The 58,425-nt window shown below is 41.0% G+C and overlaps 1 protein-coding gene across 1 annotated transcript; it reads right to left on the bottom strand.

Moving 5' to 3' along the window:
- Positions 1–21,966: 21,966 nt before the first annotated feature.
- Positions 21,967–57,978, bottom strand: KLHL31 (kelch like family member 31). Its single transcript, XM_089694157.1, has 3 exons — positions 57,774–57,978; positions 33,885–35,089; positions 21,967–27,075 (listed from the first exon to the last, which is right to left on the bottom strand). Exons 2-3 carry the CDS (start codon positions 35,054–35,056, stop codon positions 26,343–26,345), a joined length of 1,905 nt encoding a protein of 634 aa, XP_089550283.1. The 5' UTR covers positions 35,057–35,089; positions 57,774–57,978; the 3' UTR covers positions 21,967–26,342.
- Positions 57,979–58,425: the final 447 nt, after the last annotated feature.

The raw sequence follows: 58,425 nt of genomic DNA, 5'->3' as shown, positions 1-58,425 counted from the left end.
AGATCTATATTCTGGGCAGCATGTGTATTCCACCCAATAAAACCATGTGAGCCTAAAGTTTTCTTCACGGTATTCAAGGAGGCTGTTAGCATTTCCTTATGTCTTATTTTCTTTAACCACATGGCCAGGGTAAGGGGAGAATCCTGCCTCTATAGAGGCAGACATAAGTCCTGGTGGTGTTAAGAAGATGAACCGAGTCATGAACAGGGTTGCAGTTCATTGAGCTGGTCCTGACACTGAACGATTTTCCTAAAGCAGCAACCATTTCTAGATTTAATTAAACCACAACTCCAAGTTTTTGTTTTTTTTATTTATTTTAATTTCAGATGTATTGCCCAGCAGTGGAAAACACACAAAGTTGCTTTTGACTTAACTTTCTGGTTCTGTCCTCTGCAGACTCGCTGCTCCCGGTCCTGGCCTCCAGTCCTCTAAAAGACCCACTTTCTGTGAGCCCAGGCTATCAATGACACCTCCTCCCCCCCCCTCTGCCCCCTTTCCTGCTGTCACCTGAATAAGGGGAGGCATCATGACTGCAGGATGAAATGATAGACAATATATAGAATACTCCTATCACATAGTATGCTGGCATTTTTTAACCACTTGCCTACCAGGCACTTATACCCCCTTATTTACCAGGCCAATTTTCAGCTTTCAGCACTGCCGCACTTTGATTGACAATTGCGCAATCATGCAACATTGTACCCATATGAAATTTTGATCATTTTTTTCTCACAAATATAGCTTTCTTTTGGTGGTATTTAATCGCCACTGGGCGCTTTACTTTTTGCGCTATAAATAAAAAAAGTGCAAAAAATTTGAAAAAAAAAAAAGTTTCTTTGTTTCTGTTATAAAATTTTTCAAACAGGTAATTTTTCTCCTTCACTGATGTGCGTTGATGAGGCAGCACTGATGGGCACTGATAGGCGGCACTAAAGGGCACTGATAGGCAGTACTAATGAGGTGGCACGGATAGGCGGCACTGATAGACAGCACTAATGAGGTGTCACGGATAGGCGGCACTAATATGCAGCACTGATAGGCGGCACTGATAGGTGACACTGATGATGGGTACTGATAGACGGCACTGACTGGCATCACTGCTGGGCACTGACTGGCGGCACTGACTGGCACAACCGCTGGGCACTGAATGGTGGCACTGACTGGCAGCACTGCTGGGCTGCACTGGTGGGTGGCACTGGTGTGTGGGCACAGGTGGGTGGCACTGGTGGGCACAGGTGGGGTGGCACTGCTGGGCATAGGTAGGTGGCACTTCTGGGCACAGGTGGGTGACACTGCAGAGTGGCACAGGTGGGTGCACTGCTGGGCACAGGTGGGTGCACTGCTGGGCACAGGTGGGTGATCTGCTGAGCACAGGTGGGCAGAGCTAGTGGGCGCACTGCTGGGCACAGGTGGGCGGAACTTGCGGGTGGCACTGCTGGGCACCGATCATCAGGGCACTGATCATCAGTGCCCTGATGATCGGTGCCGATCCCCGCTCTGACAACTGCCGGTTCTCGGCAGTACTTTCCTCACGATCTGACAGCGTGAGGAAAGTGCAGCCGAGAACCGGCACTTGCATTTCCCTGTGATCAGCGTGTCATTGGACACCGCTGATCACGTGGTAAAAGGCCGCTGTGATTGGCCTTTTACCACATCACGTGATCAGCTGTGTCCGTAGGACACAGCGATCACGGAGATCGCCGGGTGCGCGCCCCAGGAGGGAGCGTTCTGGACGGACGTCATATGACGTCCACTCAGAACTGGCCGGCCGCAGTGCAGCCGTCATTCGGTTATCTGCGGTCGGCAGGTAGTTAATAATGTTTTCTTGTGCCAATTTAAGCTGTGCACCCAGAATGTTTAAATGGTTGATAAGGTACCTATGTGAGATGCATCAAACAAAAAGAAGGAAGCCACCTAGCATGACACGTATATCAGTGTCAGGATAATACAAATAAAATATCAAATGTGTCGCGCTCCACTACTCAAAAACTGTATTAACAATACTCTCCCCTTCAATCGTGCAGAATATTATTTAATAAAAATAAATAAATAAATCTAAATAAATATTAATCTATAGTGGTATGATTTAAAATTAAAATTAAAACACCCCTTGTGTTGTAATTAATTGTAGTACAATTCTACTAAATTAATAAAATTAATAATGTGAAAAAACTAAAAAATTATTCAGATTCCATGTGCATGATGTTGAAATTAGTCAAATCAAATATACAGAAAACCTCCATGCTTAGTAATATATATGTGCAAAACATATATGTGCAAAATTGCAAAATACTTAGTGATATATATGTGCAAAACGTATATGTGCCAAATTGCAAAATACACAAAACAATTCTATAAAAAATGAAAAAATAAATAATAAATAATAAACAAATTAATATAAAAGAATTTTAAATAATAAAAAATAATAAATATTAATAAAAAAGAAACCTCTATTTAATCTTGCTATATAGATGATATGATGTGCTCACCTCACTTATACAACCTAAAATGGTGATTAAAACTATATACTAATTGTCCTTAGCTTAGATGAAATATAAACGTCCCAATCTGTATATAGAGATATATGGAAAATATATTGCTGTTGAAGTCAACTGTAGTGTTACTTTCCTTCCACTAGATGGCCTCCCAATTTCTTCTGGGTTATGAGTAGAGATGAGCGAATCGAACTAGGCGAAGTGGAATTCGTTTCGAATATTAGGAAAATTTCGATTTGCAACGAATCCGAAAATTAGCAGACTTCGGATGCGCGAATCGAAATTTTTCCTAAAATGGCGGCGACATGTGCGGTGACGGGGCGGGGATGTCTGGGAAGGCGCGCAGACAAGGCGCGCTGACCCATAATGCATTCATTCATGACATGTGATCGCATTAGCCAATCAGCAGCCAGCCAGCCAGCACTGTGTAATGGTCGAGCTATAAATGTCGGCCATTTTAGAATTCTCCATTTGCCTCCAGTCATTCAAGAGAGGCAGACCTGGCTGTATTGAGGGAGAGAGTTAGGGACACAGAAACGTTACTTAGGGACACAGAAACGTTACTTAGGGACACAGAAACGTTACTTAGGGCCACAGAATCGTTACTTAGGGCCACAGAAACGTTACTTAGGGCCACAGAATCGTTACTTAGGGCCACAGAAACGTTACTTAGGGCCACAGAAACGTTACTTAGGGCCACAGAATCGTTACTTAGGGCCACAGAAACGTTAGTTAGGGCCACAGAATCGTTACTTAGGGACACAGAACCGTTACTTAGGGCCACAGAAACGTTACTTAGGGACACAGAATTGTTACTCAGGGACAGACACAGAATTGTTACTGAGGGACACAGAATTGTTACTGAGGGAAACAGAACCGTTACTTAGGGCCACAGAAACGTTACTTAGGGACACAGAATTGTTACTCAGGGACAGACACAGAATTGTTACTGAGGGACACAGAATTGTTACTGAGGGACACAGAACCGTTACTTAGGGCCACAGAAATGTTACTTAGGGACACAGAATTGTTACTCATGGACAGACACAGAATTGTTACTGAGGGACACAGAATTGTTACTGAGGGACACAGAATTGTTACTCAGGGACAGACACAGAATTGTTACTCAGGGACAGACACAGAATTGTTACTCAGGGACAGACACAGAATTGTTACTGAGGGACACAGAATTGTTACTGAGGGACACAGAATTGTTACTCAGGGACAGACACAGAATTGTTACTGAGGGACACAGAATTGTTACTGAGGGACACAGAATTGTTACTCACGGACAGACACAGAATTGTTACTGAGGGACACAGAATTGTTACTGAGGGACACAGAATTGTTACTGAGGGACACAGAATTGTTACTCAGGGACAGACGCAGAATTGTTACTCAGGGACAGACACAGAATTGTTACTCAGGGACAGACACAGAATTGTTACTCAGGGACAGACACAGAATTGTTACTCAGGGACACAGAATTGTTACTGAGGGACACAGAATTGTTACTCAGGGACAGACACAGAATTGTTACTGAGGGACACAGAATTGTTACTGAGGGACACAGAATTGTTACTCACGGACAGACACAGAATTGTTACTGAGGGACACAGATATGTTACTGAGGGACACAGAATTGTTACTGAGGGACACAGAATTGTTACTCAGGGACAGACGCAGAATTGTTACTCAGGGACAGACACAGAATTGTTACTGAGGGACACAGAATTGTTACTGAGAGACACAGAATTGTTACTGAGGGACACAGAATTGTTACTCAGGGACAGACACAGAATTGTTACTGAGGGACACAGAATTGTTACTGAGGGACACAGAATTGTTACTCAGGGACAGACACAGAATTGTTACTCAGGGACAGACACAGAATTGTTACTCAGGGACAGACACAGAATTGTTACTGAGGGACACAGAATTGTTACTCAGGGACACAGAATTGTTACTCAGGGACAGACACAGAATTGTTACTCAGGGACACAGAATTGTTACTCAGGGACACAGAATCGTTGAATTAAAGAGTATGTCAGACAACATGCAGAGAAGTGGCAGAGGAGGCAATGTTTTAGGAGCGAGCAGACGTGGCAGCAGAGGAAGGGGTCGAGGCAGCACTAGTCGCAGCCAGAGGCCAGTGCTCCCGGTGTCATCCAGCGGTCGTGTCTCCACCGACAACCCTGCCGTCATCGATTGGTTGGCTCGGTCGTCTTCCTCTTCCCAGGTCACCTCTGACACCTACAGCCAACGGTCGGTGGGTACGTCAGACACAACCGTTAGTTGGCATGGCCCGGGAGCAAGCCCACTGAAATCACGTGTCCTCTACCTGCCCCTGTCCTTTGGTGTTCCCTCACCAAGCGAAGTATCGCATGCTGTGGGCTCAGCCCCACTGGACAGTGAGGAAGAGCTAACAGAGGGCGGTCAGGAACGGGGGGAGACATCCGCCTCTTCAGCAGCCAGGCGAAGAAGTAGTGGCGAGGAGAGTGGCTCGGTAGCCGGTCTAGAGACAGGTCTGTCTCCTGACCCACACGCAGCCGAGGGGGCTAGTAGTGACGCGGAGACCCTAATTGATGATGATGAGGCTGATCGCACTTGGCAGCCTTGTCGTCATCAGGCTATTGCTTCCGCATCATCAGGAGAAGAGGGTGGCAGCTTGGCAGCGAGCAAAACAGTCGGTGGGTTGCCCAGGAGGCAGCAGGGTTGCAGCAGTGTCAGTGGAAGCAAACGGCCACGGAGTAGAGCACCAGCTCCACTGCAGCCTACCACCACGGCCAATAGTGGTGCCGGTGTGCACGGAGGAAGTAGCAGTCAGCCAGTGAGGAGTATCGGGGGCAAAGTTTCCTACTCGGCGGTGTGGCAATTTTTCGTCAAGCCGCCCGAGGAAGTAAACGTAGCTGTATGTCGACTATGTGGCCAGAAAGTCAAGCGTGGCCAGGGGGCCCATGTTGGGACTACAGCGTTGCGTCAGCATATGCAACATCGCCATTTGGTGGCCTGGGAAAACCGTGATAAAGATACGGCGGTTCTGCCTGCCCCAGCCCCCGTTCCATCACCCGCTCCGTTACTTGCTCTGTCACCCGACATCAATCGCCCTCTATCAGCCAGTCAAGGCTCCAACACCTCTGCTGAGGGGAGTTGTCGCTCGTTGGCATCTTCCGCTCGTTCAGATGCTCCTTCTCCTGCTACTCCTCTTCACGGATTCCGTCAGCAGTCTTTCTTGGAATCCGTTTCCAAGAGACAACAGTTTGCGAGCACGCACCCGACGGTGCAAAAGCTGAACGTCCTCCTGTCCAAGTTGCTGGTGCTGCAGTCCCTCCCTTTCCAAGTGGTGGACTCAGCACCTTTCCGAGAAATGATGGCTTGTGCCGTGCCGCGGTGGAGAGTGCCAAGCCGTCATTTCTTCGCCAAAAAGGCAGTGCCAGCCCTGCATTCACATGTAGAAGAGATGGTGGGCCAGTCTTTGAGCATGTCGGTCTCTGCCAAAGTGCACGGCAGCGCCGACGTGTGGAGCTGTAACTACGGTCAGGGACAGTACATGTCATTTACGGCCCACTGGGTGAACGTGGTGCCGGCACAGCCGCACCAGCAACTTGGACAGGTCACGCCGCTTTTGCCTCCACGTTTGCACGTCCTTGGTCCACAAAAGATGTCCGCCTCTACCACCTCTTCTTCCTTCGTGTCCTCAGCCGCCACCCCTGTGCCAAGTCCCATTACCCGACCGGCATATCACATGTGCAGGGCGCAACGGTGTCACGCCGTGCTGCACCTGGTATGCCTTGGCGAACATAGTCACACAGGGGAGGAACTTCTCAGTGTAATGAACAGAGAAATCGACAGATGGCTGTCTCCGCGCAAACTGAAAATCGGAACCATGTTGACCGACAACGGAAAGAACATGGTGTCTGCTCTGCGTCAAGGAAGGTTGTGCCATGCGCCATGCATGGCTCACGTGTTCAATCTGGTTGTCAAGCGGTTCCTAAAATCCACCATCCCACTGCAAGACATCCTTAAAATGTCACGTAAACTTTGCATGCATTTCAGCCATTCCTACACCGCAAAGCCCACCCTCCTTGAGCTGCAGCGGCAGAACAGAATTCCACAGCATCGCCTGATCTGCGACGTTGCAACAAGGTGGAATTCAACCCTACACATGTTAGACCGCCTTTACGAACAGCGAAAGGCCATCACCGATTTCCTGATGTTACAAGCGGATAAAGGTACTCCCCTGTGTAACTTCGATGTCAGCCATTGGCAGCTCATGCGTGACACCTGCCGCTTGTTCAGGCCCTTTGAGGAGGCCACGCTATTCGTGAGTCGGCAGGACTATGGGATGAACGACGTCATTCCTCTGTTGCACGTCCTGGAACAAATGCTGTTAACAATGGCTGGTCAGGGTGCGGTAGACGTGGCGCACAGATCTCAACGCCACATGACCCCTGTGGGGGCAGGACAGGAAGAAGAGGAGGAGGTAGAGGAGGACATTTGTGCTCAGGAATTATTGAGTGAAATGGGTGGTTTTTCCACTCAGCGGACAGGAGTGGAGGAGCAGGAGCATCTGGTAGAGGAGGAGGAGGAGACAGAGGACCCAGACGCACCGTGGCAGTATGCTGTGGAGATGGAGGCAGGGAGTCCCTCGCATTCCTTGGCACAAATGGCCCATAGCATGCTCGGTTGCTTGCGTAGCGACAGCCGAATAATAACCATCAGACAGAGGGATGACTTTTGGCTGTCCACCTTGTTGGACCCTCGCTACCGTTCAAAAATGGTGGCCTTTTTCACACCTGCTGAGAGGGAGGCCAAAATAACGTACTATAAAAACCACCTATGTAGTCAGTTGGTCTCTGCCTTTGTGCACCAACGTCCATCCTCAGACACTGTGGGCCCTGTGCGCTCGCGTTCCGCTGCCATGGCAGCAGGGGAGGGGTGGGGTGGTAGGAGCAGTGGCAGCTCCACCAGCAGCGGCTGCCTCAGTCTGCAGTCGATGATGAGTAGCTTTCTTCACCAGCGCAGTGAGGAAACTACTAACCAGCCGCAGCAGCAGCAGCATCAGGTGGACCTGGAGCAGGACCTCAAACAACAGGCTTGGGCCTACTTGGACAGCATCCTGCCAACCGAGGTAGACAATCCCCTTGACTACTGGGCAACGAAACTTGACCTTTGGCCCCAACTAGCTGAATTTGCCCTTGAAAGGCTGTCATGCCCGGCCAGTAGCGTGGCATCTGAGCGCATGTTTAGTGCGGCAGGAGGTATTGTAACTCCGCGGAGGACACGACTGTCCACCCAAAGTGTGGAGAGACTCACGTTTGTGAAAACGAATCAGGCGTGGATTAGTCTGGATTTCAAACCACCAGTTCCTGACACAACTGACTAAATCCGCCATGAATCATGCCCCAAACATGTGCCACTTTCAGGTCTCCTCACACTGCTGGTGTGTTCCATTTTTTGTCATAGGGTGCTGGCAGATTACGGGCCTCCCATTGCTGCTGCCAGGCCCGTAATCTGCCATGGGCCCCTGTACCGCCTCTTCATGCTGCTGCCAGGTCCAGAGTGTCTCATGGGTCCCTGTACGGCCTCCCATTGCTGCTGTCTCCATCGCCACACTCTGCCATGTGCCCCTTTCAGGTCTCCTCACACTGCTGGTGTGTTCCATTTTTTGTCATAGGGTGCTGGCAGATTACGGGCCTCCCATTGATGCTGCCAGGCCCGTAATCTACCATGGGCCCCAGTACCGCCTCCTCATGCTGCTGCCAGGTCCAGAGTGTCTCATGGGTCCCTGTACGGCCTCCCATTGCTGCTGTCTTTATCGCCACACTCTGCCATGTGCCACTTTCAGGTCTCCTCACACTGCTGGTGTGTTCCATTTTTTGTCATAGGGTGCTGGCAGATTACGGGCCTCCCATTGCTGCTGCCAGGCCCGTAATCTGCCATGGGCCCCTGTACCGCCTCTTCATGCTGCTGCCAGGTCCAGAGTGTCTCATGGGTCCCTGTACGGCCTCCCATTGCTGCTGTCTCCATCGCCACACTCTGCCATGTGTCACTTTCAGGTCTCCTCACACTGCTGGTGTGTTCCATTTTTTGTCATAGGGTGCTGGCAGATTACGGGCCTCCCATTGCTGCTGCCAGGCCCGTAATCTGCCATGGGCCCCTGTACCGCCTCCTCATGCTGCTGCCAGGTCCACAGTCTCTCATGGGTCCCTGTACGGCCTCCCATTGCTGCTGTCTCCATCGCCACACTCTGCCATGTGCCACTTTCAGGTCTCCTCACACTGCTGGTGTGTTCCATTTTTTGTCATAGGGTGCTGGCAGATTACGGGCCTCCCATTGATGCTGCCAGGCCCGTAATCTGCCATGGGCCCCAGTACCGCCTCCTCATGCTGCTGCCAGGTCCACAGTCTCTCATGGGTCCCTGTACGGCCTCCCATTGCTGCTGTCTCCATCGCCACACTCTGCCATGTGCCACTTTCAGGTCTCCTCACACTGCTGGTGTGTTCCATTTTTTGTCATAGGGTGCTGGCAGATTACGGGCCTCCCATTGATGCTGCCAGGCCCGTAATCTGCCATGGGCCCCAGTACCGCCTCCTCATGCTGCTGCCAGGTCCACAGTCTCTCATGGGTCCCTGTACGGCCTCCCATTGCTGCTGTCTCCATCGCCACACTCTGCCATGTGCCACTTTCAGGTCTCCTCACACTGCTGGTGTGTTCCATTTTTTGTCATAGGGTGCTGGCAGATTACGGGCCTCCCATTGATGCTGCCAGGCCCGTAATCTGCCATGGGCCCCAGTACCGCCTCCTCATGCTGCTGCCAGGTCCACAGTCTCTCATGGGTCCCTGTACGGCCTCCCATTGCTGCTGTCTCCATCGCCACACTCTGCCATGTGCCACTTTCAGGTCTCCTCACACTGCTGGTGTGTTCCATTTTGTCATAGGGTGCTGGTAGATTACGGGCCTCCCATTGCTGCTGCCAGGCCCGTAATCTGCCATGGGCCCCTGTACCGCCTCCTAATGCTGCTGCCAGGTCCATAGTGTGTCATGGGTCCCTGTACGGCCTCCCATTGCTGCTGTCTCCAACGCCACACTCTGCCATGTGCCACTTTCAGGTCTCCTCATACTGCTGGTGTGTTCCATTTTGTCATAGGGTGCTGGCAGATTACGGGCCTCCCATTGCTGCTGCCAGGCCCATAATCTGCCATGGGCCCCTGTACCGCCTCCTAATGCTGCTGCCAGGTCCAGAGTGTGTCATGGGTCCCTGTACCGCCTCCCATTGCTGCTGTCTCCATCGCCACACTCTGCCATGTGCCACTTTCAGGTCTCCTCACACTGCTGGTGGGTTCCATTTTTGTCATAGGGTGCTGTATGGCCTCCCATTGCTGCTGCCTCCACCGCCACACTGTGGCTCCACACTCTGGTTTTGGCCCCGTGACTGCCCAAATGAGTGAAGTGTGCGGTGATTCTAAGATCGACGGCACTCATCTGCATGTCATACTGACTGACAGTATTATTTCTCTTCCCCAGCAGACTCCAAGGGCATTTAAATTAAAGGTACAGTGTTCTGCACTAATATAAAGGCTCTCTGAAGCCTAGAAACACCCTTTTATAAGTTAAAATCGCAGCGAATATATTCGCATCGAATCAAATTTATTCCTCGAATTCGCCGAATCAGCCGAATCGAATTTTTGAATACTTCGCTCATCTCTAGTTATGAGGGCTGGATAGATAGATACGGATATCTCCCCTCGTCCTGTGGGGTTCTATCTCCTATCTCCTCTTCTTCCCTTTTGCTCCTCCAATTTAGGCCATGAAAAAGAAAGATTCCCACATAGTGTTTTATCCTTTACATAAGGTTTTAATTTGTCTCCGGTCAAATGCGAACTCACATTCCACAAAGCAATACAGAGCGTTTTTCCAATGTGTGCCCTTGCACAATAACAGTACTCGCCGTTCTGCTGAAAGTGGCGTCGTGACGTCAGAGCCCCTCCCCTACGCGTTACGCCACAGGGTCACATGGCTTCCTCAGGGGGATACAATAAGACGCCATAACGCTGCTACCCTTATATAGGCCGTTCCCGCGCCATTTTCTTGGAGTCCGCACAAGGGCGGACATCTCAATGGGGCCAGATATTATTGTTTATGCACCTGCAATGTGTGCATATGTGAAACACATTACTTGTATTATATTTGCAGGGTTTATTAAAGAACATCCTTTTTTACTCTGACTATATATCACTAGTACTGTGACCGAGCTAGGCACCATCAAATACAGAAATTGAATACACAAAACATATTGATAATCCTCATACTTATTATCCCATAATTTACAATATAAAAATCTTTTAATAAATTCATTTAAAATATATAGGATAAAATTTATGAAGGAAAAAAAAAGTAAAAAATGTTTTATTATTATTATTATTACAGGGAAAAGTAAATAAAGATAAACTAATAAGAAAAAAATATAGAAATAAATAAAAAATAATAAAAAAAAATAAAATTAAAAAATAAAAATATATAAATAAAAATAAAAATAAATATGAAAATAAAAATAAAATAAAAATAAATATAAAAAAATATATAAAAATAAATATAAATGTAAAATTAAAATAAAATAAAATTAGGAAAAATAAATATAATTTTAATGATTATTTAAAAATATTAGCTTAATCCCCTTACTATCTAGGTTTTTAATCCTATAGTCATACACTAATCAGTATTATGCTTAATGTATATCCCTATATTGTTTTATTGTATTGAAATCTATATTTGCAAATTGTATAAAATGTTAAAAAACTCATTTTTAAAAATTTATTTTTAATAATTATAGAATAATAATATATAAAAAATTCCTTCATCAATACACTACCCTTAAATAGAATCATTCTACAATCACAATCTACACCCATGTGCATACCTACATACACCCTGTGTCCATATGTCTACAAACGCACATGAGTGTACACTCCCCGTAGCTGTGTTTAAAAAATTTTTTAAAATCTTATAAAATGATATAAAATTTATTTGGCTTATTTGTACACAGTATCATGAGTATGTGTTTTTTGTGTTGATGCACCATCACATTTTTAAAAGTTAAGTATTTATAAGTATTATTTCATACCACTATAGTAGCTCACAAGTACACATTATTATAAAATTCATAGTGTCAGGATAATATCTCCATCGCACTTATAATATAAATGTGGATTTATAAACCCAGACTACATAGTAGAAAATATGGCAGTCTGACAAGAGCAACACGGCCCAAAAAATTAATTAACCACTTTTTTTTGGGGCAGTGTTGCTCTTGTCAGACTGCCATATTTTCTACTACCTATGTGAGATGGCTGTTTGTCACATCTCACAGTATTGCATACAGAATGGCGTTCACCTGAGCACTTTTCTGTGCATCAGTAAGAAATGTCAATTGCCCTATTTAAATGTATAGCATGGGGAGTTCAGGAAGGGGGAAGAAAGGCTGCGGGATGTAGAGAACATAACTGGAGTTCTGATTTAATCACTGATTTTTTGCATACCCTCGAGCGTTCTCAAAAAAATTGATCAAGAATGCGTCAGGTTAATAATAAAGCAAAAGATCTGCAGAAGTCACAATATCTAATTGTCTCTAAGTTGTTATTTCATTATTCCTGTATGAAATTTGAGGAACCATATAAAGTTTTTCGCCTGTGGCAGGCAAACCTTTTCTAGGAGTACTCAAATGTTGCACTGGTCAAGGTTTCAAATTCCCTCTTTGTTTTTCTATGTAGTATTTTGGTAACATACTGCATTATTAGGCCTCATGCACACAGAGCTTAAAAAACTCCTCCTTTACAGTCATTTGGCTTTTTTTTCAGCCTATAAAAGCACTTCTATGTAAGCCTATGTGTCCATGTACATATAGGTGTTTACAAGCATATTAGAAGAGGAGCGTTTATAGACTGAAAAAAATAAACACGAAAGGTACGTTTAGGAGGGGAGCTGAAGTGCAAAAAAAATAAAAAGCTAGACGTGTCTAGCGTTTCAGCATTAGTGCATTCCAGTAGCCAGAACAATATTATGGTCAATGGAGTCCATAAATGTTGAACATGCCTAAATACCGTAGGCAATACGCGGCTCTTCTCCTGCAAAGAGTTTTGGCATTCAGAAGGGCTAAACAGAATTTCTGTGTGCATGAGCCATAACTTTCCCCTTGTGGTTACTGTTATGGTTTTCTTTGTTGCCAGATTACAGTAGTTCTGAAATTACAGTCAGACAGCTCTCCTCCCTCTTCAGAAGATATTTGTTTGCCAGAGTCTTTCTGCTACTATTTAGTAGAACACAGTCACAAGTCTCTTAAAAGTTCAAATTACTCTTTGTAAGGAAATGGTTTACTTGCCATAACTACAGTATCTCACAGAAGTGAGTACATCCCTCACATTTTTGTAAATATTTTATTCTATCTTTTCATGTGACAACACTGAAGAAATGACACTTTGCTACAATGTAATGTAGTGAGTGTACAGCTTGTATAACAGTGTAAATTTGCTGTCACCTCACAATAACTCAACACACAGCTATTAATGTCTAACCGCTGGCATTAAAAGTGAGTACACCTCTAAGTGAAAATGTTCAAATTGGGCTCAATCAGCCATTTTCCCTCCCCGGTGTCATGTGACTAGTTAGTGTTACAAGGTCTCAGGTGTGAATGGGGAGCAGGTGTGTTAAATTTGGTGTTATCGCTCTCACTCTCTCATACTGGTCACTGGAAGTTCAACATGGTACCTCATGGCAAAGAACTCTCTGAGGATCTGAAAAAAAAGAATTGTTGCTCTATATAAAGATGGTCTAGGCTATAAGAAGATTGCCAAGACCCTGAAATTGAGCTGCAGCACGGTGGTCAAGACCATACAGCAGTTTTACAGGACAGGTTCAACTCAGAACAGGCTTTGCCATGGTCTACCAAAGAAGTTGAGTGCATGTGCTCAGCGTCATATCCAGAGGTTTTCTTTGGGAAATAGATGTATGAGTGCTGCCAGCATTGCTGCAGAGGTTGAAGGGGTGGGGGGTCAGCCTGTCAGTGCTCAGACCATACGCCGCACACTGCATCAAATTAGTCTGCATGGCTGTCATCCCAGAAGGAAGCCTCTTCTAAAGATGATGCACAAAAAAGCCTGAAAACAGTTTGCTGAAGACAAGCAGACTAAGGACATGGATTACTGGAACCATATCCTGTGGTCTGAGGAGGCCAAGATAAACTGATTTGGTTCAGATGGTGTCAAATGTGTGTGGCAGCAACCAGGTGAAGAGTACAAAGACAAGTGTGTCTTGCCTACAGTCAAGCATGGTGGTGGAAGTGTCATGGTCTGGGGCTGCATGAGTGCTGCTGGGGAGCTACAGTTCATTGAGGGAACCATGAATGCCAACATGTACTGTGACATACTGAAGCAGAGCATGATCCCCTCCCTTCTGAGACTGGGCCACAGGGCAGTATTCCAACATAACCCCAAACACACCCCCAAGATGACCACTGCCTTGCTAAAGAAGCTGAGGGTAAAGGTGATGGACTGGCCAAGCATGTCCCCATACCTAAACCCTATTGAGTATCTGTGGGGCATCCTCACACGGAAGGTGGAGGAGCGCAAGGTCTCTGACATCCACCAGCTCCGTGATGGCCTCATGGAGGAGAGGAATTGACTCCAGTGGCAACCTGGGAAGCTCTAGTGAACTCCATACCCAGGAAGGTTAAGGCAGTGCTGGAAAATAATGGTGACCACACAAAATATTGACACTTTGGGCCCAATTTGAGGGGTGTACTCACTTTTGTTGCCAGCGGTTTATACATTAATGGCTGTGTGTTGAGTTATTTTGAGAGAACAAAAAATTTACACGGTTGTACAAGCTGTACACTCACTCCTTTACATTGTAGCAAAGTGTCATTTCTTCAGTGTTGTCACATGAAAAGATAGAATAAAATATTTACAAAAATGTGAAGGTGTACTCACTTCTGTGAGATACTGTATCTGCTATAGATAGCAATAAAAAGTTATTAGCAGTGAAATATGAATAAAGTAACATCAATACTGACAAAGACATGCACCTACAGGGGTTGGACAAATTTATGGAAACAAGATGGCCTGAATTATCATGGGAATTGGCAAATCTAAGTCTTGAATGGTGGGTAATGGAATCTGATATAATAAAATTTGGTGTAGCACTAAAGCAAAAGCCACTAAACATACATATACATATATAAACAAGTAAAAAGGGTTAAGAATACTAAATCATGCATATAAAAACCTATTGCATATCCCCTAATGGGGAAACGTGACTATATGCTTGTGATGGTTGCACACAACACCATGCAAAGAGATATTATAGTTCAACAAGTGACAAAGGTGAATATATTGCAGTCCACTTCACACAAAGACTGTGATCCTTTTCAAAAGTGAGAGTGCCACTGGTGCCACAATCCAAAATGGTTTGAGTGCCTCCTCACCTCCCCGCACTGACCACAAGGGCCAATACGCCTTTACACCTTATAAGGTATATTCCTCAGATGTCAGCCGATACAGGTCCACACTGGATGCTACCTCAGGCGCTGTTATCCAAAAAGCCACCTCCAGCCGCTATATAGTGGTGGTAATATACCACCAGATGATGCTCAGAGACATAAGAAGAGACTTCCCATAGCGTGATACCGCAATATTTATTGATAAAATATATATAAAAAATGCCCACTCACATGTCCACAAACAATATAAAGCCTTATGTAAATCCTCCTGTATCCTGTTGACTAGGATACAGGAGGATTTTTGGAGGTAGCATCCAGTGTGGACCTGTATCGGCTGACATCTGAGGAATATACCTTATAAGGTGTAAAGGCGTATTGGCCCTTGTGGTCAGTGCGGGGAGGTGAGGAGGCACTCAAACCATTTTGGATTGTGGCACCAGTGGCACTCTCACTTTTGAAAAGGATCACAGTCTTTGTGTAAAGTGGACTGCAATATATTCACCTTTGTCACTTGTTGAACTATAATATCTCTTTGCATGGTGTTGTGTGCAACCATCACAAGCATATAGTCACGTTTCCCCATTAGGGGATATGCAATAGGTTTTTATATGCATGATTTAGTATTCTTAACCCTTTTTACTTGTTTATATATGTATATGTATGTTTAGTGGCTTTTGCTTTAGCGCTACACCAAATTTTCCTTTTTCTATATATGCACTTTTTGGGTTAAAAGGAGGGTGTTGGCAGCTTAGTGTATGTGTTTTTTCATCTGAAGCGCAGGAGGTTTTAATATATTTTACTTTCTAATGGAATCTGATACCACTCTGCATTCAAAAATTGTTCCAGTTCTCACAGGGAAGATGCGAGACTTTGTCTGCATGCTCGTCAGTCCATGATTTGACAACATCAGCCATGTTAATCGGAGCATTATCGTCTTGGTAAATGGTGCTGTCTTCGGGAACCAGTGTCTACACCATAGGGTGCACATGGTCAGCCCGAATTTCTACATAGTCACTGGCAGTAACTTTACCTTTCAAGGTGATAATGGGCCCTGCAGAATACCAAGATATGGCTACTCAAACTATGATTGCGCCACCACCATGCTTTACTGATGGCACTAGACAGTCCTGGCCGTAAGCTTGGGATGGTGTTTGCCACATGTAAACACACCTGGTGGTTGGGAATAGTGTGAAGCTCGATTCATCAGACCATATTACAGTCTTCCATTGATGGATAGTCCATGATTTATGGGTGTTGCACCACTCTCTCCTCTTCAGAGCATTAATATCGATCATTAGTGGTTGGGCAATTATGGCTCGCCTGTGAATGTTTTGCTTGTGCAGTTCCCTCCGCAGGTTTTGTGGACATGACCCTTTGTAGACCGAGATTGAGATCGGCAGTCACTTTTGCAGAAGTTGTTTTCTTATTCTGGTTCACACTCCTGCAGAATGTCCTTTTGTCTCTCTTGTTCAGTTGACCATGTCGATCATGCTTATGCTTATCAGACAACATTTTCCCAGAAACTCTATATGCCGTCATAACCTTTGATACTGTACTTCATGACATTTCAAAATAAATTGGAAACTAGTCACAGAGACACTCTCTTTTAAAATCAGTAAGCTCTGACATGACTCCATATTACTAGCAGTACATAACGAAAGTGAGGCTTCCCACATGTTAGCTAGGTGTCTTATCACACAGCGGAAGCAAAAGAATGTTACATCACTTCAGCATGAAACATGTCATCACTTTCACACCTGCAAATTATGTAATGTTTCCATATTTTTGTACAAACTCTGTATATTGACTTCAACAACATGAAAACGGTGTTGTTTTACTGTTACATCAAAGGAGTGTTCAGCAAGGTGTTTTTACAAAGGTTTGGTTACAGTTAAAACTCCTTGTTGGGAATTTGTGCTAAATGGTACTAAAATATGATCAAAATTGGACTGTTATCAATATTTGTTAAAAAAAAAAAAAAATCTGAGGAGAAAACAGTGATATTTCTGAAACCACAAAGTGAAAACAGTATTAAATCAAACATGTATAATATTGCAGCTTGCCAATCATTAGATGTGGTAGCTGTATTTGTTTTACCCCCCCCCCCCCCTTGGTTTTCACCTGATGATCTGGCCAGTAAAATCAAACTATAGACAGGAGAAATTTGGACTTTTAAAATACCTAATCAGTGACCAATTGATAGCCTCAAAACATCATGGTGCATAAAAACATACGTTTATTAATTAGTCATATAAAACCCAATTTAAAATTGTCAACATCAGAAAGGATGTTATTCTATATTTGACATAATCGCTCCTGTCTACACATTTCACAAGTGTATCCGCTTCCTCAGCACATTACCTGGAGCTGTATGGATGTACAATATACAGTATATGAAAGTTCAAACCTTGGATAAATATAAAAAGACATTAATAATACTGTCCAGACAACCAAAGAACAAAAGGTGAGAAAGAAAAAGGAAAGAGAATAAAACACCTACCTTCGCTCCATTCGCCATTCTCTCTTTCCTATTTTTTTTTCTTCCTTTCTTTTCTTTCTTTGGTTGTCCTCCCTCTCCGCAGCTGAATTTGGACAGTATTATTAATGTGTCTTTTTATATTTATCCTAGGTTTGAACTTCTATATTGAACATCCCATACAGCTCCAGTTAATATCCTGAGGAAGTGGATAAACTCACAATATGGATAGGCAGGAGTGATAATGTCTAGTATATAATATACTTTCTGATGTTGACCATTTTAAATTGGGTTTTCTATGACTTATAAATAAATTTGTATGGTTTTTATGCACTGTGGTGTTTTGAGGCTATCAATTGGTCACTGATTTGGTATCTTGAAAGTCCCATTTTTCACTGTCTATATTTTGATTGATCATATTCTTTGGGATGATACTAACCAGTGCCCATTACTATAAATGAGCATTGAATTGCTGATCATTTATATTTTGATCTGGCCAGTATTAAAATTACCCCCACATTACTGTCCTAATCCCCCCTCATGTTACTGTCCTCAGCCCCCCCATGTTACTGTGCTCAGATCCCCCCATGTTACTGTCCTCAGTGCCCCCCATGTTATTATCCTCAGCCTACCCACATTACTGTCCTCAGCCCCCACACACCATAATCTTAGCCCCAAATTACTGTCATTGGTCCCTTTAACTTCGCCCCTCCCCCTCACTTTCTTGTCTTACACAGACAGTGATTGATTGTTAGAACTGCCCGTCATCCTAGCAACAAATCACCTGCTTGTTAACCTCGGGCAGCTCCCACCCTCCATCCAGAACTGTCCTGCCTCCCGCTGTCAGCTCTGTGAGGATGACTGTGAGACAACTGAGGGGAAGAAAAGGCTCTTAAATGGCAGGACTGCATGGGTCCTGATGGGACAGTGAAGCAGTACGCCATTTAGTGATGCCTGATCTTTAGGATAAAAAATAGCTGGAAATGCTGGGTCATATGTGACTCTGATAAACTATAACAAACAGTGAAAGCGTTTAATACACACAATAAGCAAATTTCAGATCAAATTTTTATATAGCAAATAATAGTATCAACACCACCCTCTTATAAAAACAACAAGAGTTATACAGTATTTGCAATCTGAACACTCCTCAGCTCCAGTATTTCCCCCGTACAGCTATGCTGACAAAAATGTATTGTAGAACAATTCCTTAGTTGAGCAAATTGAACAGACTTTACAGAATACACCCTTATACACCGTGTCCTTGGCCACTCTCAAAGCACACACAAAAAAGCCTATAAAAAGGTAACGGGCATTTCATGGTGTCCTCTACTGACCCCGGGCCCTCGGGCAGTGCCCGAATGGTCAGTCCACCCCTGTGTGTGTGTGTGTTTGTGTGTGTGTGTGTATGTGTGTATATATATATATATATATATATATATACTGCTCAAAAAAATTAAAAGGAGCACTTTGAAAACACATCAGATCTCATTGGGGAAAAATATCATACTGGATATCTATACTGATATGGGCTGGGTAATGTGTTAGGAATGTAAGGATGTGCCATCGTTTGGTGGATATGAAAATTAACAACCTGCAGAGGACTAAATTCAAAGACACCCCAAATTTCAAAGTGAAAAAATGATGCAACAGGCTAGTCCATTTTGCTGAACTTTCATTGCAGCGACTCAAAATGGTACTCAGTAGTTTGTATAGCTCCCATGTGCTTGTATGCATGCCTGACAATGTTGGGGCATGCTCCTAATGAGATGGATGGTGTCCTGGGGTATTTCCTCCCAGATCTGGACCAGGGCATCACTGAGCTCCTGGACAGTTTGAGGTGCAACCTGGGGTCGTAGGATGGACCGAAACATGATATCCCAGAGGTGTTTTATTGGATTAAGGTCAGGCAAGCGCGGGGGCCATTCAATGGTATCAATTCTTTCATCCTCCAGGAACTGACTGCATACTCTCACCACATGAGGCCGGTCATTGTCATGCACCAGGAGGAACCCAGGACCCACTGCACCAGTGGGTCTGATACCTAATGGCAGTCAGGGTGCCACTGTCTAGCCTGCAGAGGTCTGTGCGTCCCTCCAAGGATATGCCTCCCCAGATCATCACTGACCCACCACCAAAACGGTCATGCTGAACGATGTTACAGGCAGCATAACAATCTCCATGGCTTCTCCAGAACCTTTCACATCTGTCACATGTGCTCCGGGTGAACCTGCCAAAAATCACAGGGTGCCAGTAGCGGACCTGCCAATTCTGGTGTTCAATGACAAATGCCAATCGAGCTCTATGGTGCCAGGCAGTGAGCACAGGGCCCACTAGAGGACATTGGGCCTTCAGACCACCCTCATCATTTCTGTTTCTGATTGTTTAGTCAGAGACATTCACACCAGTGCCTGCTGGAGGTCATTTTGTAGCGCTCTGGCAGTGCTCATCCTGTTCCTCCTTGCACAAAGGAGCAGATACCAGTCCTGCTGATGGGCTAAGGACCTTCTACAGCCCTGTCCAGCTCTTCTAGAGTAACTGCCTGTCTCCTGTAATCTCCTCCATGCTCTTGAGACTGTGCTGGGAGACACAGCTAACCTTCTGGCAATGGCACGTATTGATGTGCCATCCTGGAGGAGGTGGACAGCCTGTGAAAACTCTGTAGGGTTCAGGTATTGCCTCATGCTACCAGCAGTGACACTGACCCTAGCCAAATGCATGACTAGTGAAAAACAGTCAGAAAAGATGAGCAGGGAAAAAAATGTTAGTGGCCTCCACCTGTAAAACCATTCCTGTTTTGGGGGCTGTCTCATTGTTGCCCATCTAGTGCACCTGTAGTTAATTTCATTAATACCAAAGCAGCTGAAACTGATTAACAAACCCCTCTGCTACTTAACTGACCAGATCAATATCCCAGGAGTTTAATTGGCTTGATGCTATACTCTGATTAAAAAGCATTCCTTGAATTTTTTTGACTTTTCACAGTTCAGCAAAATAGTCGAGTCCTCAAGTTGTGCACTTCTGTAGTTTTGGGGTATCCCATGCTCCCCTCATCCCTATCCAAGTTCTGTGCTTTAATAAAACAAAAAATATGCCTCTAGACTATTCTTTTGAGCCAGTGGAAAAGTGAAGAAAATGCTGTTTGCCTGTCTGTGAGTGCTCTAACTGGGGCAATAGGACTAAGTTTGCCAGCGGCTCTTTCGGGGGTGTGCTACACAATCAAAACAAATGTTATCTATTATTAATGTACATTGCACTCATACCAAAGCAGTATGATTCTTGCCCCTTGCTTGACTGATCAGAGGTACATACAGATTGATATTGCTCACTTTAATACCCCTCTCCTTTGCTATGACACAGAATGTGCTGCTGGACAGTGTGCTGCTTTTCGGACAACATTCTGGCATTGCTTGTTTGCTTTTTTCATTCTATAAGAAACTTAGGTCAAGTAAACATCTGCTGGTGGTAGTAAGTGAACTGAAATATTATTGGAAACAATGACATCTAATCAGAAGCCAGTATTGGCAGTTCACCTACTGCTAGCAGAAGTTTATGTGAACTGAACTGCTGCAGGAAAAATATACCACTGTACAGATGTGCCTGAAGGTTTGTCGCAGCTGAAGCACTTTGTAGTGAAGGAAAGAGTCATAAAGGGGATCTATTAACATGTTGTACACCTACACACACCACTGATCAGTCTTGGAGGAGTAAGCATTCCAAAAGCAGGAGGCCCTCTTTCTGACTGACCACTTAGGCATGGGACACATGAAGGGCTAAATTTAGGCCTTGGGAGCACAGTAAAAATCAGGACAATTTTCTTGAGGTTTGGGACAGTGGGGGGCATGCTTTCAGTTTACTTTATCTCAACTCTCTCTTATCCACAGCACATACAAAACTCTTCACAAGGTCACTGGGAGTGAACTTCCTGAACTCTGCTATATATCTTCATCTCTCTCTGCTTTCTATTCGCTTTCTATCTGACTGATCAGCTAAAAGGAACTTGCAACCAACACTACCATGTACATTTAAATATATACATTTTATAAATCATCATATTGATGATGGCTGGCAGCCTTGATCCATTACTTTATTTTTCCAATCAAAAGAAAGTTTAGCATGGCTGCAATAGCCAGCAAAATGGTGTGTGTTTGACCAGCATTTTGTTTGTACCAAAATACTAGAAACTGTTCACATAACATATTGGTGGAGTCAGGTATGGTGCATGGAGGTCCCACAAGAAACATCAGTTGTTGGGATGATACAGCCCTAGGGCACCAGCTATCTTTGACAAGATATGTATGTTAGTGTTGGTTTCAATCCAAGCTGTACTCTTAAAATGCAGCAGAAAGAATTATTGTAGAAAGTGGAACATTTTGCAAGCTACACTCATTGTTTGCTGTTTTTTGGACAGGGTGATCATCCATGAATTAGTTTTGTAATGAGTTTCATGTCTGTAGATTGTGTCTAGAATTGTATACCACAGAAAAAAACCACACACAGAATGTTTTCTGAAAATTTTTATTTGCATAATATGTAACATTTATGGTTGCTTAATATGTACCTGTTGAGTGTCACAGTAATCATTTTATAGCAGTAAAATTTGTATGGACTTTTCATCTTTAAACTTACCAGTGTTACAATTATTACAATTACACAAAATGATTAATTATCAATAATCCTCATTAGTGACATTAATTTTTAAGCAATACTCTAACCCACAGTGACCATTTATAATTCAGCTTTCGGACTGAAAAATTAAAACATGATATTTGGTTCCTGTAGATTACAGCTGACCATTTCTCTTTGTAGCACAGGTCCATCTTGGCAATAGAATATTGTTACCACACAAAATTCTTCATTGGTACAGTAATAGTATCTGACTACCAAACCCTTACAAGGGTTTTCAAGGCTTTAATGGTACCCCCCAAAAAATATATTAATGTGTTTTAATGAAAAATGTTGTGTTGCAGCAATCTTCCTTTTTTAATATAGTCGTGTTCAATTATTTTCATAATTGTGAAGCTTGACTCTACATATTATAATTAATACTGGATGATGCATAGAGCCAAGTTACAAATAATACCTTTTGTTAAAAAAAAAAGAAGAAAAAAAGTTAAATTATTCAAGAATATAAAGGCTTGTGTTCCCTTATTGTCAAAACTATTAAATAAGCTCTGGTTATGTATTGATTCCAAACTATTTTCTGGAGAAACATAGAAATGCTCTTCCGACACAATAACATTTACAGTGGTTAGCCCCAAATCCTGTTTGGCTTCAGCGTCAATCTACTGTGTCTAAAATTCTAATACGGTATTTTCACAGTTTGAATTTTGAAATATATTTTATTAGCCACAAGTTCAGAATCATAAGATCACACTTGGAGGTTGATTTTCTAAAGATTAGCTTAGGAGATAATATGATACTGTTCTCACTATGAATTCTCCCCCAGAAAAGGATATCCAAGAGAAAAGTATTCATTTGGCTCACAATTCAAGTACATGTGATCCATCATTTTGCCTGTTGAACCATCAGTATGTATGGGAGTAAGTATGGGAACATTGTTTGTGTGATAGCTTGCTCACTCAAGTGACAATTAGCAGAACTGGAGGCAATACAGCATTTTAAAATGTAGGTGTGTATACTACTGGAGGAATCAGTGACTACTTTGAGAGCAGCTTCTTAATTTTAGACTACATTTCTTAAAGGGTGAGTGTGTATGCCATGGGGATCAGAGGGACAGAACAGGAGACTGTAAAGAGATTGGGTGAGTTAGTGTGTAAAGTTGGAACATAAAGTTACCACAGTGTGTAGTGTAGGAAGGTGGTAAATGTAGACTGCAAAGCTCTGCCCTGAAATAAGTATGCCATAAATGAAAGTGACATAGTAAAGCAACTGGTAGTGAGATATGCCAATTAATGCCAGGAAACCACTGCTATAAATAAAACGAGCCAATGTTTATGCCATTTTCCTTCTATAAACAAGAGATAGCAGCGTGAAAGTGGCCTAAGGATCTGAACTTTATGACTAATAAAAGTTTCTTTAAATCCCATTTTGATTCAAATAACTTTAATAATTACTGTATATAACTCACTTGACAATCACCAACAACCGAATAATGCAATAGCCCATCTTGCTGCCCACATGTGTGGTTTATGGAACTATAGTTTTCCATTTCGAACTTCCAGGCTGCACTACAGGAAATTAATTTGACTGCTGCATTGCTTGGGTACTTGGGCAGCCCTAGCTGCTCATTGCAGGTACCACACTAGAACCTGTACCTGAATGTTTTTTTACCACATGTCAAACTCCTAAAATCCTTACAAATCAACATTGCTAAAATGTCCTAGTAAAATAGATTCACTTTTTTAACAGTCAGTCCATTCCAACCTTCTTACCGCATATCACCTATAAGATTAGGGAATTAAAGAAAACTCTGACAGGTCATAGCATCATAACCATTTCTACTGAATATGTATGTGTGGATTTAGGGCTTTTCATTGTTGACACTATCATTATAGCATCACAATATTATTCACATTGTTGTGGGATAATTTACTATGTGCCATGTGTCAAAATAACAGCTACCTAACGCAAAAAGCCACATCAGTCAAGGCCAAATTATACAATGTGGAAATATAAAGTTCAGATTTATCTACTTGGAAACTAAAGCACAGCTTATTTGTTCACAGCCTAGTGTTCTTTTCTGATGATGTATTTTGTAGCAATATAATACTTAAATGATACTGTACCTTCCCTCAGATTTATTAAAAAAAAAAAACTAATAACAACTAGATGTCTCTGTTCAACTACATTTGGTTTAATACATGAAATAACACATTTATGGCTGAGAATACTGGTACAATTTTTCAAGACTGGACCTCGCACCCAAATGAAGGTTCCAAATATTACATAGTGCACCTCATCGTACCATGTAGAATGGCCAAATGATACCTTTAGATCAAAATTACTTGTGGAGAAACATTGCAAAATACACTTAATCAATCCTTCTAGCTTTTGAAGGGTGGTTATGATTCTTCCAACGAGGGTCTACTCATGATGCTGTGTTCCCAGGAAGAATTGTAAGGTAGCCTTCTTCTAAGCACAATGCGCCAAAGCTGGGTATAAATTAAGCATATTTTTTTCTCCATAGATATTTCTTTCTGGTGTCTAATATGGCTATTCTCTATGGGGAAGTGGACACTATTTAATAAGTGGACCTTGCCTTTGGTTCCACTTAAAATGACATTTAAATGTTTTTACTTGGAATATTACTAAATTCTATTACCATTGTGCAAATAGCATATTTTTTAACGATGCTTGTTCTGGATATTCTAATAATCAAAAAATATAAATTTTTGCCTGACCAACACACCTAGATTCAAGTTTCTATTTTTGTTTCTCTTTAACCTGGCTAGCTTCTTGAACATAGCCTGGATGGTCTGGTCATCCCTTAAAGGAAACCTGTACTGAACAAAATGGCTTTAATACTTATTAAGTCATTGACCCAGAGCAAGTATGCAGATTAGAAAGTCTGGACTTCTGAATTGCACACTTGTTCCAGCTCTTAAAGTATTAAAGCTATTGGATTAGCATTATAGCTAACTAACATTCAGAAAGGCCAGTAATGGCAGACTCCATATTCTCTCAGTCCAAGCTTCCCTTAAATGTTATTATAATCAATTATTGACTATAAAATACTATTGTTTATGATTGTGTTTATTATGAGTATTTATTTTATGTTGCTTTTTTCTGGAAAACACCAAGATTATATTGCTTTGCAAATTATTGGTTACTTCATTGACATGGAAAGTGACGAGCCATAAAACCTATAATAAATGTATTTATATAGAAATCATTATAATCATTACCACCAACTATAAAACATACTCAACCTTTTCTCAGCAATTACTATATGGCCTGGGGTGTTTTCTATTTATTGCCTGTTGTTGAGTTGGTACGTTCAGCTGTATAACTGGATGTTGCTGATTGAGGATTACATGAGCAAATTTTAACAGCCTCAGAAGTGATCAAATCAGTACATAGGCTGCTTAATGCTTTGGGTATTAAAATACACTGGGTTGCTGAGATGGAAAAATGGACTTACTGACTATGACTTTTAATAGTTGTATTTTAAAAAGGGTAGGAGCTTTTTACTTTCAACCAGTACATATTACTGTGCTGGAACATTTTATCTAAAAGTAATGCTGGATAGGGGTTATATATTTACACTCTGCACCTATTATTATGCTGGAACTGTTTATCTAAAATAATCCTTCAAAGCATATTATACATATAACAAATTATATGCTCATAAAGTGTTCACTTCTTTTGTTTACTGGGCAGTCACAAGCCAATTACAACAAATCTTTTCTAACATGTAATAATATTAACAAGATAAATCATCCACTCACAGCATACATGTCTAAACTATAACTAATGCTGCTAATGTACAAGTAAACAGTCACATTTTCACACCAGAGGGGTCCTCCATAATCTCTTTTAAATATTGCTTTTTCTGGTAGTTTTCATTATTAAGAATTATAGGTTTGGCGTCAGTGATTCCATGATACATGCCTTATGGGAAAGCTACTGCTTTATACAATCCTACAATTTCCAAAGCAATATTTTAAGATGTAGTAGCTAAATATAGGGATGTTCCATTGAACAGTTTCTTTGACCTTTACTATATTAAACAAAATGTTAAAGTATGTTCTCCTTGACTATGTCCTCCTCTTAAGTAACAAAAATGATTTAGCTAAGACAATGTGTAAAATAATGTAATTACAGCAGTTTTATTTATATTTTTTTGTCGTTTTGGCCTTGTGTCTGAAAAGTATATATGCTAAAGTAGTAGTGTTTTCTTCCCAACAGTATACTTTTATATACTAACTGGTACTGATGAAACTGAACTTGCCCTAGATTCCCGTGTTTTAAAATTGGGCATGTTAATAGTACAACAGGACACCCCTACAGTTGCTTCAGGCAATTCATCTTCCTCAGTCCATTCATTAAGATCAGGGTTGTAGCACTGGATGCACTTCTTGTATTTCTTTTCTACTTCATTCCAGCCACCAGCCAGGTAGATTTTGCCATTGAGTGTTGAAGCACCTGCTGTGCTCACTCCATTCTGAAGAGGAGCAACGTAGCTCCACTGGCCAGTGTGAGGGTTAAAGCATTCAACAGGGAGGACATCAACCCTTTCACCACGACCACCAAGTTGACTGCCACCCATCACATACACTCTGTCAACAAGTGTAACAGAGCATTGCCAACCTCTGGGTGTACTGAGGCTTGCTTTATCTTGCCAGCTGTCAGTAGATGGGTCATACATGCACACAGAGCGGGAGTATGCATTATTTATGTATCCACCAACAACCAAGATTTTACCATCAATGACTGAACTGGAATGGCAGCATCTGGCAACCTCCAGTGGGGACTTCAGTTGCCACTGGTTAGTTGAAGGCACATAACACTCAACTGATGCAAGGCACCCTTCAGAATTGCGGCCACCTATTGCATAAAGCAGGCCATTGAAAACATTTAAGCTAAAGTGGGTGCGTTTCTGATTCATGTTGGCAAGATGAATCCAGGTGTTAAAACGTGGGTCATATCTGTAATGGTAAAAAAGGAAATAATTAAGGGTTAAGAACATTTGAAATTTAGCCTGATATTACAATTAATAATAAGAGGAAAACAAGATAAAGAAAAAGTTATCATTGATGCTCATTAAAGGTTTTGCCACAAAAATATAATCCACTGCTTGGTTTTATGGTTATGGAAAGCATATCTGTTTTTTTACACAAATAGGTACTGAACACCCTGTGATGAATCAGAAGCAGCAAGGTGTGCAGATACCTAAATGTGTATCTGCCACTGGTCTGTAAGAAATATTGCACATGAGCTATTCATTTGCATGGCAAATATTGTACCAATGTGTCAATCTGCAATCAAAGTATGATGAACTGTCATACATTATGCAATGGAAGGAAGTCCCAGATGGCACTTATTTTTCACCATTTTCTATAGTGAACTAACATGAACATTATCACATGAAGTTAGTCTTAGGTGTCAAGTGTCTTTTTAAAATAATTGTTTTGAATTAGCCTCTGCTTGTGCTTTCATCAAGAATACTGTAATCAGAGTGTCCTTATATGCGGATGATATTCTGTTTATCTCTCTGACTCACAGTATATTATTCGCGTGGTATTGGACTTGGTCCAGCATTTTGTCCAGTATTCAGGGTTCACAGTCAATTGGCCAAAGTCCTTTATATTCCCCACAGATGCAGACCTACCCCTCCATTTAGCACCGTCTTGCCTGTTGCAGATTCCTTCTAAGTTCAAGTATCTGTGTATAGAGGTCCAGTTACCACTATCTAAATTTTTTCATAATAATTTGTTACCATGTATCTCCTTTTTCTGCGCATTACAATGGGCCATACTTCCTCTTAGCCTGAAGGGCCATGTACATTTATTTAAAATATTTTTTTATTACCCAAATTTCTACATATCCTCGCTAACACTCCACTTTACATTTCAAAGCAAATATTTAAAAAAATTGATTTGATCCTTTCCACTTTTCTTTGGTATCCTAAGGTGCCCAGAATCTCCTTGGAGACTTTACAGCTCCCTATCTCCAAAGAAGGTTTAGCACTCCCCAACCTCCGATTCTATTATTGCACAGCCCAGTTGGTCTATGTACATTGGTGGTTGTTCCCACAACTTAACAATGCAGCTACTGCAGTGGAAGCTGCTATAGTCTCTTAGTATGAAACTCTAGCCAATCTCATAAATAGAAGATCCCTCAATAGTACCAGTGATACCATGACTTTAAAACTTCTCTGCGAATCCGTACTCAATGACTGACCTTGATGGCTGAAGTAAATCATATCTCCTGTCCCAACCAGCCCCTTTGGTGTAATCCCAGTTTACCTAACTATCTTGATCTGCCTGGTGGTCTGCTGTGGGCAAGATGGGGCCTTGTGTATTTACACCAACTGTACCAGGGGGTAACCTTTAAGCCCTTCTAGCAGTTGCAACAGAAGCTGGGAATTCTAACTTGGGGGCATTTCCGGTACCTAGCTTAAACACACGGCAAAGACACAGTTAAGGCTTTGGAATACGCCTCTGTAACTCCAAAGTAGAATGGGCACTTCTCTAACCAAACAATATGCGGCTTATTTCCACATTCTACATGCTTCTCATAGATAGACCATCACTGTGGCTCCTTAAAGTACAGTCGAGGTGATTGACGGATATTCCTGACCTCTCTTCTGGGAACTGGCAGGAGCTGTTTAACTCATACCCTGGCACAGTTATATCTGTTAGGGAAAAACTTATCTAATTGTGGTATTTACATAGAACATACTATATGCCACTGCAATTATTTCATATGCACAAATGTGACACCCCTGTATGCAGGGGCGGACTGACAACTCATGGGGCCCACGGGCAATAGGGGACTATGGGGCCCCTGTGTCCTTGCCCAAACTCAAAAAAGCCTATGAAAAAGGTACCAGAGGCATCTCATGGGGCCCAGTAGTGACCCCGGGCCCTCGGGCAGTGCCCGCATTTCCAAATGGTCAGTCCGCCCCTGCCTGTATGCCATAAATGTAACAAAGTGACTGGGGACTTCCTGCACATGGTTTGAAATAAGGTTAGACCATTTTGGTCAGCAGTTACTGCATTTCTTGCTAATAGTTTTGATTTCCCCAACTTGTGTAGCCCTAAATGGGGTCTGCTGGGCATTTTTGAAGACTTAGATAGTTCTGCTAAGACTAAACAATTACTTAGATCCTAACTATATTACACTAGGAAAACTATAGCCTTGCAGTGGATTCACTCTAAGCCTTCACATATTGGCATGTGGAAAATGCTGGTTAATCAGACTTGCCTCTGTTCGAATTAACATACAGTTGTGGCCAAAATTATTCAACCCCCAATGCTGTAAAGGGGTTTAGGGACTATAGTGTACATTTGGAATTGTATTCAGAATCAAATCCTACAAGGACGTTGTAACTACCCAAATGCAACTAAAATGACATCAATTGTTTATGTAATACAGTAGTAAATGGTTCTTATGTGGTTTCTTCATTGCCACAATTATTCAACCCCTTAAAGACTACCACTCTGAAGAACAGAGGTTCATACAGGTGCTTTCCATCAGGTATTGAAAACACCTGTGGATGTCACCGAGCAGCAATCAAGCATAATAAGCACCAATTAGGCAGCTTTAAAATGACTGTGATACTCAGCTCCTTCTAGACATTTACTGGTGTGGTTACAAACATGGTGAAGGCAAGAGAATGGTCCAGGAAGACAAGAGAAGAGGTGATTTCTCTTCACAGGAAGGGCAATGGCTATAAGAAGATTGCAAAGATGTTAAACATACCAAGAGACACCTTAGGAAGCATCATTCGCAAATTCAAGGCAAAGGGCACTGTTGAAACGCTACCTGGTCGTGGCAGAAAGAAGATGCTGACTTCGACTGCTGTGCGCTACCTGAAGCGTAGAGTGGAGAGAAGTCCCCGTGTGACTGCTGAGGAACTGAGAAAAGATTTGTCAGATGTGGGTACAGAAGTTTCAGCCCAGACAATAAGACGCACACTGCGTAATGAAGGCCTCCGTGCCAGAACTCCCAGGCGTACCCCCTTGCTGTCTCCAAAGAATAAGAAGAGTCGACTGCAGTATGCCAAAAGCCATGTGGACAAACCACAAAAGTTGTGGGATAGTGTTCTGTGGACTGATGAAACAAAATTAGAACTGTTTGGGCCCATGGATCAACGCTATGTTTGGAGGAGGAAGAACAAGGCCTATGATGAAAAGAACACCTTGCCTACTGTGAAGCATGGTGGAGGGTCAATCATGCTTTGGGGCTGTTTTGCTTCTGCAGGTACAGGGAAGCTTCAGCGTGTGCAAGGTACCATGAATTCTCTTCAGTACCAGGAGATATTGGATGGAAACGTGATGCAGTCCGTCACACACCTGAGGCTTGGGAGACGTTGGACCTTTCAACAGGACAATGATCCCAAGCATACCTCCAAGTCCACTAGAGCATGGTTGCAGAGGAAAGGCTGGAACATTTTGGAGTGGCCATCGCAGTCACCAGACTTAAATCCGATTGAGAACCTCTGGTGGGACTTAAAGAAAGCAGTTGCAGTGCGCAAGCCTAAGAATGTGACTGAACTGGAGGCCTTTGCCCATGAAGAATGGGCGAAGATACCCGTAGATCGCTGCAAGACACTTGTGTCAAGCTATGCTTCACGTTTAAAAGCTGTTATAACTGTAAAAGGATGCTGTACTAAGTACTAAGATTGAATGTCACTTGGGGGTTGAATAAAACTGATAATGCTGTGAGCACAGAAAAGACATTTGTGGTTATTTCATTATAACTGTTATGTTATATTTGTCTGACCTACAAGTGCCTCTTTAATGTAAATGTAAGCAAGATGACTGAATGATCAAAAGCAATGTCAAACTGGCCAAAACACTCAATTTCAGTGGGGGTTGAATAATTTTGGCCACAACTGTATGAGGCTACAGTCTGCCCTGGGAAGTTCTATAAAATTTGGACATTAGTAACTCCCTCCTCTCCTTAATCTCTGATCCTCCTCCGTAGACTACCCCTACACTGTACTTCCAGTGTGTCCTGTATACTGATGATACCTATAGCCGAGTGTGAGATGCTGTTGATGCTAGGAGAAACACAGACAGTCAGATATCTGTTATTCCTTTTCTTGATACAATTTTATTCCGTTTTTGGGTGAAGATATTGTTACACGTTTTGATGAGCCGTTTGCTCTTGTTTCCTACAGTCTGGTTCTTTCTTATGATATGCTGGTATAATTCATGCATACATTCACTTGAGTACAGCGTGTTATTTAATGTATGCTTCTTGTACTCTCAGAATTTTGTGAAAGCTGGTGCCATCTCTGTTCACATTGCTATTTTCTTGTTAGAATTCATGACCTGTGAATGTCCTTTTCTTTGTACTCAATATTTCCCAATAAAACCAAGTTAAAAAAAAGAATACTTTAATCAGCAGTTACAATATTTCTAACAGTGCATTTCAGTGTTTAGTGTCAAAAGGGTGCAGGAGCAGAAGACAATCAGTTAATAGGAGGCTGACAACATTTGTTCATTTGAAGTGGATAATGCAGAATTTGTAAAAGGAAAATATTATTATATATCCAAAAATATAGCCCGGGTTCACACTGATGCGGTTTAGATTTCGCAGCGTTTTCTGTATGAATTCTGCACCGCATCAGAATCGCCCCCCTTTCATGCGAACTGCTGCGGGTGTTTATGTTAAGTTAACAACACCCCGAAATTGTTACACAAAACGAGGTTCAATGTGCAGAATCGAATAGCATAGGTGTGAATACCCATGCGATGTGATTCTAGTGCAGACCAAAAAAAGGGTCCTGCACCTTTTTGGTGTGGGTGCGGTGCAATTAGAGCCATACAAAATGTATAGCTACAGTTGCACGGCACACAAATCGCATGTGATTTGCACAGGAATGCGGTGCGGTTCCTGTGCGAATCACATGCGATGTACCACACCGCATATACAGTATGTGAACCTGGGCTTAGGGAACTGCAGTCAGGCACTTCCAGTCATAATCTTAACCTTTGCAATCAACTCTTCTTGACAAAAAGCTGAGGATAATCAACTGGGATCTAAAAGGATTTATAATGCAACAAGAGACAGCTTTCTTTGGAGCAATTACAAATAAGCAGCACTGAAAATATAGGTTTCTTAGTATACATGAAAGTCTGACGTACTTTTTGAAGCCATAAAAGTTCCAGAACAGCTCATATAAGGCAAATGTAATAATTAGTAACCACAGAAAATGTTAAGGACATGTTAGGTAAAGTGGTTCTAAATTCTAGCTGTTTTTTATCTTAATGCATTTTCTGCACCCCCCCCTTCCCTAAACACTTACCTGGCTCCTTTTAACCCTGGTTCACACTATGCAGGCTGGTTGCTGGTGTGGGTATCGTATCTGTTCCTGCACCCGCAGCCGAATCAGGAACTGCAGGGAAACCGCATTGGTCAAGAAGATCATGCGGTTTTGCTATAGCCACGTCTGGTTCATGCACCTTTTTTGTGCAGGAAATGTGGTCACAGCAGACCATTGAAATAAATGAGCTGCCATGCCCAAGCAAACAAGGGCCACACAGCCTGCAATAGTGTGAACTGAACCTTAACAATCCATCCATTCATCCTGTCCCATCTGCAGCACCACTCCTCCATTTCCTGTTCTCACAGAAGATAAAGGCAGCAGCAAGAGCCATAGGCTCAACTGTACACAGACTGTCTGACACATATTTGGAGTAAAATTCTTCTTTTTTCAACTGAAGTTAAAGGGAGTTTATTGAAAAAAAAAATGATCAAGTAAATGGAGCATAACGAGTAGCATTGATCCAAAACACACAAACCACAACACTGGTGTTTAAGAATGACTCCCCAAGTGCTTTCTACCTTTATTGCACCAAGCTGTGAGGAGGCAGGCTTGTTAAAGAAGAAGTAAAGCTATTTTGGCTATTCTTCTCATGTAGGTCAAAGGAGTACAATTCATTCTGCACTCCTGTGACCTGTTTTCAGCCTACAGCGTCTAAAGTCCACTGTTGTCTGACGTCCAAGAGCTGGTTCAGGTTCAGGAAAGATCCCAAACATGTGGTCAGGATCCATCCAGACACCTGGACTGACAGCTGACTCAGCCTCTAACTGATCTGCTGAGAGCCTGAGCCAGCCCCTCCTGCCCCATCCACCACTCAGCCCTCCAGTGAGTTCTGGAGGGGCAGAGCAGAGAGCCAGAGACTGACAGTCATGGCTCTCTGCTCAAAGCGGAGGGGAGAACAGAGCTATCAGTGGTCTTCGATCACTCAGGTCTCACTGGAGAGCCGGCGGGGGACAGATGCAACATCAGATCGATGCTGCATCCATACTTCTCTTTTAAGTGTTACTGGAAAAATTATCATGGTCAATAAGCTTGTATACTGGTTGATAAGTCTCAGTTCATAGCACAACATTCTAGATGCAACAGAAAGGCACCTTGCAAGTTTTTATTTAATACAGTTTATAGATCAGGAATCATGGTGCCACTCAGTAACTAGATGAAGAAAGAATTTACAAAAGTTACCCATCCCCAGATAAAATGGACAAAACCTTTCAGTAACTGAAGGATCAAGAAAGAGTTTATAAAAGTGACCAACTCCCCAGATAAAATGGTCAAAACCTCCAAAGTACACCTTTCATCATAGGAGGGTATACCAAGGTTGTTTTGTTTTTTTAAATACACATGCTTTTTTTTTACATTTAATAATAATCAAATAATGTGATAGTTTTTTTATATGCTTGCTCTGCCAGTGTACAAAATATTACCAATACATAAGTATTGCCAAGGATGTACACATACCTGCAAAAATTGCTAACTGCATGCTTTGCTTGATTCCTGGCATCATTTTGGTCTTCACCTCCCGCAATATAAAGGAAGCCATCCATCACTGTCACACACTGGTTAAAGCTCTTAGCTGGCAGTTCAGCAAGTCTTTTCCATCCACTTTCAGGATCCCTGTACAGAATCTCTCTACTGAGAGATTTTTCTGTTAAAGCAGGTCGGCCCCCAACTGTTACGAGGACCCTTGAACCCCCACGTATTTTTGTTCTTCTGGACTGTAAGGTGTTCTGATGATATGGAAGCAGATGATAATTCATAGCTTCAACAAGAAGTCTGTGACACTCAGAATCCTGCATCATTCTGGGCACAGACTGGACATAGTTGACAAGATCTTGAGCTGAAATAGTGCCAAATCGAATATTGCTCAAAAGGCCAGAGGCATACTTAATTCTTTTTTCATCATAATCCAACCATTTCATTGCAATCTGGAAGGCAACAATCTCAGAGGGTAACTGCAAATCATCATCAATAAGAAGTTCATTTATCTGATCGAACGTTAACTTCATGAACTGATCTGTTTCTGAAAACTCAATGAAGTTGTCTCGAATGAACTTTTGTGCTGCATCCTTTGTGCTTTTAAGTCCATAGGTTTCGGCAATATTAGCAACATACATGCAGTTTTCAACATTGATTTCTTGCATTAAAAAGTCACAGCACATGTTGACAAGAGTGCTGATTTGAAGGTAGATAGCTGAAGATATGGTGCTACCTATTGTGTACAAAGAGAGTGTGATTTTACCAGTGTAGGCATAGGTTATGACTGTTGCTAAACCTAAAGGAGACACATCATTTAAGTCAACCCGCTGAGTGGAGGGGTCCTTCTTTAGTATATTGTAGAAGTATTCACTGCAAGAAGCCATGATAGCTTTATGGACCGTAAAAGATTTTGTTTTGGTACCAATCGTAAGGTCACACAAGAAGTTATCCTGTCTCATTCTGCTAAGGCCTTCCATGAGGTTGGTGCCATATGAGGAGTCGGAAACCTCTGTGGAGATATAGCTGAAACCATTTCCCCCATCAATGAGGCCACTGATACCATTTAGCTTGCTAAGAGGGCTGTCCTCTACGATAATGGTCATCTCATTGATCTCAGACTTGTTTTTCTTGACATTCTTCTTTTTTGGTGCCATGACTGCAATAATGAAATCACAGCCAAGACCTTTCTGTAAAATAGCAAAAGAAATAATAATAAACCCATTAGCCATAAACAGTCTCTTAAATACCTCTAATTCCAAGATTGCACGTGTTTTATTTAATCAGAAGACATGGTCTAAAAATAATTTTTTTTTGCCAGCAATCAAACTATTGGCCACAGCCCCTGTGTTTAAAAAAAAACTTCATCCAACATTAATACTTTTTTTTTTGTTGGAAAGTAACAGAAAGCTTCTTTTGAAAATATAACTAATCTGTATGACCCCGTTATTCAAATGCAATATTGTAGATTAGACAATAATATCCACCCCCTGCCATTCCCAATGTTTTTGCTTGTTGTGTCAGAAGACCCACCACTGAAGGTTGTGGGATGACACCTAATCGTGACAGACAGCAGAAACAGAGAAGACAAGAGATGGCTGGCAAAATATTCTGCCATTGGATCTTCACCCTGGGCTAAACAGATAGAAGATATTCTACACATAGCTTGACCTTAAAAATCTTTGAACTATAAAACAAAAACCTAACATCTTGAGTCTGAAAATTTCTTTTGAGCTATGAATTTTAAAATAGTATTGTACAGTTGGTTGTGTAATGATTTCATGCTAACAAAATGATGATCTGACCTCTAAATGCTTCCAACATGGGGAGTCTCCGGCACTCACATTACACACACTATTTTTAACTTGACAAGCACGGCCAAATGTACAGTACTGGAGATCCATTAACAGCATCATCTGCTATTCATAAACAGTTATTGTCACCACTTGCAGAACATAATATATGCCATTTGAAGCCCAAAATTACCAGTAGAAGAGTCAGAGAATTACAGACAAATTATTGATAATTGTTCAGCCACCAAAATCTGCAAAACAATGATAATAGTTTTCAAAGTTTAAAGCCAAGTTTCTCTTCCTAAGTATTTCAATAATCTCTGCTCAATTACCTAAGGCCATGACATATGTTACGACTAAAGTTAGGCATTCAGACAAAACACATTGTCACTATAGCCCACTGAACTTTTGATTAAAACTAAATCGCAGGCAAGTGACTAAATACACATTAAAAATACACTTAAGGGGGATTGTTTTACTTAACAAATGATCTGTAATTCTGTATAGTTACTCTTGTGATCCAGCAATCCTGCCAGACAGCATGAACAGATTGTTGAACCCCACTGTAACAGCAGCACTACTCAGTCAAAAGCACTGGATTCAAATACTCCCTGAGCTTGCTGATTAAACATTGAAGCAAATCAGCACACTGATCAGGTTATCCCTCTGCTCACTCTATTTTTGCTTCCTGTTTGCATGTTCCCTGTTAGCACATGTGTACTGTAGCATAGTTTAATAGTTAGCCCTCTCTCAGTTTTACTGTGGAGATGAACACAGAGGCTGACATCAAGAGGTACTTATACTGGTGGCATAACATAATACATTTAATTATTTAAAAAAACAACAACATAATTTTTTTATTTTGGTGCTTTTATGTCTGGGGTTTATCTTTATTATTAAAATAAACTATTATGTTTGTAGCAGCATAATACCAACATTTTAGGGCCTAAAAAATATTATACTCCCACAAATTTAAATTTTATTCCTATCTTCCTAGCAAGAGTTCAGGTATTTTTATGTTCATTCTGGGTCCTGACTAGAAATGTCCAGTTAAAAGAGAAATATGGCCAAAGCTTTTTTGGCCATACTTCTCTTGTGGGTCACATGAGTGCACTTACTTTTGCACTCCTGTGACCCAGAGTAGGCTGACAGCAGGCTTAGCCCGCTATAAGCCGACATGGCAGAGCCGCTTCAGGCTCTGGAAGGATCTCAGCCATATTGTTGGGATTCACCCAACTGCCTCATTGACAACTGGCTTCACCTTTTAGTGCAAGGGTGAGAGTCAGAGTTAGTCACTCCTATCCATTCTCCTGCCTGGCACTCCAGTGAGCGCTCAGTTAGCAGCATTACTGCGTTTTCTATGCTGCAGCATAGAGGAGAGTATGGATGTTTGTTTTTTTTATATACCCCAAGCTTCTCCTTTACTCCAGCCTCAGATCTATCTACCCCTATGGCTGTGTAGAAAACATATGAGAATAGCACTATTAGAAAAAAAGGAAGTATAGGGTGTCATTACATACCTATAGTCTGACTGTGCATCCTAGCTGAGCCTTGACAGGACCTACAGTATGGAAACACTACCTTTATGAATGTTTAAGCATAGGTATGACCCCCCACCTTTGCCTTCTGCTTGACAGTTCATGTATCTCTTAATAGGTTGCACAGATGTTGATCACTATTTTAATGGATATGGTTATGCTTCCACTACTAGGAAGCACACTTTAGATAGCTGTGGAAGCATTATGTAAGGACACAGTTGATCTAAGTGTGTTATGGTACTCTACATGCCTATAAGCCTTTGTTGCTTTTTAATGTGTCAAGAAAAGTTACATTTTCATATCAGACTTGAAAATATAAGTATTAGGCCCTGTGCATGCATTACAAAAGTCTACCTTTTAAAATGATATAACATTAATTGCCAAGAAAAACATTTTGTTTCTTGTGCTCATGGCAACAGAACTAATTTTGTATATGGGATTTCCAGAATTGACTTTATTAAACTGTTTTCATATTAAATGTCAGCCTAGCCAAAAATGGTATTTCATTTATGGATGGATAAATTAAATAGATCATTTACAGACTGCAGTAGAAATTGACTGGTTAATGTCTTTATCATATGAATTCTTAACCAAGGTTACCATTGGGCACTTTCAAAAGGTTTTGAATGTATAATTTATTGGTCAGCAACTCAAGGACTGTACCCACATGATATCATATCTGAGGTTATTGGTTATCATAAAAATGGATAAACAAGTAGTTAATGATAAGGCTTACCATATCACACAATATGTAACCTGTGATTCATTAGTACTACATGACATGCTCAATATGTAGGCTATATAAACTCAATAACAAATTTCAAGGGATCTTTAAGGTTTAAAAGCCCCACATCCCTCCAATGCATACAGTTTTGTTGTGGATGTTTTTAATCTATCTTTCAAGGATAAAAGGGCATCTCTTAGTACAGGGTACATACAATGTGTAGGTGTGCATAGCAACCAGTCAGCATCTGCCTTTCATTTTCAGTGTTTAAAACTGGCCATAGATTGTTTTTTTTTTATTGTTCAGCCAGCAGGCTAAATGGAGAAACAAAAAGAGATTCCCCCCATCGCACAAACCAAGTGGATGGAGAAATCCCCCTCATCAGAAAAATATTCTGACAGCAGACAAAAAATTTCCAGCTTGTTCATTCTAAAGAAGTTGATGTAACAATTGACTTCTGTCAAACAGGGATGGCCTCACACAGAACAAATCTCATCCAATCCCTGCTGAACAGGCCAAATTCCAATATGTCCATAGCCAGCTTAACCAGGGGCGGACTGACAACTCATGGGGCCCCTGCGCAGTAAGGGATCATGGAGCCTCTCTGTCCTTGCCCAAACTCAAAAAAGCCTATGAAAAAGGTACAAGGGGCATCTCATGGGGCCCCCTACTGCAGTGCCCGAGTTTCCAAATGGTCAGTCCGCCCCTGAGCTTAACTGAACAAGCTGAAGATAGAAGCTGAATAGTTGCTCTGCATAGCTGCTCCAGATTCTATCTGCCCTGGTTTTGATAAATCCTCCTCACTATATTACTAACAAGAGAAGGTTTTTGGATAGGACTAAATTTTTATTTCTGCCTATGATCTCATTGGGGAGATTATTTTTTTACTTTCTCTGCCCGTTACTCCCATACAACCAATGGGGGATATGCTTGTGACAGGATAGGAAAGCACGGACAGCAATACAAATTTTGGTAGATGTTTTACCCCTCTCCACTCTCCTAAAATGTGTTTTTGTGTCTTTAATTGAGAAATTTCCCATTATATCCTGTTTTGAAAGGAAGTAAAGGAAAACCTGAAAGAGACTTTAACCCTTCCATGTTCTTTTCAAAATAAAGTGAAACATTTGAGCTGTGGTGAGCTGTTCAATTGTCGTGAAAATGCTAGTTACCAGGCTGTCACAATTATTCAATGAGTTTAGTAATCTGAGTTTTGTAACTGGAACCAGCATGTAGAGGAGTTCAGACTTCAGACTTCACTCTGGCATCACACGCATATTTGCTTCAAGTACTACAGCTTGAAATAGGCAGGCAACTAACATTCCTCTCCGAAGGTCAGCAATTGAAGACTGCACAGTTCAGGTTCCCTTTAAAGAAGAACTCTAGCATATTATGGCACACTAATGTCCTAAAGTGAGCTCCTCCAGCGATAATATTGCTGCTCTTTCCTTCAACACTTCATCCCTCTGACTGCCGTCTTCTTCCTGTCTTCTGTCTTTCACATTGGTCAGCAATGATTGATGTAAATCCCACATATGCATACAGAAGTTCCGTCACCTGACACTTATTCCTATCATCTGTTAGGCTAAATTTAGATGTGCAGCAGACTTTGCTAGACCTCTGAAATGTGGTCCTCAGTATATTCCTTTTCAGAAGCATATGAAAGGATTTGAGAAGGTAATATGTTGCCTCCTCACCCGCTGTTATAGCCCTGTAAATGCTGCACCACCATGCTGCAACTGTCTGCATTACATGTGGTTTCAGGGCGGTTGTGTCGGAGCCCTTTTCACTTAAATGGGTCAGGTTCAGTGGGTTTACTGCCTCTGCAACAGGAAGTGTAATTTTTGCCCTCTATGCATGTGTAGACACCCATCTAAATGACTCTGAGCCACCCAACCATAAGTGTAAATGAACCCTTAGATGGTATGGGGATTGCAAATTTGTAGGCAGGTGCAGTCTTCTTCCTCCGCTGTACGTGGCAATCGGCTGGAGCATTACTACAACTGGAGAAGTCAAGAGAAACCTGATTTTTCTAAGATTTCCTGAGCCTCTGGTTGGCTGTGCTTCATCCATGTGACCCCTTGTGGCTATCTTGGGTCAACAGAGCCTTTTTTAGGTCCCTGCCCCCAGGTTTTGGTGCGCATTTTGCAAAGTGGATAGTGCAGGGGAAGAGCACCCGTCTGACAGGAAAAGTGATTTGCGGCAGGGAGAGGTTCCAGATGAGTAGGAATAGGATAGGGATATGCCATCATTTTTGGAAACCTCCTCATTGGGACTGGATTGGCCAGGTCACATTCCACCCTCTGAGACAGACACTGGCATCTAAACCTGCTGTATCTTCAAGCTGCGCAGAACTGCAAATGTTGTCAGACATGGTGGTTCTCGTTCTATGCAACTGGACTGTGTTTTATTTCTGACACCACACCACACTGCACTCTTCTACAAACTGAGATGCACAGGCATGGCTGTCAGTGTATAATTAGAAAAAAATTCAAGGAAAATGGGTTTTATGGCATAAAAGGCATATAGAGTCTCTTCTGCCATAACCTACCTGCTGGTACTTTTCACTAATGTCACTTATGTTCATCTTTAAGAATGTTTACTTCTTATCATATCTTTCCTGTTATAAATAAGAAAAGCATCAACAGGAATTATGATTTTATATGTGTTATTGGTTTGTTCAAAATAATGAAAATGATCTTTTCATTGCAGAAGATGGCCTTAAATGTTGACCATTTTCTGCACTCAACTGTTTTCCCCTCCACTGCTTAGTGTGTAAACAATTGAAGCGGCTAGCTACTTGATATGCCCCTCAATATTGGCAACCTATTCAGTATCAATGTGAATCTAAAAAAAGGAATACTCAAGCATGATCTGGCTGTCTATAAATTTGATCCACATGACTGTTGTTTTGCTGATATGTAGAATTACCTGCCAACCTCAAGTGTTTGTTTTTAATGGAAACAAATGAAGGTGTGAGATACTTGAGCTGAGATGAGAAAAACTCAATCAAAATATTCTCTTCTTTCAAAATATGCCAGCATAAGCTCTCATGAAAATTAGTCAAAAGTAACATCGATGTCTATCCAGTAACAAAAATAGATAGTTGTATAATATGGAATCCTTCAACTTAATATCATTATGTATAGTGAAGATCCAAGAGGTTGTTACATTTGACTCTTTGTCAATTACGAAAAGGAATTATCAAATGCCTGCTGGTATTATGAAAAGAATACATAGAATACATTAAGGTAAAAAAACTTTCTACCTTTGGAACCACTTCACGTTTCACTTAGTGATTTTGTGCCGACGTCAATCAACTGATCACGTGCTTGCAAAAATCTTGTTTTTCTTACATTTTCCTGAACAAATGCATTTTGTAAATGTTAATATGGATTTGCTTGCCATAATTGATATTTGAGTGTTTAATATTAATAAGTATATCTGTACACTAAAATTTAACTGGCCTATTTCAAGTTATAGCATATATCAGGGGTGTCCAACTTTTTTACTTTCCTGGGCTACAGAGGAATTGTCTTGGGACACTAATAAAATACACTAACAATAAGGACAGCTGATGAGCAGAAAAAGAAGTTAACAGTCACTGATATAGATAGTGTACCTATCTGAGTAATAACACTTCATTTTTTAGTAATATTTTGAATTATTAAATTCAAAGAGGATAACATAAAGCTAGTGTGATAGTTGACACTGTTTTTGATAAACTAACGCATTAATGTCTGGCTCGATGGATTTAGTATCAATTCTCAATGAATTCTCAAGGTGCTCATCGGATATTTTGGTTCTAATTTTGCTCTTCCTGTGCTTTATCCTTGAAAATAATTGCTCACAAATATAGGTGCTGTTGAAAACTGATGACATGGATCTGGCGTGATTGTGAAGAGTGGGATATTTCTCTTTGGGAAGATAAAACTGATAAAAGTCCAGTAAAGGGACGCTGTCCAATTTTACTTTTTCTGCATTATGTTTGCTAGGTGTAAACACAAAATAAAAAAAAAATAATAATAATTAACACTTTTAAGTAAATGTATGATTTTGTATTGGGCCACATTCATATCCGTCTTGGGCACCCCTTGTATATATCCTTCTTCCTTATATCAGATTTAGATATCTTTCAATTCATAATTATGTATATAAGTTTTAGTAAAATGGTACTGTATATACTTTTTTATACAGGTAATAAAAATTTATTAGATAAGCATTATGGGGTCCTGTTATGGACTGTGCTTTGATATTAATAATACCTACAATATGTATATAGCAAAGTATGTTAAATGTATATAAAGAAACTACTTCTGGGTGGACCCAGTTGCTCTCTGTGACTATATATCAATGTTTGCATCCAACATTCATACTACATTTACCCCATATCCACATATGTTAACATAAGATTCATTAGAAAAATTGTGTGGATTTTTGGTGAAAGTTGTGTAAACAATAGGTAAAAGCACTGATAAACAGACACCATATATCTTTGCAAAAATCTATGGGCTGCCATGAGACCCCATATATTCCTTTATTCCTTATAATTTGTGAGGCTGCATCTTTTAAACTAGTACAATATGTTCATAGGTGTATGGTAGTGGTGGCTTCTAAAAATTGCCATGGCAGTTTTGGTAACAGATTTACTTCCGTACATATTGGTCCACAAATATTAAGGATCAAGTTACCATACGTGATATTTCATCACACACTTATCACACCAGAAAAATAATTTGTCACAATAGAAACAGCATTTTATCATACCTTCAAAAAATAATATTCATTTACTGATCCCCAACCTGAAATCTAACCCCTAATCCTAACATCTATACCTATCCCTGCCTTGGAATTCTGTAGTGGCAGATTTTTGTAGCATGGATAACAAGGGCAAGATGATCAGAATAAAATATTTAGTAATAATAGTTAAAGGGTTCTGCAGTGAAAAACATACTATTACTTTTAACATTAGCCAAAAAACCCAGAGTCATCAATAAAATGTGTGGTTAGAGGAATAAGCCAGATATGAGTTAATGAAGTTTGTGAACTGATCCAGAGTCCTAATGGTTTTCATATTCAGGACCCAAGAAGATGCACAAACAATGAAATTGCATACAAAGTGCATGGAAATGCTGTTTTTCCAAGACAAGAAGAAAGGTAGAATTCATTTGTGTAAAATATGTGCTGTAGGAACATTTGTATGGACAAAATTAAGCTAAAACCTTTAAGTGCAATCATATAGATTTAATATGAAAACATTTGAAATTTTGAAGAAATTCAATAGCCATTGTGACATTTTACACTTTAAGCCTCACCCTGCACAGAGATTTTCTAGCTCAAGGAACAACAATCTAAGTGCCTGTAGACTGGGACATAGGTGCATGTGAGCCTGTACCTATGTGCTCCTGACATGATATGGCTGCTTCTAACAAAATTATGAAACTTCAGAATGGAGTTGCTTCCATCTTTCTCTTGCAAGGCTTCTCTGTCTCCTTGTTGTAAAGCAGTCTTTCTACAAAATGTTCCTTTGGCCATCTGTCTGCATCACCCCAATCAGACCATCCTACTGGGACCCTTCCCCTAAGGTGTTGTTTGCTGCTATGTCTTGCAGTTCAAGTGCATTTTGCAGAATGGATTCAACAACTCTGCTTTCTGCCAATGAAGTGGACTCTGGGGTCCCCTAATGTTGCCACTTAACTATAAACTGCTACCAAGCAGTTAGTTATCTTTTCAAGAGAATCCTGGGCTTCTGTAGAGAGGTGCGGGATTAACACTCTTGCTTCCCTTTCTAAGGCTTTAATGGCTAGTTCTGACTGATCACCAGGTGGGATCCAACATGAGTGGATTAGTAGTCCCTGCAATCTTTTGGCTCGTCACCCAAGTCCTGGTCCTCTATACTTGTATAATTGTTGCAGTAGAAATTCTGCTAATAATAAGGAGGTCATTATTGCAGTGATGGTAGTTTTCCTTCTTCCTCCTGCAGCAGAACTACTGGGCACTGTTGTTGCGTCACTCCCATTACCATTGTCTGACATGGCTGATCCTGTTTGTATATGCCACATTTAAGAGAATGGGTAATCAATCGAAAGATCAGATAGAGAGTAATTATAACTTACGATATACTAAACAGGTGAAAAGTTGGAATTAATAATACAAAACAGATTCAGGATGAGAAAAATCATGCACATGTAGCAGAAAGATTAAAGCTGCAGAAACATATGGAAGCTGCAAAACTATACACTCTTCACTGCAAATTCAAGGTGACTCAGGTTTACATATGGCATGGTATAGTCTCTATAGGACTCAATATCAACAGAGAGTAAAATACTGCAGAACACAGCTACTTGCAATTGTCCTCACAGATACTGTTCCTCACAGTGAGGTCCAGGGTATCTTTGGTAACACTGGCAAACAACTGGATGAATCCAAGGCCAAAGGATAAAGCACCACTCCACTGGAACTTTATTACTGAGGCAGCAGTTAGGGAGGTGCCTGGAGCTGTTGGAGAAGCTGTGTACTATCAGGCTCCTGCCGCATGCCAATTCTAATAGTGGAGGGCCTCTCACCTGGCTGCAGATCACTTGCCTATCTACCTCTTTTTCATCAGATGCGGCTACTCTGAGGGAGTGAAGCAGAGAAATGTATCTTCCCTGGTCATATCCAGGAACCCAGCTGTGCAAAAATTAGTTAAAGGGGCCTGCCCCTGCATCTGAGAATGTTGAGTAAATGGGCACTCCACTACACAGCCATTATTGTACAATTGATTTGCATTCTACTGAAAAATTTGTTAACAAGACCCTTTTTTGGACATTTTTTGATTTTGTCAGCTCACTGAGGAGTTGACAGGTTCAGAGAGGCAGATGCCCGTGTGGAGAGCTGCAAGAACTGGAAAGAGAGAGCCTGAGGAGCTGATTATTACAAAGGAATGCTCGGTTCTGGTGGGATAGTGTTGCCTAAGAAGGGTTCCAATGCTCTCCCGACACTTTGCTATCTGGCCAGGTTCTACCTGTGTTAGTGCCTGCATGCTGCAAACCCCAGGAGCTGTGTACCTGTTCTTCATTTGAGATCAGGATCTGCAAGAATCCCCACTGTACTGATCTCAGGCTCACCCTTTCCACTTGCAGTGTTTGTTTTCTATATGTTTTTGTACCTACAGACCTTCCCAAGTCCAAAATTAATATTGAGCAGAATTAAGTTTGGCCTTCCACAACCGTCCCAATTTCTCACGTGGCCCTTTGGGAAAATGAATTGCCCACCCGTGGTCTAGATCCATCTGTCAGTTTTTCAGATGGACCACAATGCATGTCTGTGGGTTGGTAGATGTAAACAGATGATCATCCATTTACATCCATCAACATCCATGTCCGTTAAGGTCCATTTTTTTAAATGGAACAAGGCTGTGTCCTTTTCTATTTTGATGGACATGAATGGATGTAAACAGATGCCATCCATTTACATACATTCCACATATGTCTGTTTTTAGGCAAGAAACATTTTTGTTTATATTTTGTCACCTATGAATGGTTTCTGCAACAATGGATACAAAAAAGGATGTAGACTGATGTAAACTGATGTAGACTAAATCTGTTTTTTCTTAGCAAAAATGTTACTGAACGGATGATGGCTGTGTGAAAAGACTCTGTAGCCAGATTATCAGGTACGTATTGCTGTTTGTGCCTTCACTGGGGAGATTTCCCCCACGCTATTTGTCCTTTTGCCATTTGTCAGCTAAAAAGAAAGTACAAGTATAAACTGCAATGGTAACATGTCTCTGGAACAGGAAGTGAAGGAAAATTTCTGGAATGGGGCAGAGACAGAAATATAAATCGCAGTCGAACTGAACAGGGAGGTGTGCGGCCCATCACTAGATGAAACCAAATAGTAAGTACTAGCTCAAACATTTTAAGCCATGATTAACTGACAAAAGCCTCTGAATCAGAATTTTAGTTTTTTTGTATTCATTTAATTAATTTCATTTTATAAATTAGTAGTAGGTTTTAAAAATAGATGTCTTAAAATTACATGAGTACTACATAGGTTTAGTACTCATGTATGCAGAATAATGCATTTACATCTATCTAAGGAATGTTGTAAATCTGGTTACGTCATTTCTTAGTTATATGGTCTCTTTTAATGTACAATGTAGAAAAGTCAGGTCACTTAGCTGATGTATGTGGACATGTAGGTTGGCATAAGATCAGATAATATTTTCCAGTGGTAATGTTCCCTTTCATTCAGCCTAATAAGCTGCTTTTTATCGAGGTGTGTCTTAAACAGATTAAAGTGCCTTTCCTGACTGCAGTTCAGCAAAGGGTGTAACTCTGTAAACTCCAGCTGTCCTTCTCCATGTAATATTACCTTTTATTTGCCACAGCGGGCAATGCACAAGAAATCCATAACCCATAGCTGTGTAGTGAGGTCAGAATATACAGGAGCAGCCAGAGATTAAATCTAACCCTTCCTCCCAATATATAAAATGGTTTATGCTGATAAGAATACTGTGTGCAATGAAAAAATAAAAACATTTGTAAGTGCATTTTGTAAGGCTGTAATAGGACTGCAGGCTCCCTGAAATCATAAGTACATGGCTGGACATTTTCTTTGCTGTAGAACGGCTATAGAGAGAACAATTTGTATCTCTGTAGATGGCACTATGTACAAACTAGTTGTCGTTGCCAAAGTAGAAAGAATGCATTAAAATGATGTTTTAAACTGATGTTTTAACTCCTATCAGGTTCAAACGTTTATTGCAGAGCTTGGTGTATATTTTTTAATTAATTTTGTGCCTTGTGCTGATCCCTTAGTATCCCATGGGTAATGGGTAAGGTAAACACTGAAAGCCATTCAGCAGCTTGATTATAAAAGAGAAGAGAATAGACCTGTGAATGAATGTGCAGGCGCATAACTTCAATTACTTGTTTCTATTTAGTTATATTATGTAATATTCTACAGTATATAAGATGCCGTTTTTACAGTCTATTAAATAACAAAAAAATTAGGTATTTAAAGTAATAGTAGACTCTGGTGTACAAAAAAAAATCTGTTCAGGTATATTTTCTTAAAGTGTAAAGGCTGAAGTTTTTTATTACCTTTATGCATTCTCTGCATTAAAGTGAAAAACCTTCAATGCTCAGCTCCCCTCCAGCTCCCGCTTATGCTTACCTAAGCCCAATCTTGATCCAGAACTGTGCATGAGAGAAGCAGCTCTCTCCCTCTTCATTGGCACAGAGACAGCAGCGGAAGCCACTGGCTCCCACTGATGTCAATTACAGCCTGTGAGGAGTGAGTGGGGATGAGCCATGCTGTGTGTCAATGGCTGCTTGCTATGGGGGCACTAAGCAGAGGGGAGGATCCAGGGGGGCTGGCAGGGGACCAGAGAAAAAGAGGATTGAATCTGCTTTGTGCAAAACCATTGCACAATGCAGGAAAGTATAACATGTTTGTTATTTAAAAAAATATTTAAAATTACTTTAACTAAAAAAAGCACCTTCTGTTGCTCTCAGCCGTCTCCAAATCTTGTAGTCCCTTTTTTTTCTGGTGCTGTGATCTGATGTCCTGTTAAAGGGTGGCTATGTTTGTTCTCCATGGTCCCACTATATGTAAGAACCTAGCCACACTCTCTTGCTCACTCCCGAGATGGACTGGGAACTATGGATTACGGGATTTGTAGTGTGCACGTAGCAGCACACATGACCACAATTAACATGCACTTCTTGTTCTGAATAGATAGAGGTGAGGGGGAAAATGAGAGGCTTGGGAGCTCACAGGGGACATGACGAGGAGTCAGAAAAACAAAGTAAGAAACTATTTAAAACAAAACAAATTACAGGGCCAATAAAGTGGTATTACAATCAAAAACAAAAAATATATTAAACTGCAACTTTTAGATGTGGTGGCTGCATTAGTTTTCTTTTTTAGTCTTATTCCCTTTAATTTCACCTGGTGCTCTAGCCTGTTAGCCTGTTATTTTTCTACTTTAACAGAACAAACTGTCCAGACAAAGTAGTAGTTAGAGGGTTGAGACAAACCATTTACCACTGACAGGGGTACTTACAATACACAGCTTTTATTTAAGTAAAATATTTATTCCAATTACTGTTTGCTGTAACTGTTAAACGTCCAGTGTGCATAAGGACTAAAAGGTGTTAGCTGGAGTTCAGCTTCAATTTGTTAGTCAAGTCCATCTAAATCTGCTAGTCTAACACTATCCTCCCCTCGACGGACAGTGCTGATCCCTTACTACTTTATCCAGAATGCAGACACCCTAAGACTGGAATTGTATCACTGGTATCACTGTATCACTAGGTGAAATAAAAGAAAAGAAGCCTAAAAAAGAAACCTAATGCAGCCACCACATCTAAGAATGGGTAATATATTACATTTGTTTTGGGGGTTAATACCAATTTAGGTAGTGGATATGTATGGATTATTTTTGGAAAATATAGATATTGTTTAGTGTCACTTTACCCGCTTTCCCGCCTCTTTACAGCAGAAATACTGCTACAGGGCGGCAGGGCTCCACAAAATCATGTATATATATGTGATTTTGCATTTCCGGGTAGGCGGCCTCAGCTGTCGATCAACGGGTTCTGGTGTTTGCCGAGTATCATTGATGGGGGAGAGAGCTGTATGTAAACAACACAGATCTCTTCCATGTCAGCTCCTGCACACTGCTTTGTATTGCTCTGCATACCAGAGCAATACAAAGCAATGTGCTGACACAGTGAATCACTAACACAGCACATAGTAAAACAGTACACAGTTAACCCTTTGTTTGCCCCACATGTTAACCCCTTCCTACCCAGTGCCATTAGTACAGTGTCAGTGCTTCTTATTAGCACTGATCACTGCATTAGGGTCACTGGGGATGTCAGTGACAGTTAGTCAGCCCCCCCCCCGTGTCAAAATGTCCACTGCAGTCCCATTATAAGTCACTGATCGCCGCCAGTACTAGTATATAAAAAACCCCAAAATTCCAGTTTATATACCGCCATTTGTAGATGCTATAACTTTCATGTAAACCAATTAATTTACACGTATTGGGATTTTTTCAGCAAAGACATAGCAGAATGCATGTTGGCCTAAATTTATGACAGCATTTGATTAATTAAATTTTTTAGCAAAAAGTCAAAATTATTGTTTTTTTCTCAAAATTGTTGGTCTTTTTTAGTTTATAGCACAAAAAATAAAAAAACAAAAGAAAGCTCCATTTGTGGGAAAAAAGAACATATATTTCATTTGGGTGCAGTGTTGCATGACCGCGCAATTGTCAAAGTAATGCAGCACCATATTGTAAAAAATGGCCTGGTCAGGAAGGGGGGTAAATCCTCTGGAGGGCAAGTGGTTAAGGTGATTCGATTTGCCTTCATTCTCTAGATCATCTAGATTAAGAGGCTACAAAATTAGTAAAAACCTGACCTGTTGCCCCATACAAAGTCATTAGGGTTGAGTATTTAACATTTTGTAATGGTTTTCAGTGCATACTGTACTCTTTTTCGACATGTCCCTTTAGTTTTTTTAAGTCACTGCAAAGAGCATAACCTTTCAATGATTTGCCGAAATCGTTTTGTTATAGGTCACTGCACATTGCACATTATTGCTTTCACTTTGCCTAAAAGAGAACCTGACCTGAGAAAAATGTAAGTTACTATTTTTGAACAGTCCTTTAAAAAAAACATTTAGCTGCTTAACTCTTATGCTGATCCCAATTGATTGTGATTTACACAAGCACTGACTTGTATATGTTTTAAGATATATATATATACCAACAAATGGAAGCCCCATTTTGGACTTTGAGGGTGCACATACACTGAAAACTTATTAATGTTAAAATTCAAGATGATTTTTTACAAATATTTAATAAAACATGTAAAAGGCTGACTGTGTAATGGCTTATTCCCAGTGTCTATACAGAAAGAACCCCTCATTCTCTGTCCATCACAGTATAAATAACACATACATCAATTTTTGTCCTTGTATAACATAATTGGCATTGATCCAGAATGTCACAGATGGACAGATGATAACACCCCAACACGTTTTATGAACTGTGAGTCCACTTCTTCAAGAGGATAAATGAAGTATCTACGATAATACAAGTTTGAGAAGTTGTCAACATGTTCACCCATAAAACTATCTTGAATATTAACAGAATACAATATTTGTGTATGTGTACCTCTAAATCTGGTGCTTTGTGTTGTAAGTATGTTTATTTGGGATGTTCGCACATTCAAGAGTGGCTGAAACAGTGAAGGATATATTCCTTCAATATTGCTTTTAAGAAATACTTAAGCAATAGATACAAACTCAAACTGATAAAATTCCAGTATACAATCATGTGTGATCTTAACCAATGTTAATTTGTGAATGAAAGCTACCATTCTTTTGATAATGTAAAAAAAAAAAAAATATTGTGCAATTGGCCACAGTCTGGTATTCATGCAAGGGCTAATTACCCGCTGAAAAGGCCACCTTAGATCTAATTTGCTCAGAATCAGCCAGAGTAACAGCAACACACGATTTTCCAGGTTGGATTGTTATCCGAAAAGATTTTAAAAGGATGGTATAAAAAAATCTAATTTCTCAACCCCACCTACCTATACATGCAATTATTATAGTGTATGTGTGTAATCTAAACGCCTGAAAAGAATGTGAAGTTATATGACCATTATTATTGTCTAAAACTGCTATAAAAAAACCAGGCCACCAATTTTCATTACTGAACACAGTCACACACCAGGCATTGAGTGACGGGCTGTCAAAATTGACTTTAAACATTCTCCAAATACCTTCAGTCCCAACTGGCAGAACTGTATGACTCAAAACTTCAGCATACTGCTTGTAAAGTAATACTAAGTTAACACTAACACAATGTAGGGAGACTGACAAATACAGTTGTGGCCAAAATTATTCAACCCCCACTGAAATTGAGTGTTTTGGCCAGTTTGACATTGCTTTTGATCATTCAGTCATCTTGCTTACATTTACATTAAAGAGGCACTTGTAGGTCAGACAAATATAACATAACAGTTATAATGAAATAACCACAAATGTCTTTTCTGTGCTCACAGCATTATCAGTTTTATTCAACCCCCAAGTGACATTCAATCTTAGTACTTAGTACAGCATCCTTTTACAGTTATAACAGCTTTTAAACGTGAAGCATAGCTTGACACAAGTGTCTTGCAGCGATCTACGGGTATCTTCGCCCATTCTTCATGGGCAAAGGCCTCCAGTTCAGTCACATTCTTAGGCTTGCGCACTGCAACTGCTTTCTTTAAGTCCCACCAGAGGTTCTCAATCGGATTTAAGTCTGGTGACTGCGATGGCCACTCCAAAATGTTCCAGCCTTTCCTCTGCAACCATGCTCTAGTGGACTTGGAGGTATGCTTGGGATCATTGTCCTGTTGAAAGGTCCAACGTCTCCCAAGCCTCAGGTGTGTGACGGACTGCATCACGTTTCCATCCAATATCTCCTGGTACTGAAGAGAATTCATGGTACCTTGCACACGCTGAAGCTTCCCTGTACCTGCAGAAGCAAAACAGCCCCAAAGCATGATTGACCCTCCACCATGCTTCACAGTAGGCAAGGTGTTCTTTTCATCATAGGCCTTGTTCTTCCTCCTCCAAACATAGCGTTGATCCATGGGCCCAAACAGTTCTAATTTTGTTTCATCAGTCCACAGAACACTATCCCACAACTTTTGTGGTTTGTCCACATGGCTTTTGGCATACTGCAGTCGACTCTTCTTATTCTTTGGAGACAGCAAGGGGGTACGCCTGGGAGTTCTGGCACGGAGGCCTTCATTACGCAGTGTGCGTCTTATTGTCTGGGCTGAAACTTCTGTACCCACATCTGACAAATCTTTTCTCAGTTCCTCAGCAGTCACACGGGGACTTCTCTCCACTCTACGCTTCAGGTAGCGCACAGCAGTCGAAGTCAGCATCTTCTTTCTGCCACGACCAGGTAGCGTTTCAACAGTGCCCTTTGCCTTGAATTTGCGAATGATGCTTCCTAAGGTGTCTCTTGGTATGTTTAACATCTTTGCAATCTTCTTATAGCCATTGCCCTTCCTGTGAAGAGAAATCACCTCTTCTCTTGTCTTCCTGGACCATTCTCTTGCCTTCACCATGTTTGTAACCACACCAGTAAATGTCTAGAAGGAGCTGAGTATCACAGTCATTTTAAAGCTGCCTAATTGGTGCTTATTATGCTTGATTGCTGCTCGGTGACATCCACAGGTGTTTTCAATACCTGATGGAAAGCACCTGTATGAACCTCTGTTCTTCAGAGTGGTAGTCTTTAAGGGGTTGAATAATTGTGGCAATGAAGAAACCACATAAGAACCATTTACTACTGTATTACATAAACAATTGATGTCATTTTAGTTGCATTTGGGTAGTTACAACGTCCTTGTAGGATTTGATTCTGAATACAATTCCAAATGTACACTATAGTCCCTAAACCCCTTTACAGCATTGGGGGTTGAATAATTTTGGCCACAACTGTAAAAAGAAGACATAACTCAAATTTCTTCCTTCAAGTAACATAAAAATAAAGATGCTTATGAGAAAATACAGGAAATATTAATTTATGGTGCTTTTTAAAGCAATCATTGCCCTAATGTGAAAATATTTCTAAATAATTTAACAATGGATTTTTGCCCCAGAAAATAAATATGGGAAGAACAAAAATGCTGCACTGTGGCCTGTGCTACTTTTTGTTATTGTGGCTTTATAGAAAGTACTGTTGATATAAACCCAGACATCATCAGAATTTGCTGGGAGATTTTGTGTTCGTCTTGCAGGGAAGAGCTATTCCAATGAGTATAAGGCCGGGTTCACACCTATTCAAGTTGCAATCTGCTGCGGTAAAAAAAGTCCCTGAACCTTACCAAAAATACAGCAGCTGAAAGCATAGATGTGAACATGTTCCATAGTAAACCATGTTAAGGAGCTACTAAACCCTCCTAAATCAGTCTGTATATGCAGTGACGCATACTTGTTCTACTCACTATGGAACCTAAGGGGTTAATCCTCTGTATTGTGTAAAAATGCTGTTTGATCCTGACTTCTCTGATCTCTCAGGTTTTCCAGTGTCCCCCTCTTGTCTCCTGATAAGACATATCATGTGGAGACACTCTGCACATGCTCAGTTTAGTGTATATTGCTAGAGAGGTTTTTTTTTTTCTTGCATGTGATCAAGCTTTAACCAGTGCTCTGCTGAACACTGATAGAAGTTACAAGACTGCTCTAACTGCTGATGAGAAAAGGTATTTAGCGGTTTATATTTACTATACAGGGGCGGACTGACCATTTGGAAACTCTGGCACTGCCCGAGGGCCCGGGGTCAGTAGGGGGCCTCATGAGATGCCTCTGGTACCTTTTTCATAGGCTTTTTTGAGTTTGGGCAAGGACACAGGGGCCACATGATCCCCTATTGCCCGGGGGCCCCATGAGTTGTCAGTCCGCCCCTGTTACTATAATAATTTAATTCCCATGTTCTGTGTACTGTGAGAGACCAGATATAGTGAATGCAGGGTCCTGAGTTTAGTAACACTTTAAATGGACTGTAGTGTATTTCTGCAATGCAAAAGGCACTAGAAAATGCATAGGTGTGAACCAGGCCTAAGATTAATATGTTGTTGCAGAAATACATGGGGGAAACATGTGTATGTGTATAGGGGCACAGAGTCATCTGCTCCAGACCCCAATGAAGAAATATAATGTATGTGTATCATACACTTGCACTTGCATGAACGCATGCAAATGCAAATCTGTGCAAATGGCAAAGTCATACTAGTTTTCTGCCTAAAACCAACACATTCCTAAAATAAAAAAAAAAACAACATGGGTAAGGCAGAGGGCTCTGGGACCAAGGTAGTCAGATTCAGGCCCAGGTGTGTGGAAAGACAATATAGGCTGCATCCTAAGGGGTCATTATTTTATGGGGCACCAAGAATGCCCAGGGTTAATGTTTTTCACATCTCTTTTATTTAGAGCAGATTTCATTAAAAACTCCTGACCCCTATCTATTACACCCCCCCCCTCCATTCACATCTAAAATCAGTAACATATACCTAAGAAAGTTAAAAGATACTTATGGCAGTCTTTTCACTTAGGCCCTGGCTGCATCTCCATTGGATCCTGGGAAAAGCAGATTTCCCAAATCTCATGAGAATGTGCAGCGCAGAAGTACATTTTTGTGAGATTTAAAATCCCCTGACTTTTTAAGATCCTAAACAGCGAGGCTACCTTGTGCTTAGGCAAAAATATCAGAAGTTGGAGTTTGCAATAAGAATCTATTATTTTTTTCTCAGGTCTAGATTAGTGATTTTAGATGGGGGGTGTTAATGGGTTTTTTTTAATTTATTTATTAAAAGATCTGCATTAGCAGTCAGAAAGAAAATTAGTAGGAGATTCACATGCAGAGTTTATCTATTAATATTTTATTAAGTATATAGCCATACATTTTTGGTTACAAGGGGGGTAGGTCTTGAAAGATACAAAACTAAAATACGACCCTAAATATAATATATCATCTCACATAATATCCTATAATAATATACAATCTCAGTAATGTAAGATTAAGCCTTTGTGACTAAAGGCCATCATTTATTCAGTTGTTTACCATAGCAGCCTCTAAAATAACACAGAAATGTTTTAATTGTCCATCAAAATTCCGGTAAAGCAGCATTAAACACCGTTCTGACACATATCTACAGATATGCTTATGATAAAGCTTACTTGTAGGTACAAGGCATATCTCCACCGTTTAGGAGACATTCACTGTTTCTGCAGCCGATGATGTCACTGGCACATGTGCTCTGAAAGGATTACATACTCATGCCGTTCCTTTAGAGCTCTCTGCAGCGGCTGCAACTCCCGTGTGTATGCATGGGAGTGACGATATAGCTGCGTGGCCATTCAAAGGGCCGGAGCCCGCAAACCTAGAAGGAAGACCAGGTGAAGATGGGAGCCCTGTCAGCAGTGACAGGGAGCCACTGGAAGGATTTGTTTTAAGCTAAGTCTTTCACAATGAGCTAGTATGCAATGCATACTAGCACATTATGACATTAACTGGCAGGGAGAAGGTTTTTTTTCCCATTTTTGCAAGAGTTTACTACTGCTTTCATTTTACTGTAAAAGTAAACGTAATATACGATGGTATGCGCGGCCACTGCGATAAAGAATTGCAACTTTTCCCAGCATGTTTAAAACAAAGTAAAGAAAAAAAGAAATTTTTTTAAATAGTAGCTACAATATTCTGCACTATTGTTTAGGCCTCATGCACACAGGGAGTTTGCCTAGCTCTCCTAAATGCCTTCCCTCCTTGGAGCAGCGTTTTGACAAAATAAATACTTGCCACTTGTAAATGTTTCAGCATGTTTAGGCACCTCAAGCACTTGGTTGGTAATTCATTTCATATACCAGAATTATAATTTATTCTGGCCACTGAAATTAATTAATGCCCAATCACTTGATGCACGTGTGTTAACACGGGTTTAGACGTATTTAGATGTTTTTATACACATCAAGCATTTTTCCTGCCTGGAAGCACTGGCAGTGTTTTTTTTCAACCTGTAAATGCCTGTGTGTCAATGGACACACAGGGGTTGATTTACTAAAACTAGAGAGTGCAAAATCTGGTGCAGTTCTGCATAAAAACCAATCAGCTTCCAGTTTTTTTTTATGTCAAAACTTAAAGGATAAGTTCACCTTTTGGACAAACATAATAAATGCACATTTGTTTGCAGGTAAAAAAATGTGCATTTATTATTTTTGTCCAAAGGAGCCTGTAAAGCATTGCACCAGTGATCAGCAGATTGCTGATGTCATGCAAGTCTCCTGCAGACCTGTCAGAATATCTGCTTGCCGTACAGGATGGACGGTCAAGCAGATATACCGACAGGAAGCTTCAATGCACTACCACAGTGCTCCACAGTGCCATGGTAGTTCATTGAAAACTACACAAGCCCACAACCGCTAAGGCAGTTGGGACTTGTAGGCACTCATTCACAGAACTCTGTGAATGAGTGATGCGGCCATGTTGGCGGAGCCCCGCACAGCCACACTGTTTTTAAATCTGACAAATTTTTATTTATTTCAAGTACTTATATAGTGCCGTCAATTTACGCAGCGCTTTACATATATATATTGTACATTCACATCAGTCCCTAACCCTCAAGGGGCGTACAATCTAAAGTAAAATAGTACGGAAAAGCTATCTATCTGCAGCTATGGGAACATATTACATGTTCCACCCTAAAAATGAGTGGAACATGTAACGTTACAAAGGTGAACTTATCCTTTAATTGAACAAGCTGAAATTGAAAGCCGATTGGCTACCATGCACAGCTGCACCAGGTTTTGCACTCTCCAGTTTCAGGAAATCAACCCCTAAGCTGACATGCAGGGGCCAACAGCCCCTAACAGCAGCGTTAAAAACATCCAGTATACAAGGCCTTAGAGAAAGCAAGAATGGTCCATCTTATCATAAATATCTGCAGTCTTAAAGAAAATCTGCAAACAGAAGTCATTGTTCATTTGTCACATATCAATAAACAGCTAAAATATGAACCCTGATTGCTTACAGGACATCACTGCACCTCTTTCCCTTTGCATACTACATATACTACATTATATATATATATATATATATATATATATATATATATATATATATATTATATCCTATATAAGAAAAGATGCTTTTATCTACAGTCAGTCTAGATAACGTCTGTAACTCAGGTGAAGTCTTATTTATAGGCCTGTCTATAAAAACAAGACCCATTTGTGCTTGGACTATCAGTGTCGTGTCAAAAGTGAGGATCAGCTGCTCAGTGCTATACTGCCCAACCTCCAAAATCCTGCTTCTGCCCTCCCCGGTTCACATTCCACTAGCTACATCTGTTACCAGGGATCAGCGTCAATTCCAGAAATAGCAGTTTAGAGTGCTCAGATAGAGTACATCCAAAGATAGGATCCATGTCAATGCCAATCCACTGGGACAAATTCTTTTGAATTCCCTGGTGTTCTGAAATACAGCAGGAGTCTGATCTGACGCCTCTCTTTATTAATTGCTTACATTTAATTGCTGTAGTTATTAATTACAATAGAGGTAATTTAGTAACATGTTGGGTTGAAGAATTGTCGAATGGCTTGTCATTATTAAACACATTAAACGCTTTTCATTTTGAGAGCAATCACTAACACTTTTTTAGTCTTTTGAGTATTAAAAATATGGTTTCCTGCAGGAGGCTGGATTGTCTCAACTTTTAATGAGTCTCAGTTGCTATATAACTTTCTAAGTTTCTAATAACTGTTCAGTTGCTTAATAACTCAGGCATCAAAGAAAATAAGTGTAATGTGTCATTTAGATGCTCATAAAATGAATAACCCCATGAAACATTGTTCTCGGCCCTAGGCATTGATATGAGTTGTGTTTCAAAGACAACTAACACCAATAAACACTAATAATATTGTAAGTACATTTTGACAAATCCAATGAATATTTTTCTTTTTATTACCCCCTAAGATTTCTATTATTATGGTGGAACTAATATGCATATTCTGTAGAAATGGCTTGACATAACAGAGAGCCTGAATAATAGACATAGCAGCATGAAATTAGAGAACACAATTATGCTTTCAACCTAGCTTTTCATACAAATTCTTCTGACGGATGTTACAGTCTGCTGCTAATTTTACACCTATTTCAGCAAGTTATTAACACAAGCACAAATTAATTTCCCAAAGAAAAAAAAATGAAATAACTTCTAGAATACTCTGAATAAAGTAATAGTAGATTTTCTCGGCTTACCCTTTTAGGTCAAAAGTGGTCTGAAGCTGTGATCTTGTTACAAAGAGAACGAGGGAGAGAGAGGGACAGCTCCTAGGCTCAGGCAAAGTGTAGAATGATAGTAGTCTCTCACACTACCCCACACACACAGCCACCTGACTGCACCTGTCACCACAGAGCTAGTCCTAAAGCCTTTCCTTTCACATTGAGAAGAGACCAAACTGTCTGCATAGTGATCCTTAAAACTAACTCCACCTCAGACCCCCACTGACACCTCCTTTAGGGAGGGACCCAACACCCAAGGACACTTGTATTATTGTAACACTTTTTGAACAATGAAGCACTTTTGGTTTAGCACAGTTGTAGTAGATGTTGAACGAGATCTAACTCAGAAAAAAAACTAACTTTTTGTCAGTTGGTAATTGGCTATTTTGGACCTAATCTGGTAATAACAGGCATACTTGTAATACAGTTTTACTGCTTGAAAGAGATGTCACACACATATTGGACACATTAAAAATCACACTCTATGACCAGCAAGCACAGAACTCCAACGATCTGTCCTTGTAAAAAAGGATAAGCACGTTAATGTAGATGGATGTTCTGTACCACCTACTCAGGGACACTGCACATACCAATCCTTTAATAAACATACTGGCTGCACTAGGGACGA

This window comes from Staurois parvus, unplaced genomic scaffold (assembly GCF_062004578.1).
Source record: "Staurois parvus isolate SC_StPar_1 unplaced genomic scaffold, SC_StPar_1.0 ptg000652l, whole genome shotgun sequence".
Classification (NCBI taxonomy): domain Eukaryota; kingdom Metazoa; phylum Chordata; class Amphibia; order Anura; family Ranidae; genus Staurois; species Staurois parvus.
This window is presented reverse-complemented; position numbering and strand designations above follow the sequence as displayed.

What these genes read in the sequence shown, in the direction of transcription:
- KLHL31 (XM_089694157.1), bottom strand. Translation starts at nt 35,056, where the DNA reads ATGGCACCAAAAAAGAAGAATGTCAAGAAAAACAAGTCTGAGATCAAT. An exon ending in GCAGTTAGCAATTTTTGCAG is followed by an intron (nt 27,076 to 33,884) that starts GTATGTGTACAT and finishes TTACCATTACAG; the next exon opens with ATATGACCCACGTTTTAACA.